Genomic DNA, 72,089 nt, shown 5'->3' on the forward strand with positions numbered 1-72,089 from the left:
GTCATCAGTGATGTCACTGGCTATGCCATGAATGATGTAATATATATGAAGTCATGAGCAGTGCATTGCAGGGGCGCACAATATAGTTAGCTGAATTAACTCTAACGGTGGAATTTCAATGGTTTTGTATGAGTGAAATGTCCAGCTAACTATAACGCCCCTGAAACCTATGTTTTATTCAGAGAATTTCTAAGGGTTTTTTTTAAATGCTAATTCCTAACTATAACTTTTTTAAAGATAATTTTTAACTATGTCTACAGAGATAGGACATGTGAAGGAAGAAGAAAAACGCACAGAAAGAAAAAAAAGAAATGCAGAAAGAAGCAAAAAAAGTCCTCAAATATGAAGAAAAGTTCAGGAAGTAGGAAAACATACAGAAAGAACAAACATAAGAGCAGCAAGAAGCATTGTTGCCAAATCATCCTGTTTCCTCAACTTTTTCAGATGGATACTTGTGGTACTGAGTCTGAAAAACCAGTCCTAGAGCCAGTGCTATGTTAAAAGCCACTTAGAATACAGTGAAAACACCTACATACACTAGGGAACACTATGTGTTGGGGTCCCCCTGTGATTAGCATGACCTCCTCTGTAAGCCTCTAGTATATAATAGGGCAAGGGGATTAAAACGACCTCTTAAAATGCGCCACAGGGCGAGTATGCACACGTCACCTCAGGCCCCGCCCCCCTTCCTTCACCACTGTGAAAACACATTCTGTGGCCGTTTTAAGTTGGTCCCTTTGTATCCTGTGGGTCCCTAGGGTCCATCTAACCCACTAGGTACCTCCAGTAAGCACCACAGAGCTGTGTTACAGAGAGATGTAAAAAGTGGCACGGCCTGGACCTCCTCTCTGAAACGCAGCACAGTAGCGCTTACTGGAAGCACCTGGTGGGCTAGTTAACCCCAAGGGGCCCTCAAGATTGAAGGGGAATTATTTTCCCAACTTAAAACGCGCCATAGGGCGTGTTTGCACACGTCACCTCTGGCCCGTCCCCTCTCTTCCCCACTGTGTAAACACACCCTGAGGCTATTTTAAGTTGGGAGATTAAGTTTATTTGAATGCTGAGGGTCCCTAGGGTCCAACTAGACCACCAGGTACCTCCAGTATGCGCCACAGAGCTGCGATGCAGAGAGGTGTAAAAAGTGCCTGGAACACGTCACCGCAACACAGTTCAGTGGCGCTTACTGGAAGCACCTGGTGGGCTAGTTGGCCCCGAGGCTCCCTCTGTCAAGATCCACCTGTCAGAGAGAGAGAGGCAACTCGGATAATGCGCTCCTAGCACATCGGAAAGACTGAGGACTACGATTCCCGTCAGGCTGAGAGGCAGTAACGTAATGGACGCATGGTGCGTGCGCATCGCGTAAACAAAAGGAACTTCGGTAGACTTGGCGTTGCCAATAATTCCTTTTACTGCCTGGAGGACGGTTTGTTGTCAAGAAGTAGCGGTAAGAAAGCGGATCTTACCCGCGATATTCCTGTTTCTTGCCCCACACTGTTTTGGAACCGTGCGAACCACGCTGTTGGCGTGGAGTCTTGTTGTAATATTGATTTCTTCTCGGCTGAGGGGGAACTACCAGTGATATCCTTTAACTTGCCGTATTATTTGTTGGGACCATATGAGCCACGCTGTGAACATGGCTTCTTGTTGGATTATTGATTTCCTCTCGGGTGAGGGGGAATAAGTGTACTTTTTGAGTGCAAGTAACTTTGAAACATATCCAGGGAACCCTGGCTCAGACCACGGTGAAGAAGTCTGGATACTCGTTCATTGGTGCTACTCAGTTCAGGGTGTGTTCTTAAACACCCAAAATCAAAGACACGCCTTTATGTAAATCGGAGCAGAGAATCCTTTTCCGTTTTGTTGGTATATTCTATGCTTTTCCTCCCACACCTTTGTTTATAATTTTCCCAACTTAGGAGACACAAGAGGGGTACTGTTTCAGAGGGATTGGTCTCACCCATTGAGGAATGTTTATTACATGATTTAGGTAGGTGGGTCAGTCCTCCATTTACATAGCGTAGCCCTCATAGGTTAGGGTTTTCATGAGATGTTTCTCTGTTTGTCGTTTTACAGCTGGGTAGAGTGCCTGGTACCACCTCACTTCGTGTTTTCTAAAGAAACAGTCACTTGTATTTTCCTTTACAGGTACGAGTGTGATTTATTGTAAAGTTCTTCTTTGAGCTAAAGGGACACAGAGAAGTGGGTGGGTTAGAATCGCACACTCGGGAGGGTCTTCTAAACGAGTTGTTCTTTGCCGTTACAGATCTCCCTCCCTGCTGTCCCCTTCCTTTGCCTCCCCGGTTGGACTCCCTTAGCAGTCTGTGTGATCAGCTTCAGACTCTGAGGCCGTTCATAGGGGAGGTTATAGGCCTTTCAACACAGCCCCGAAGAGGCCAGAAAGCAGAGCCTGACACCCTCAGTATTGAAGGGGAATTATTTCCCCAATTTAAAACGCGCCACTGGGCGTTTGCGCACATCACCTCAGGCCCCGTCCCTTCTATTCCCCACTGTGTAAACGCGCCCTGTGGCCATTTTAAGTTGGGAGATTAAGTCCCCTTGACTCCTGAGGTTCCCTAGGGGCAAATTAGCCCTCTAGGTATGTCCAGTAAGTGCCATTGCAGAGAGGTGTAAAAAGGGGCATGCCCTGCACCACCTCTCTGCTGGAAGCACCTGGTGGGCTAGTTGCTCCCCAGGGTCCTCAGGATTGAATGGTAATTATTTCCCCAACTCAAAACGCACCACAGGGCATTCGCACACATCACCTCAGGCCCGTCCCCTCCCTTCACCACTGTGTAAACGCCCCCTGTGGCTAAGTTGAGAGATTAAGCACCCTTGAATCCTAAGGGTCCCTAGGGTCAAATTAGCCCGCTAGGTCCCTCCAGTAAGCGCCACAGAGCTGCTTGCAGAGAGGTGTAAAAAGGGGCATGGCCTCTGAACACCTGTCTGCAACGCAGCTCCCTGGCACATACTGGAGATACCTGTTGGGCTAGTTGGCCCTCAGGGACCCTCAGTATTGAAAGAGAATGAATTCTCCAACTTACAACTCGCCACGGGGTGCGTTTGCACAATGGAGAAGGAAGGGGCGTTGCCTGAGGTGACATGTCTGCAAATATGCCCTGTGGAGTGTTTTAAGTTGGAGAATTAATTCCTCCTCAATCCTGAGTGTCCCTGGGTGCCAAATAGCCCACCAGGTACCACCAGTAGGCGCCAGAGAGCTGCGTTGTGGAGAGGTGTTCAGAGGCCACGGCCCTTTTTACAATACTCTGCAACGTAGCTCTGTGATGCTTACTGGAGGTACCTGGTGGGCTAGTTGTCCCACAGGAACCCTAAAGATTGAAGAGGAAATAATTATTCAACTTAAAATGCACCACAGGGTGTGTTTGCACAAATTTCACCTCAGGCCCCTCCCCCTCCCTGCCCCACTGTGCAAACGCGCCCGTGGCTTGTTTTAAGTTGGGGGATTAACTTCCCTTGAATCCTGAGGGTCCCTGGGGTGCAACTAGCACTCCTGCTCCCTCCATTAAGCACCACAGAGCTGAGTTGCAGAGAGGTGTAACAAGGGGCGTGGCCTCAGAACACCTCTCTGCAACGCAGCCCCCTGGTGCAAACTGGAGGTTTCTGGTGGGCTAGTTGGCCCCCAGGGACCCCATTATTCAAGGGGAGTTCTTCCCCATCTGCAGAAGCGACAGTCGGCTACAAGGAGGGGGCGCGGCCTCCGGCACGATGCCGGTCTTTTATTTTATTTATTTTTTGATAAGGGGGGCTGTGTGGCTCCCCTTCTTTTTCTAATTTATTGGCCCGGGGACCCCATCCTCCAGGGCTATGCTTTTTTTTAAAAAAATTCTTTTGGAGGGGGCAGCAATGCCCCCTCCTCAGGCCATTTATGGCTCCAGGGACCCCATACCCCGTGGCCGGCCTTTGTTTTTTTATAAAAATTTCGGGGAGGGGGGACAGTTCCCTGTCTCCCTCGAGAGTCGATATTGCTTTTCCAAATGTGGAGCTGCTGAGATGCAGCTCCCCGTGTGGAAAAGCAATCAGCTTTGGTTTTTGGATGAGAGAGCAGGTTTCCTGCTCTCTCTTCCAAAATCCAAAGCAGTTTGCTATGGCAGGGCGGGAGCACCTCGGGCCACAGTAGGAGCCCCCGGGGCTTGAAGGGGCCTTTGAGCCCCCCACCCATGTATTTTAAATCCCTGGGGGGCCCTTTGTGCCCCCCATTCCAATACCAATACTTATATTGCCCCCGGGATTGGATCTATGATGTTACAACGCGTTATTTTACAACGCATGCTGTAACATCGCAACTTTTACAACGCAGGTTCCATTACAACGGATGCCATTACAACGCAGGATATTACATAGCAGATACTATTACAACGCATACATTACATCGTAAGTATAGGTAAGTATAACTTTTTAAAAAAAATGTAATTAAGTTAATTTAATTAATTTTATTTTACTAATATACTTAAAATAATTGGAAAAATGTAATTAATATAATTTATTTAAATAAGTTTAATTTAATTTTAAATAGGAATTAATGTAATTTAATTAAATTAATATAATGTTATTAATTTAATTTAATACATTTTATAATAGTAATTATTTACATTTAATTAATTTAATTTAATTAATATAATTGAATTAATCTTAAAATTGAAATTAATTTGATTTAATAAATTTAATTAATTATAATTAATGTAATTAATTTAATTTAATTAAAGTCGTACTTTAAAAAAAATAAACCCTAAAAATACCCCTGAACCCCAAAACCCAAACCCAGTCCTAAAACCTAAAAATACCCCTGTACCCCAAAACCTAAACCCAGCCCTAAAACCTAAAAATACCCCTGTACCCCAAAACTCAAACCCTGTCCTGAAACCTAAAAACACCCCTGTACCCCAAAACCCAAACCCTGCCCTAAAACCTAAAAACACCCCTCTACCCCAAAACCCAAACCCTGCCCTAAAACCTAAAAACACCCCTGTACCCCAAAACCCAAACCCTGCCCTAAAACCTAAAAACACCCCTGTACCCCAAAACCCAAACCCAGCCCTAAAACCTAAAAATACCCCTGTACCCCAAAACTCAAACCCTGCCCTGAAACCTAAAAACACCCCTGTACCCCAAAACTCAAACCCTGCCCTAAAACCTAAAAACACCCCTGTACCCCAAAACCCAAACCCTGCCCTAAAACCTAAAAACACCCCTGTACCCCAAAACCCAAACCCTGCCCTAAAACCTAAAAACACCCCTGTACCCCAAAACTCAAACCCTGCCTTAAAACCTAAAAACACCCCTGTACCCCAAAACCCAAACCCTGCCCTAAAACCTAATAACACCCCTGTACCCCAAAACCCAAACCCTGCCCTGAAACCTAAAAACACCCCTGTACCCCAAAACCCAAACCCTGCCCTAAAACCTAAAAACACCCCTGTACCCCAAAACCCAAACCCTGCCCTAAAACCTAAAAACACCCCTGTACCCCAAAACCCAAACCCTGCCCTAAAACCTAAAAACACCCCTGTACCCCAAAACCCAACCCCTGCCCTAAAACCTAAAAATACCCCTGTACCCCAAAACCCAACCCCTGCCCTAAAACCTAAAAATACCCCTGTACCCCAAAACCCAAACCCAGCCCTAAAACCTAAAAATACCCCTATACCCCAAAACATATACCTCAGTACCCCAAAACATATACTCCTATACTCATACTTATTTTAAAAATTACTTAAATTAATATATTTAATTTATAATATTAAAAAACATAAATAAATATGTTTATTAATAATTAATATTAATTAAATTAATTAAATATTATTAAATAAAATGAAAAAAATTATATACTTACCAATACTTACGATGTAATGGTATGCGTTGTAATAGCATCTGCTATGTAAAATCCTGCGTTGTAATAGCATCCGATGTAATGGAACCAGCGTTGTAAAAGCTGCGTTGTAACAGCATTACGACGTAAAAGTTGCGTTGTAACAGTAAGTTACCCCGGGATTTGGCCCACCCGGGGTGTTGAATATTAATGAAGCGCGGGAGTCCCCGCATCGGGGTTTTTTTTCCAGCTGGATCTACGCACCCTGTGCGGAATTTGCTGATTAAAAAAAATATATATATTTGGGCCCTGGGGTCTATGTGGCAGGCCTAGGGGGTCAGGGTGTTTCTACCTTGCCCCCTTTTTGCTTTCTGTGCTCTCAATGACAACCTGTCTCCCTTGACAATTCAGTAATTTTACCGATTCGGTATTTACTGATTCAGTAATTGACATTGATTCCTATTGGTCTCAAGATTTATAGGAATCAATGGCAAATACCAAATCGGTAAATACCGATTCGGTAAAATGACTGAATTATACAGAATCGGTAATTTCAAAAGAGAAATCACTTACATCCGAATTACCTACTTTTATATATTGAAGTGGTATGATTTGGTATTTATGAGTAGTTAAATCGAGATTACGTACATCTGGCCTATTGAGTTGTAACATATTTATTTACATATGTTACATTTCAGTGCTTTGGAAGTAGTACAGTATACTATAGGTAAACACCTTATAGCTTTATGCTGTACCACATCCTTATAGTTTTGCACTTTGACATTCAGTATGACAAACCTTTACATACAAACATAGAAATTTAGTTCTTTTTTTAACCAGTAGAGGAAGTTGTAAAAAGAACTGTTTGGTACGCACCCTTGCGAGATTTATAATTGCTTAAATAAAGTTATACATGTTGTTTAAAAGTTGCTTAAATAAAGTTATATATGTTGTTTAAAAGTTTAAAATAAACATGTTCTTTATTATCCCAGATAATGTGTACTTTTATATTGTACAATGAATCTATACTAATATAATAAAGAGAGAGCCCAAACCTTCGAGGCGGGTAATCTCAGGAACCACAGCACCAATCACAACATCCCAATACAGCGTTGGAAAGGGAAGTTGCAGCAGAAGGACATAGGCTATGCATACGCCCACCATATACATTTAAAAGGTAAAAGAACCGTGCCAGTAAAGTAGTCCCTTGTGGGCGTGTCTACGTTGTGCTGTGGGCGTGTGCTGGGGACGTTACAAACGCTGGGGGCGTGTGGTATGTTCTGCCCTGCATGCCATGTCTGATATCGTGTGCTGTGGGCATGTGCGGGGGGCGTGGGTGTGTGTGGGGCGCGGGATTATGGAAAAAAAGCGAGCGTTGTGCTCAATATTTCATTGCTTTTTCTTCCCAGGTTTTATACATTCCAGCTCCAGGCCTCCACCCTGCTCCCTTTAAATACCCCTGCACCCCATAGTCATAACCCACCCTTACTCCTTAAAATACCCCAACACTAACCCATCTTAACCATATAAATATAGCCTGTGCCCCAAAACCCCAAACTATCCCTAAACCCTAAAAATACCCCTGTACCCCAAAACCCAAACCTAGCCCTGAACCCTATAAATACCCCTGTACCTCAAAACCCAAACCTACCCCTGCACCCTAAAAATACCCCTGTATCCCAAAACCCAAACCTAGCCCTGAACCCTAAAAATACCCCTGTACCCCAAAACCTAAACCTACCCCTGAACCCTAAAATACCCCTGTACCCCAAAACCCAAATCTAGCCCTGAACCCTTAAAATACCCCTGTACCCCAAAACCCAAACCTACTCCTGAACCCTAAAAATACCCCTGTACCCCAAAACCCAAACCTAGCCCTGAACCATACAAATAACCCTGTACCCCAAATCCCAAACCTACCCCTGAACCATAAAATACCCCTGTACCCTAAAACCCAAACCTAGCCCTGAACCCTAAAAATACCCCTGTATCCCAAAACCCAAATCTAGACCTGAACCCTAAAAATACCATGGTACCCCAAAACCCATGCCTATCCCTAAACCCTAAAACTACCCCTGTACCCCATAACCCAAAAGTATATCTGAACGCTTAAAATACCCAAACACCCCAAATCATATACCTCAGTACCCCAAAACATATATCCCTATACCCATACTTACCTTATCCAAACATTTTGAAAAAACACGCTTTTACCTTTCAATCATTTACAATGAATTTCGTTGTAAATGTATGCGTGGTAAAAGCATATAAAATGTAATGCCATGCGTTATAATGGCATTGCGGAGTCATGGTACTTTCGTAATGAAAGTATGCGGAGTGATGGTATGCGGAAAGAAAGTTGCGGAATAATGGGTGTTTACCCTCCCCCGGTAAGTAAATTTGTGGCACGGCGGCAACATACTCATATTTTTTCACCACCGATTTGAAAAATGCACAGCTTATGTTATGTTATGTTAAAAATTCCTATACCGCGCACGTTCACCGAAATGGTTTCTTGGCGCTCATAACAGATACGACGGGCAAGGGTCAAGGATTACTCAGATGCAGCTTTGAAGAGGAACGTTTTCAATGTCTTGCGGAAACATTCATAGGAAGGGCAGTGACGAAAGGAGGAAGGAAGGGAGTTCCAAAATGAGGGGGCTAAAAAAGAAAAACGGAGGCCACCATGTTTCTTGCGATGGAACTGTGGGATACACAGGAGATTATCAGCGGAAGAGCGGAAGTTTCGTGTTGGTAAGTACCGCTTTAAATTGGAAGAGATGAAAGCAGGTGCAAGATTGTAAAGGGCTTTGAAAATGGTGCATCTGAGTTTAAAGGTGCAAGGTTTGGCCACAGGAAGCCAGTGAAGGCTCCGTAATAGTGGCGAAACGTGCTGATGCTTGGGCTGGTGGAAAACCAAGCGGGCTGCCTGGTTTTGTATCAGTTGAAGCCTCTGGAGCTGGTAAGCGGGGATCCCCACATATAAGATGTTAGCAAAGTCAACCCTAGAGATGACAAGAGCCAAGATAACTAAGATGAGTGTATCTCTGGTGAGAAATCTACAGATCTTGCGTATCCTGCGCAGGTGGAAAAAGCAGGATGATGTAACCGCCGAGATCTGAGACTTCATGGATAAATCACCAGAGATAACTACTCCGAGGCTTTTCACAGAGTTGACCGGGCGGGGGGGAACGCCGAGTGAGTGGGGCCAAAATTCCAAGGATTGGTCGGCCCACCCACCAGCACAAGTTACGTCTTAGTAGGATTTAACTTGAGCTGGCTGTGAGCCATCCAGTCAGAGATGTATAACATGGTGGTTTGGAAGTTGGTGAGGGAGGAGGAGGAGGTATCAATAGGAAAAATCAGCTGCAAGTCATCTGCATAATTAAAAATTGTTGCAGAGGATTTGCGGAGAGAAACCATAAGGGGTTGCATATATAAATTAAAAAGAAGGGGGGATAACGCTGAGCCCTGGGGGACTCCGCAGGAAAGAAAAGAAAGAGGAGCAGAGAAGGTGGAGAGATGGACTGCTTGAGAGCGCCTGTCAAGGAAGGATCGGACCCAGTCAAGGGCAACGCCCTGAATGCCAGCGTTGGTGACATGGTCGATCAATATAAAGTGATCGACTGTGTCAAAAGCCGCCAACAGATCTAGCAGGACGAGGGCTTGGGAGATGTTATTATCAGCCCCAGATCGTAACGTATCCATGACGGCAGCGATAACCGCCTCCATGGAATGAAGGGGGCGGAAGCCAGCCTGTTGAGGGTCCAAAAAAGATGAACTCTCAATGAAGGCGCTCAAGCACCGTGTCACATAGGTCTCCAGGATCTTTCCTAGGTAGGGAAGCAGAGAAATAGGCCTGTAATTACTCAGGACCGAAGGGTCTGCATTGGCTTTCTTTAGAATTGGTAGCACCACTGCCTGTTTAAAGGAGTCAGGGACTACTCCAGTGGCCAGCGAGGTGTTAAGAAGTGCCAAGGCGGGGTCAGGGCAGGCCAAAAGAATTTCTTTGAGGATGTGGGGGGGCAGCAATCATTAGGAGACCCAGAGCTAACTTTGTGTAGGAGTCTCTGGAACTCAGTAATGGAGATAGGGGGGAAAGCATCCAGTTGCTGGGAGTTGTTGGGGGGTAACGAAAATTTCTCTCTCATTTATGGCCAGCACCGACATACACTTTTGAACTCACCTCCCGCCACAAGTTCTAGAGTTGCGAACTTTAAAGCTGGTGAGCTACGTTCGAATCTCGGCATCAGCTCAACATCATGTGATTCCAGGCAAATCGCTTTGTCTCCCCGTGCCTACCACAAATGAATGTGTTCTTCTGTAATGTAAATTGTGCTCATGCCATGTTGTCGAGTTTGCGCTATATAATATTGCAAGGAAAGATAAAGTAGGGAAACTCGAGTTCACACACTACTAACGCGCACGGTTAAGTGCATCAGCCATGCACTGTGAATCGGAGCGTTTCACAGGCCTGTCATAGATAAGAAATGCTATCAAAACGAAATCCTACAAAACAATATACTACTGGCTGGCAGCAATTCATACCCGGACAACGTCGGGACGGGATGCTAGTATGTAGATATAACAATAAAACTTTCGGGGGTAAATAATGAATTCCTGTGTACATGTACACATACATGTCGGAAGACCATATATGTGTGTGACATGGCACACAAGTCAGAATCAGGAGTGCAACAGGCTGTCAAAGTGACAACCTGTCCTCCTTGACAATTCGGTTATTTTATCGAATCGGTATTTACTCATTCGGTAATTGCCATTGATTCCTATTGGTCTCAAGGCCTATAGGAATCAATGGCAATTACCGAATCGGTAAATACCGATTCGGTAAAATGACTGAATTATACAGATTCAATAATTTCAAAAGAGAAATTACCTACATCCCCATTTACCTACTCTTAAATATTGAAGTGGTATGATTTGGGGCCCAATGTAGGTAGGCATTTACCGGTCGGCAATGGCCGAATGCCTTTTTCCTATGTAGGAGGCATTTATTTACAGATTGGTATTTTTACCGATTCTGTATTTACCGAATCGGTAAAATAACCGAATTGGTAAATACAGACTCAGTAAAAATACCAAATCTGTAAATTCTAATGTAGGTAGCACTGTTGACAGTTCTAGAGGCGTCTAAGAATTCCTTATTTACCACCCAAGGGCATGTATGTGTGTCACATTGCACACAAGCCAAAAACAGGGGTGCTACAGGGTGTCAAAGTGACACCCTGTTCCCCCTGGCAGAATTCGGTATTTACTGATTCGGTAATTACTGAATCAATATTTGCCATTTATTCCTATTAACATGAATGATATCATCAGTGATGTGATCGGTGATGTCAATTGAGATGTCATCAGTGATGTCATCGGTGATGTGATTTGAGATGTCATCAGTGATGTCACCAGTGATGTCACTGACCATGTCATGAATGATGTAATATGTGACATTATCAGCAGTGGATTGCGGGTGAGCGAAATATAGTTAGTACAACTAACTATATGGGAGCAATTTCAATAGTTTTTTTAAATTCCTAACTACATATGACCTGAAACCTATGGTTTTTTCAGTAAATATATATATATATATATATATATATATATATATATATATATATATATATATATATATATATATATATATATATATATTAGTAGGTAGTTATAGTTAGGACCATTTTCCATTGGAAATTCTCAACATTCTATTCCCAATAACTTTGGCGCCGGTTGACAAATTTTCTCAAAATGTTCAAATCGTATGGCCTGCTCCAGTCCGCTCCTATCCTGAAAGGGTGATTTGGCAAGCGGGGGCTGAGAAAAATGTGTTCTCCCCATGCAATTTACCATAGGAAACTTTAGGCACGGCTACAGCCCGAACTGCTGAAAGGAATTTCGTCAAATTTGGCAAAGAGGTAGTTCTTGGTTCCGAAAGAACCCTATTTGTTAAATGGTGCAAATCCGTTCAGTTGTTGCAGATAAAATCAAAACACATATACATATCTAAGCTGCACAGGATCTGCGCACCCTCCCGATCACGAGCTTTATGCTAATTGGCTGTACACACTCCAAACCAGGAAGTGTTTTCAGCCATCTTGTGCCTTGGTAGAACCGAGGCATAAGAAATCAGTGAAACAAGAGCACAGAAAGCAAAAAGGGGGCAAGGTAGAAACACCCTGACCCCCTAGGCCTGCCACATAGACCCCAGGGCCCAAATATATATATTTTTTTTAATCAGCAAATTCCGCACAGGGTGCGTGGATCCAGCTGGAAAAAAAACCCCGATGCGGGGACTCCCGCGCTTCATTAATATTCAACACCCCGGGTGGGCCAAATCCCGGGGTAACTTACTGTTACAACGCAACTTTTACGTCGTAATGCTGTTACAACGCAGCTTTTACAACGCTGGTTCCATTACATCGGATGCTATTACAATGCAGGATTTTACATAGCAGATGCTATTACAACGCATACCATTACATCGTAAGTATTGGTAAGTATATATATTTTTTTAAATTTTATTTAATATTATTTAATTAATTTAATTCATATTAATTATTAATAAATATATGTATTTATGTTTTTTATTATTATAAATTAAATATATTAATTTAAGTAATTTTTAAAATAAGTATGAGTATAGGAGTATATGTTTTGGGGTACTGAGGTATATGTTTTGGGGTATAGGGGTATTTTTAGGTTTTAGGGCTGGGTTTGGGTTTTGGGGTACAGGGGTATTTTTAGGTTTTAGGGCAGGGTTTGGGTTTTGGGGTACAGGGGTGTTTTTAAGTTTTAGGGCAGGGTTTGGGTTTTGGGGTACAGGGGTGTTTTTAGGTTTTAGGGCAGGGTTTGGGTTTTGGGGTACAGGGGTGTTTTTAGGTTTCAGGGCAGGGTTTGGGTTTTGGGGTACAGGGGTGTTATTAGGTTTTAGGGCAGGGTTTGGGTTTTGGGGTACAGGGGTGTTTTTAGGTTTTAGGGCAGGGTTTGAGTTTTGGGGTACAGGGGTGTTTTTAGGTTTTAGGGCAGGGTTTGGGTTTTGGGGTACAGGGGTGTTTTTAGGTTTTAGGGCAGGGTTTGTGTTTTGGGGTACAGGGGTGTTTTTAGGTTTTAGGGCAGGGTTTGAGTTTTGAGGTACAGGGGTGTTTTTAGGTTTCAGGGCAGGGTTTGAGTTTTGGGGTACAGGGGTATTTTTAGGTTTTAGGGCTGGGTTTGGGTTTTGGGGTACAGGGGTGTTTTTAGGTTTTAGGGCAGGGTTTGGGTTTTGGGGTACAGGGGTGTTTTTTGGTTTTAGGGCAGGGTTTGGGTTTTGGGGTACAGGGGTGTTTTTAGGTTTTAGGGCAGGGTTTGGGTTTTGGGGTACAGGGGTGTTTTTAGGTTTCAGGGCAGGGTTTGAGTTTTGGGGTACAGGGGTATTTTTAGGTTTTAGGGCTGGGTTTAGGTTTTGGGGTACAGGGGTATTTTTAGGTTTTAGGACTGGGTTTGGGTTTGGGTTTTGGGGTTCAGGGGTATTTTTAGGGTTTATTTTTTTAAAGTACGACTTTAATTAAATTAAATTAATTAAATTAATTATAATTAAATACATTTATTAAATCAAATTAATTTCAATTTTAAGATTAATTCAATTATATTAATTAAATTAAATTAATTACATTTAAATAATTACTATTATAAAATGTATCTAATTAAATTAATAACATTATATTAATTTAATTAAATTACATTAATTCCTATTTAAAATTAAATTAAACTTATTTAAATAAATTATATTAATTACATTTTTACAATTATTTTAAGTATATTAGTAAAATAGAATTAATTAAATTAACTTAATTACATTTTTTTTAAAAAGTTATACTTACCTATACTTACGATGTAATGGTATGCGTTGTAATAGTATCTGCTATGTAATATCCTGCGTTGTAATGGCATCCGTTGTAATGGAACCTGCATTGTAAAAGTTGCGATGTTACAGCATGCGTTGTAAAATAACGCGTTGTAACATCATAGATCCGTTGTCACTTTGACACCCTGTAGCACCCTTGATTCTGATTTGTGTGCCATGTCACACACATACATGGTTTTAGGGCATGTATGTGTGCCACATAGCACAAATGTACATGCACAGATATAAATGTACACAGGAATTAATTATTTACCTCCGAAAGTTTTATATACTTTAAATCGTTATATCTACGTATTCATTGAACAATATAAAGGAACACATTACCTGGGATAATAAAGAACATGTTTATTTTAAACTTTTAAACAACATATATAACTTTATTTAAACAACTATAAATCTCACGAGGGTGCTAAATCATTATATCTACATATTCATTGTACAATATAAAGGAATATATTAACTGGGATAATAAAGAACAAGTTAATTTTAAACTTTTAAACAACATATATAACTTTATTTAAACAATTATAAATCTCACGAGGGTGCATACCACGTAAGCACATCATAAGATGAGGTAAGCAATCCGTAAATCAACCGTAAACGCAACTTAAGCTTACGTAGGCGCTCCGTAAATGCTCCGTAAGGGCTCCGTAAGCTTACGTCCAACCATGTGACCTTAAAACAAAAGATTGAATTGGTTTATAGTACTTCCTACTCCAATTGTTAAAAGACCCCTCCCATGTTCATCATGCTTCTTTGGCTTTCAAAGAAGCAATACCTTTTTTGTACAGCTCCTAGCTACAGAAAAATACTTCAAAAAGGCTGAACATCCAGAGTCTGATCATTCTTCTAATGAAGGCTTTGTTGAAGAGGATCCTCACCCAAGTAAGAAGAAGGAGACCATAGTCTGGAAGTTTTTCAGCTTTCCAGAACATCAAGTCAAGTCAAGTCAAGTCATAACATTTATATAGCGCACTACATACCCAGAGGGTTTCAAGGCGCTTAGGAAGGGGAGGTGGATTATTTGTCAAATATCCACGTTTTAAGCTGCTTTCTGAACGCTAGGTGATTCTGGGTGAGGCGAAGGTGAGCGGGGAGTGAGTTCCATGTTTTGGCAGCCAGGTATGAGAAGGATCTGCCTCCCATGGTGGTCTTGTTGATGCGAGGTACAGTGGCGAAGGCTTGGCTGGAAGAGCGAAGTTGGCGGGAGGGTGTGTAGAAGGATAGTCGAGAGTTGAGGCAATCTGGTCCGATGTCGTAGAGTGATTTGTGTGCGTGGGTAAGCAGTCGGAAAGTGATCCTCTTATTGACGGGTAGCCAGTGGAGGTCTCTAAGGTAACCAGAGATGTGTTCGTTGCGTGGGATGTTTAATATGAGCCTGGCTGAGGCGTTTTGGATTCGTTGTAGTTTCTTCTGGAGTTTAGCGGTGGTACCTGCGTAGAGGGTGTTTCCGTAGTCCAGTCGGCTCGTGACTAGAGCGTGGGTGACTGTTTTCCTTGTTTCAGAGGGTATCCAGCGAAATGTTTTTCTGAGCATGCGAAGAATGTTAAAGCAGGAAGAGGATATGGCGCTGACTTGTCTGTTCATTGAGAGTGAAGAATCCAGGATGACGCCAAGGTTCCGTGCGTGGTCTGTCGGGATGGGTGCTTTTCCGAGGGCTTCCGGCCACCAGGAGTCGTCCCATGCAGAGGGGGATTTACCTAAGATGAGGACTTCTGTTTTGTCTGAGTTCAGTTTCAGACGGCTTTGTTTCATCCATTCGGCGACTTCTTTCATTCCTTTGTGTAGGTTAGTTTTAGCGGTGCTGGGGTCCTTGGTGAGGGATAGGATCAGTTGAGTGTCATCCGCGTAAGAGATGATGTTGAGGTTGTGTTGGCGGGCGATGGCCGAGAGGGGGCTCATGTATACGTTGAAGAGGGTGGGACTGAGTGAGGATCCTTGTGGTACGCCGCAGATGATTTCAGAGGCCTCGGATTTGAATGGTGGGAGGCGGACTCTCTGGGTTCTTCCGGTGAGGAACGAGGTGATCCATTCCAGTGCCTTTCCTTGGATTCCGATGTTTCTGAGGCGCTGTAGAAGGGTGCTGTGGCAGACTGTGTCGAATGCTGCAGAGAGGTCGAGGAGGATGAGGGCGACGGTGTCTCCATTGTCCAGTAGAGTTCGAATGTCGTCTGTTGCTGCGATGAGGGCGGTCTCAGTGCTGTGTTTGGCTCGGAAACCAGATTGTGAGGGGTCGAGTGATTTGTTGGCTTCAAGGAAGGCGGCGAGCTGGATGTTGACGGCTTTCTCGATGACTTTGGCCGGGAATGGAAGAAGCGAGATGGGGCGGTAGTTTTTGAGTTCGGTGGGGTCTGCTGTTGGTTTTTTCAGAAGGGCGGTGAGTTCAGCGTGTTTCCAATCTTCTGGGAAGGTAGCGGAGTTGAAGGAGCAGTTGATGACGTCTCGGAGGTGCGGAGCTATGACGGAGTCTGCTTTGTTGAAGATGTGGTGGGGGCATGGGTCTGTGGGGGATCCAGAGTGGATGGAATTCATCAGGCGGATGGTGTCCTCAGTGGAGATTGGGTTCCAGGCGTTAAGGGTGTTAACGGGGGGAAGGTGGTCAGCTGATGGAAGGGTGGGTTGGTTTCCGGGTTGGTTGTCAAAGCTGTTGTGGATGTCAGCAATCTTGTTGTGGAAAAAAGAGGCTAGGGAATTGCAGAGGGTTTGAGAGGGGGTGATGTCGTTGGAGTTGGCCGAGGGGTTGGAAAATTCCTTGACGATGTTGAAAAGTTCCTTGCTGTTGTGGGCGTTGTTGTCAAGACGATCTTTGAATGCTGTTTTCTTGGCCTTTCGGATCAGTTGGTGGTGAGTACGGATGGCGCTTTTGAAGGCGTCCTAGTTGCTGGTGGATGGGTCTTTTTTTCCAGGCCTTTTCAAGGGAGCGGCACAGTTTCTTGGATTTCTTGAGGTCGTCGTTGAACCATGAGGCCTTCTTGATGCCAAATTTGTGTTGACGTTTTTTCAGTGGTGCTAAGGTGTCAGCGGTGTTGGATAACCAAAGGGTGAGGTTGGAGGCGGCTTTGTTGGCGTTAGAAGAGAGGGCTGGGGAGGTTTGAAGGAGTGATGCGGAGATCTGTTCTGTGGTGATTTTGTTCCAGTTTCTTTGTAGAGTTGGTTGGAGGTGGATGATGGGTTTCGGCTTGTTGTAAGTGAAGTGAACGCAGCTGTGGTCGGTCCAGAGGAGTTCTGTAGTGTGGCTGAAGGAGACATGGTTGCTGGAGGTGAAGATGGGGTCGAGAGTGTGACCTGCGATGTGGGTGGGGGAAGTGACCAGTTGTTTGAGTCCGAGGTTGGCGAGGTTGTCTAAGAGGGTGGCGGTGTTGCGGTCGTTGATCTTTTCAAGGTGGAAGTTGAGGTCTCCCAGAAGGATGTAGTCTTTGGAGGGGAGCGCGTGTGGGGTGAGGAAGTCCGTGATGTCTTCACTGAATTTTGCGCGTGGTCCTGGTGGTCTGTAGAGGAGGGTGCCTCTGAGTGTGGTCTTGGGGTCGATGTGGATCTGGAAGTGAAGGTGTTCGGAGTTGGCGAGGTTGGCATCAGAGCTGGTTGAGATGCGGATTGTTTTCTTATGGACGATAGCGATTCCACCTCCTGTATGGTCGGTGCGGTCCTTGCGTGTGATCTTATAGTCATCAGGGATAGCGATGGCGATGTCAGGGGCGGAGGAAGCGTTCATCCATGTTTCCGTTAGGAAGGCGACGTCAGGAGAGATGGTGTCTAGAAGGTTCCAAAGGTCAATGGCGTGCCTGTGGACCGAGCGGGTGTTGAGAAGGATGCATTCTAGGTGGTTGGGGTCAGGAATCTGTGGTGTGGTCGTAGCGGAGATGTTGTCGGTGTAGCTGAATTTGCAGGAGAGGCAGGAGAAAGGTCCATGGGTGCGTCCAGGAGCGGCGTGGGCGCAGTTGGGGGCGCGACCGGGGTTAAGGGCTAGGAGGGTGGCGGCATCGTAGGTAGTGCGGGGGGGCTGGGCAGCGCGAGGGACAGGGGGTCTGGCGCTGGGCGCGGTCCAGGCGCGGACGGGCGTAGACGGGCTTACCTTTGGCGCACCTTCGGCGCGGGTTGGGCGCGGTCGCTGCGCGTGAACGCTGCGCGCGGGAACTCCTGTCATATATGGATGGTGGAGGGGGAGGGGCGAGGGCGACTCAGCTGGGAGGCGGGGCGGGCTTCCCAACAAACAACAACCAACAAAATGGAGGAGGGGGGAGCACAACAGAGCGCTTGGGGGCAACGCGCTAGATAGCTGAAAATATTAAAACGAAGGTAATGCGCGTTATGTTAAAGCGGCAGACAGGCAGGGCAATACGAGGCACAGATGAAGCAGAATAAACGGAAGCGCTGCACAAACGATACCAGTCCACGCCAGGGAGCACTGGGAGCGACCACTCCGGTCAGGGCACAGAGCGAGTCACAGCGCTGTTGGGTAGGAAGGCGCAGATTGTATCCTGTGGGAGGGCGACTCAGCTGGGAGGCGGGGCGGGCTTCCCAACAAACAACAACCAACAAAATGGAGGAGGGGGGAGCACAACAGAGCGCTTGGGGGCAACGCGCTAGATAGCTGAAAATATTAAAACGAAGGTAATGCGCGTTATGTTAAAGCGGCAGACAGGCAGGGCAATACGAGGCACAGATGAAGCAGAATAAACGGAAGCGCTGCACAAACGATACCAGTCCACGCCAGGGAGCACTGGGAGCGACCACTCCGGTCAGGGCACAGAGCGAGTCACAGCGCTGTTGGGTAGGAAGGCGCAGATTGTATCCTGTGGGAGGGCGACTCAGCTGGGAGGCGGGGCGGGCTTCCCAACAAACAACAACCAACAAAATGGAGGAGGGGGGAGCACAACAGAGCGCTTGGGGGCAACGCGCTAGATAGCTGAAAATATTAAAACGAAGGTAATGCGCGTTATGTTAAAGCGGCAGACAGGCAGGGCAATACGAGGCACAGATGAAGCAGAATAAACGGAAGCGCTGCACAAACGATACCAGTCCACGCCAGGGAGCACTGGGAGCGACCACTCCGGTCAGGGCACAGAGCGAGTCACAGCGCTGTTGGGTAGGAAGGCGCAGATTGTATCCTGTGGGAGGGCGACTCAGCTGGGAGGCGGGGCGGGCTTCCCAACAAACAACAACCAACAAAATGGAGGAGGGGGGAGCACAACAGAGCGCTTGGGGGCAACGCGCTAGATAGCTGAAAATATTAAAACGAAGGTAATGCGCGTTATGTTAAAGCGGCAGACAGGCAGGGCAATACGAGGCACAGATGAAGCAGAATAAACGGAAGCGCTGCACAAACGATACCAGTCCACGCCAGGGAGCACTGGGAGCGACCACTCCGGTCAGGGCACAGAGCGAGTCACAGCGCTGTTGGGTAGGAAGGCGCAGATTGTATCCTGTGGGAGGGCGACTCAGCTGGGAGGCGGGGCGGGCTTCCCAACAAACAACAACCAACAAAATGGAGGAGGGGGGAGCACAACAGAGCGCTTGGGGGCAACGCGCTAGATAGCTGAAAATATTAAAACGAAGGTAATGCGCGTTATGTTAAAGCGGCAGACAGGCAGGGCAATACGAGGCACAGATGAAGCAGAATAAACGGAAGCGCTGCACAAACGATACCAGTCCACGCCAGGGAGCACTGGGAGCGACCACTCCGGTCAGGGCACAGAGCGGGTCACAGCGCTGTTGGGTAGGAAGGCGCAGATTGTATCCTGTGGGAGGGCGACTCAGCTGGGAGGCGGGGCGGGCTTCCCAACAAACAACAACCAACAAAATGGAGGAGGGGGGAGCACAACAGAGCGCTTGGGGGCAACGCGCTAGATAGCTGAAAATATTAAAACGAAGGTAATGCGCGTTATGTTAAAGCGGCAGACAGGCAGGGCAATACGAGGCACAGATGAAGCAGAATAAACGGAAGCGCTGCACAAACGATACCAGTCCACGCCAGGGAGCACTGGGAGCGACCACTCCGGTCAGGGCAGAAGAAAGTAAATGCACCACTGCTCATCTGCAAGATCTGTGACATCCTAATAAGAAATATTCATTCAGAACCCACAGCATGGAACGCCATGTGAAAAATATACACCCCAACAATTGGAGTAGAGCTGTGGTGCAAAGATCTCAGGAGCAGGACTCCTCTCCTAGTACATCTACAGCAAGAACCGGAGTACCACCAATGCCATCTTCAATGGTGGCGAACATGCAGCCAGAACTGAAAAATGTAATGATGCAATGCATACATTGCAATAAATTAGTAGCCTTCGGACAACAGTCCATTGTAATTTTGCAGAAGAACAGGAACCACAGATGCAACAATTGTTTTGTGTAAAATGTTCATTCTTCTACTTCATCTTCAGAAGAGTTTGTTCCTGAAACCCCTAGAACACAGAGAGTGTCCATAGTACGGAAATTTAAAGAAAAAAAACAGAAAGAGAGAAAAAGGTAAATGCGCCTTTTGTCACATGTAAAATCTGTCACACAGTACTTTCAAGAGGGAATCCACAGAAACAGTACAGCTTTGGAACTTATAGCATGGAATGCAAAGTCCGGAATATACACCCAAACAATTGGAGTAAAGCTGTAATAAAAAGATCATCAGAGGAGCAGGGCTCTGCTCCCAACACTTCTTTTAAAGCAACAGCACCACCAATGCAAGCATCAATGGTTGCAAATATCTAACCTGAACTTAAGAATTTCATGATGCAATGCATTCGTTGCCAGAAACTAATAACCTTTGCACAAGAGTCTATTCAAGTTATCCTGCAAAAAAACAGGAAGCACAGGTGCATTACCAGGAGCATTTCTTCTTTTCTCTGAAGATTGTCTTCTGGATGAATCTTCTAATTCAGTCCTCTTGATTGATAAAGTTTGCTTATAAACTCTGTGTTTGTGGTTCTTGGTAGGCATAATCTATTATGACTTTGTAGATATTTACAATCTGTTGACAAGAAAAAATTTGACATATTATAGACCACTACTAACATAGCACATATAAATTACATTAACTAAACAATATAAACAATAGTTCAAATCTCTCTTTGTGTGTCTCATATCACTCTCTGCCTGCACCATCTCCCTCTTTGTATGCCTCATCTCACTCTCTCCTTCCACCATCTCTCTGTTTGTATGTGTGTGTCATCTCAATCTCTGCCTACACCATCTGTCTGTTTGTGTGTGTGTCTCATCTCAATCTCTGTGTCTAAAACGATTTACCATTCTAAATGTTTTTTGGTTGAAATGTCCGGCTTTAAGTTTTTTGACAAGGAACACACTGAGTGTGTATGTGAATTAAGGAATTATATTTTCATCTTTTTCCATAATATTAGCTGTGTGTGCACACAGTTTGTATCTTTTAGCTTACAGGATACACTTCTTTTTAAAGTGTTTCTCATGCTTGGATTCAATGCTGATACAGAAATAGTGCTAATAGTTTAATTTGGCTTGTAAATATGCTCCTTTTTTACAAGCACCTTGTGCAACCTTTAACATGGGTGCAAGCAGTGAACATATGGAGAGGGATAGGAATAGAAGATAGAAAAAAATATGAAATGGTGTGGGAGATACATAAAGGATTTTACTAATTGCATCAATTGAGAGAATATAAGATAAAGAGAGGCATATTTACAAGCCCCTTGCACAATGTTTAACATAGGTACAAGCAGTAAATGCATGCAGAGTATTAAAATTGGCACACAGACAAGAATATGAAATGCCTTGAGAGATGCGTAAAGGATTTTACTAATGGCATAAATTGAGATAGAATATAAGATAAAGAGGGGCATATTTACAAGCCCCTTGCGCAATGTTTCACATGGGTGCAAGCAGAAAATGCATGGAGAGTAATAAAATTGGCACACAGACAAGAATATGAAATTCCTTGAAAGACGCGTAAAGGATTTTACTAATGGCATAATTTGAGATAGAATATACAAAAAAGAGAGGCATATTTACAAGCTCCTTGCGCAATGTTTCACATGGGTGCAACCACAAAATGCATGCAGAGTATTAAAATTGGCACACAGACAAGAATATGAAATGCCTTGAGAGATGCGTAAAGGATTTTACTAATGGCATAAATTGAGAAAGAACATAAGATAAAGAGGGGCATATTTACAAGCCCCTTGCACAATGTTTAACATGGGTACAAGCAGTAAATGCATGCAGAGTAATAAAATTGGTACACAGGCAAGAATATGAAATACCTTGAGAGATGCGTAAAGGATTTTACTAATGGCATAAATTGATATAGAATATACAATAAAGAGAGGCATATTTACAAGCCCCTTGCGCAATGTTTCACATGGGTGCAACCAGAAAATGCATGCAGATTATTAAAATTGGCACACAGACAAGAATATGAAATGCCTTGAGAGATGCGTAAAGGATTTTACTCATGGCATAAATTGAGATAGAATATAAGATAAAGAGGGGCATATTTACAAGCCCCTTGCACAATATTTAAAATGGGTACAAGCAGTAAATGCATGCAGAGTAATAAAATTGGCATAAGACAAAAAACGGGCCTCTGTGAGTTAATTCAGAGGTCCGGGGGGATATGAGAGGGGATGTGGAGTACGTCCTCCCTTATAATTATAATACAACAATAAATACTCCAAAGGAGACCCACTCTGAAATCCACTGGATCAATGTGGGTAATGATATTGAGGATAGACCCTACGGGTTGGGTGAGATTATACAACTAAACACTCAGGGTGTGTGTGATATGCTAATCATACCTATGTGGTGATAAGGGGGCAACACTAGTTGTTTTTAGTTACCCTCACACACCCTAGTGGTGTCATGCTTCATCATCGGGTCACCTGGACTCCTATAGGTTCAGGTGGGCTCAACCACAGTATTGGGAAGCTCTTATGATATTGAAGGCAGATGGATATAAATAAAATACCTCAGACAGTACCCAGGTATCCCTTTATTCGTGGGTCTGTATGGGTAATTAAAATTAAAGATAAAAAGGGTTTCGTCAGGATTTTTATGGTCCTATGACCCTAGTGAGATGCCAACATGTTTCAGTCCACGAGCCGGGACGCGAGAGAGTCGGTTCACGGTAGGGAGCTTCTTCATTTAAAGTGTACAAGCCCCATTTTCTCGCTGACTGAGAAGCCCTCGCCCAACATTTATTGGATGGAGCCTGGCATTACACATTAATACGAGGAGAAGCTATCTTCCCTTGCTACATTGTAAAGAGTAGGGAATTCCGCCTCTTTAATATCCACACACATAGTGGGTTCCTCTTTTGCCCTGAAGAAAGTCCAGGACCTTTATGGCCAATTTAGGACTGAAACATGTTGGCATCTCACTAGGGTCATAGGACCATAAAAATCCTGACGAAACCCTTTTTATCTTTAATTTTAATTACCCATACAGACCCACGAATAAAGGGATACCTGGGTACTGTCTGAGGTATTTTATTTATATCCATCTGCCTTCAATATCATAAGAGCTTCCCAATACTGTGGTTGAGCCCACCTGAACCTATAGGAGTCCAGGTGACCCGATGATGAAGCATGACACCACTAGGGTGTGTGAGGGTAACTAAAAACAACTAGTGTTGCCCCCTTATCACCACATAGGTATGATTAGCATATCACACACACCCTGAGTGTTTAGTTGTATAATCTCACCCAACCCGTAGGGTCTATCCTCAATATCATTACCCACATTGATCCAGTGGATTTCAGAGTGGGTCTCCTTTGGAGTATTTATTGTTGTATTATAATAAAATTGGCACACATACAAGTATATGAAATGCCTTGAGAGATGCGTAAAGGATTTTACTAATGGCATAAATTGAGATAGAATATACAAAAAAGAAAGGCATATTTACAAGCCCCTTACGCAATGTCTGACATGGGTGCAAGCAGAAAATGCATGGAGTAATAAAATTGGCACACAGACAAGAATATGAAATGCTGTGAGAGATGCGTAAAGGATTTTACTAATGGCATAAGTTGAGATAGGATATACAAAAAAGAGAGGCATATTTACAAGCCCCTCGCGCAATGTTTAACATTAATGCTGGTATAGAGATAGTGTAATGGTTTCATTGGCATATACATAACATAAGACACAATCCAAATTAAAACAATACCCTATTAGCTAAGAGATGCAAATACAGTTAACATTATGAAAAAAGGTGAACATATAAGTCCTTAATTCACACAGACACTCACTGTGATCCTTGTCAAAAATCTTTAAGCCACACATTTTATCAAAAAACATTTAGCATGGTAAATCATTTTACACACAGAGCACAACCCATTTAAATGAGCACTACACTACAATGCAGAAACCTGACTCATTTTCAAAATACAACAGTAATGAAGCCCAATATGCTTGTTATGCTTCCCAATACTGCAAACAGCACTATCTCTCTATATTACTCACCTTTAAAATCGCTTTTGAAAATGTACTACAGTGTGAATTACACACTAGATGTTCTTAAGCAGAATCCCTGAACTGCAGCTCAGACACTGGAAACAGAAATGGCACAGTTTCCCACTCATTCTTCTCACTTATTTCTGCTCATAACCAAATAAATGTCTTCCCACACTATTTCAAAACTAAACTAACATTTCAATTGGTTCTACATTTCCACACTTTCAAACTCACATAATATTCACCCATCCCCCTACTGCTCATTCAACCTCTTACCATGGTAGCTCCCACCTAAGGAATAACAGAGTTTAAAGTTCATAATACTATGTTGCAAATGAATCCAGCAAGGTTGTTAGAGCTTTCAATATAACAGCTAATCATGTGCAATGTTCCTTTCAATGATCTTTTCTGAACCATTAGAATTGCTTCTTTTAAAAAACAAAACTATGCACCCTAATATGCTCTTTTGCATTTTCAGAAAGCACCAATCATTTCTTAAGCTTCAAGTGCAAGCTTTCTAACTGCCATTTCATTTACAGCCCTCATCTGAGTACAACCAGATCTGCCTTGAACATGCTTTCAGTATGGTTTGTAGGACACAGCTTTGTATTCTGGTCAAAAAGGTATGCAACAAACAGAGGAATTTTAAACCTTCATTTACCAAATGTGGATATTTTATGGATTGGCCAGAGAGGATTGAGATGTCACCAATTGATACCATTGGTGAAATCCTTCATGCATCTCCCACACCCTGACCTCATAATTGTGCACTGTGGTGGAAATGACTTATGCACTTTGACTGGGGTTGGTCTGGAAATGCTATTAAAGGACATCTTTGGACAATGGATGTCACTTTTTCCTCAAACTGCCTTTGTCTATTCCAATATATGCCAAAGGCAAAAATGGAATTGGTCCAATCATTTTTGTCCACAGATTGAGAAAGCAAGGAAACATGTAAATAAATCTGTTTCTGCATACATGAGAGACTATGGAATAGGTTGTATATACCACAACAACTTGCGTTACAACATGCAAGGCATCTATAGGACAGATGGTGTACATTTCACTGATGAAGGGAACAGAGTCTATCTCTGCAACATCAGACTCTGCATTGGTACTTACTTGTAGGTACCAAAAAACCACAATGAACACAACACCTCTTTTTAAAGCCAACTAACATGTAAACACACAAATATAATTTTTAACTTTTTTTTTTTATAAATTTTTACCGAGGTCCGCGCACCGAGCACTCACAGAGCAGTCCCCGTGCGCGGACATATCGTGTTTTATGCTATTTTCTTAAAAATAAACATTATTTTTAACGTTAAGAGTCCTTGAAGGACCCCCTAAGAAGGCCTAAGGGGTCAGGGACACTCTACCCTACCCCCTTCACACGTTTTTAAGTTATATTTTTCAATCTCTTCTGAAACCACAAAATGGTGGCGATAGGGTTTGCGCACCGTGCATTTACCGAGCACTCACGGTGCGCGCACCTATTGGATTTTTAAAAAAAAAATAGAACTAAATGGAAATTGACATCGTCTCCTCTGTATCAACCTTGTATGTTGTAATGCAAGTTATTGTGGTATATTGAATCCTTACTATAGTCTTTCAGGAAAGCAGAAACAGATTTGTTCACATGATTCCTTCCTTTCTCAATGTGAGGTCAGAATTGGCGTAGGGAGTCATGAGTTCCTACTCTGGTAAAACACACTTGCTGTTCTATATACTTACTTATGGTGTAAACTAATGCATCAGAGACAGTCAATGAGAGAAAGGAAGCAAGACATGAAGAACACAAAATTGTATCACTTTGCTTCTTACGTCATAAATTAAATTTAAATAAGTAACATTTTCAAAACAATTTTTCTTTACTAAATTAAAATTTATTTTTCAGAATTTTCATAATCTAAAAGAACTTGTAGCATTTCTTCATCAGGAATTTCATCCGTCAAAGTGTCTGAACATGATTAGTCAAACTCAACAATGTCTACACATTCCATTAATTCCATATCTAGTGTTTCATCAAAAAAATCTGCCACAGCATCTCCTTCATGTTCTTCATGATTTGTTTCATCTATAGGATCAATAAACACCACAGAACAAGTTGCCTCAATAAACGTTGCTGTTATTTCAAAGAAGATGTTGGTAGGCTCCTCATTTTCATTCATCATTTTATGTTAGTGTACTAATAAAAGAAAGAGAAACAGCGCTTACTGCATGATCATCCTCAATAACAGTCACAAAAATTTCTATAACGATGTCAAATGACTCTTAATTTTCAGCCATTATTTATGTTAGTGTACTATTAAAAGAAACAGAAAGACAGTGAGATGGTGCAGGGGAAAAGTGAGATAGGGCATAGAAAAACTATTAAATTCTATTAGAAGAGTCACTACTGTGTAAATCTCAAACCAGAAATTGAACACCAACATTTTCTCACAAAACTACCTCAGACACTATAGTCACAAAATGGCTGTGTTTCCCTGGACAGTGTATAGTATCAAGCAAGAATTAAAAATACAAACCACTGCATCTGATGTTGCCCTACTCAATCCATAGGTATAAAAGAAAAACATTAAATAACTAACAGAAAACATTTTTCATATAAACCTAAAGTGAACAACAGAGTTCTCCTTACAAATTAACAACTCACCTTCTAGAAAACTGTTGAACAGTAATTTCTGTCTCATTCTCACACCTCAGAAGTATACCTCAAACACTAAAATCTCAAAATGGCTATGTTTCCCTCTCATTTCTCATACATATTCAGATACCCAGCCAATCAAATTTTATCACACACAAAATCAAAACCAAAGTAACATTTTAATTGGTTCAAATTATCAACACTTTCAAACTCACATAATCTTCAACTTAACCCAAATACTCTCTACCAATTACCATACTAACTCTCCACAAAACACATACCTAAACCCAAAGGTGAAAGAGTCATCACTCAATGTTGCAATCAACCAACATCTAAACACTGAAACGTGTTATTTTAATGTATTTCCTTTTTGTCTTTTTGAGCTGCAGTCTGCGCACGATGCGCGGACCCCGCGATTTTTTTTTTTTTTTTTTATTTTTTTCAACCTTCAGGGTCCTTTACAGACCCCATGACAAAACCTGGGGGGCTCAAGAATCTCTTCTCTGCCTCCTTGTCAACTATTACACTTCTGTTTACAACCACTAGCATCTGCCACAAAACAAGATGGCGGACAGCACTTCCTCATTTCGACTGACTGGAATGTTGACAGACGTCCACAGCAATCAGAATTCCGCTCTAAGGTCCGCGCACGTGCAAGGACAGTGCAAGGATTGTGCACGCCCGTGCGCGCACTGTGTCCCGCTTATAGATATATAATTTGAAAAAAGTTGATTTTCTTAACAATTACTGAAGGGATTTTCACCAAATATACAAAAGGCACTTCTGTATACAAGGCTCTACCATTTTGCCAAATTTGCAGTAATTCCATTCAGCCGTTCGGGCTGTAGCTGTGTCTAAAGGTCCTATGGAAAATTGCACTGGACTCGATTTCACATTCAATTTTTTCAAAAACTACTGGAGGGATTTACACCAAACATACAAAAGGCACTGCTGCATACCAGTCCCTACCATTTTGCCAAATCTGGTGTAATTACGTTCAGCCGTTCGAGCTGTAGCCATGTCAGAATGTCCCTATGAAAATTAACATGGGGAAAACATGTTTTGGGACCCCCCTTTTTTTTAAGCCCCCGATTGACGAATCCCCCCGAAACATTCAGGGAAGGAACAGAGCGCAGCGAGGCAAATTTAAGGACAATTACAGGCAGATCCCCAAATCGGCGCCAAAGTTATTCCCAATAGAATGTTCCGAATTTCCTATGGTAACTAGGTCCTAACTATATATTGCTACTGCCGACCGCCAGTAGGTAATATATATATATATATATATATATATATATATATATATATATATATATATATATATATATATATATATATATATATATATATATATATATATATATATATATATATATATATATATATATATATACACTGACAAAACCAGAGGTTTAAGGGATGTTATAGTTGGTTTGCCTCGTACAAAACCAGAGAAATTTGGCTGTCATAGTAAGCTGAGCGAACTATAATGTGCACCCCCGCAATGCACTGCTGATGACATCACATATTACATCATTCATGACATGGTCAGTGACATTACTGATGGCATCTCAAATGAAATCACTGATGACATCATTGATGACATAATCCACATGATAATCTGTTGCACCTCCTCACACCCTAATATAACCTTTGATACACCCAATCTAAAATACAGACTACCATTTTCAAAAACATAGACACACCAATACCAGTTACTACATACCCACTCACTGATACCTAGGTCTACACACATGTCTACTCATTCAGTCATACAGTCACTCATGCATGCAGTCACTTATCAATGCAGCACTATCATTTGCACTCATACACCTATACAGACACTCACATATCGCCACTCATCCACAGAGTTACTTGCAAACCTAGTAAATCATAAAAAAATTAATTCACACTCCCATTTGCTCACCTATACAGTTTTACACACACCACTTCACTTATTCATACAGATACTAACACATACTTACTCTATTATAAAACACTGATACACTCACACACTCATCTATAGAGCCACTCTCACAATCACTCACTCTCACATAAAGTGATTTATAAACCCGATCACTCAAATATACTGCCTTTCACATATATAGGTACTCACACATGTACTACTGAGACAAGAATTCACTCATCAACACACCCATAAACACACTCACCCACCCCTACAGCCCTTCACGGATGCAGTTTTGGCCTCAGTCAAGCATTAATAGTAAGATTTTCATACATGAGTGTACTTTTTGCCTTTTGGTGACTCTTCCATTCTGAACATTGTCCCACAATCCGTTTGACCTGAAACGATTACACAAATAAAACATTTGTGAGTTTTAAATTTCCGGAGAAGTATAATTCACCAATACCTTTCTCTGTAGATCTTTTTCCATTAACAATCCCAGTTCCATCACCCGCCCAGGATATCACTACTGTTAGTTGTCATTGTTGCTTCTGTTTTAATAAAAAATGTTTTAAGGTGTTTACTGTTTTTGTTGCGATGTATATATTTATAAGTTATTAAAGTGTTATAATCCTACAAATTTTTTATCGATTATTGCTCTTTGAGATATTCCCTGTCTACAAACAGAGAAGAATAGGAATATTCTGTCTCCCTTTGCAGATAGTGAAGGATAGGTAATGCGGACTTTTGTCCCCCGTTGTAATCCGTCATGCCTGTTTTTCTCCCCACTGATTGATTGATTGGCTGGACATTTATTGCTCAAGGAATAGTTCTCTCGAGGTATTCTCTGTTTGCAAATAACGTGGAATAGAAATATTCTGTCTAGTCTTTGCAAGTAGTGAAGGGTGGGTAATGCGGACCTTTGTCCCCCGTTGTAATCTGTCATGCCTATCTACTCCCCACTGATTGAGAAACTAGTTCCACCCGGACCATTTATTAGAGGTACATCATCTGGCTCAACCGGAGAGTACCCCTAATAAAGAAGACATATGTAAAATACAAAGTAATCACTGTATCCTGTTAAACAGAAACTTTAGCATGAAACACACTTGAAAAGGAAGGGAAAGAAATCGAACAAAATCAGTAGGCCACTGATGAGTTTTTGACTTCGCTAGAAATAAGAAATATGGAAGTGGTGAAAGAAGCCAAGCTTGACGTTACGGCAGCCACGAGGTAGCTAGGCTCCGCCACCCCCCCCACTGCTCCAAGCATGTCTGTCCCACCGCCCGCCACGCCCAATAACGGTAACATGAAATAGATACAAATCAGCAGATACCTACCCCCATTCCGGAAACTCCCGAAGTGCAACAGGTCGCTACGCCCATCCGGAAGACGAGGCCTTATGCACGTGTAGGGCGGGTCCTGCTGGCAGCGGTCGGCCGGGGAGGTCATCGCCTAAGGTGGGCCAGGAGAGGAGCCGAGGCCGACGGGATCCTTCTTCTTTCTTCAATTATGGCTGCGACAACGGGGGGTGTCTTGCACATGCCACCGACCCCCCCCCTCTTATCGGAAGAAGTGTGGCGCCGCGGCTAGGGTGACTGCCACCGGAATCTGGGGATCAAGGTATGATCCCTGGCACCGGCAGCAGATTAGCCCAGCACCATGTGACTCTGGGCAATAGCTTGCTTAATCTTCCCGACGGCCCCCAGCGCCTAGAGACCCTTACTGGTGATTGTGCGCTTCACAAAATGTGGATTATTATTATCGCCTGGTCCGGACATCACGGATATCAACGCCAGATGTCGGCGTGGCGTGCGCTGGGAGGGAGAGGCGGCGCGAACGAGCCTCTCCCACCCCCACAGGTGGGGGCCCCTCAGCTGCACCCCCAACGCTCCACTCACCTAACAAAAGGGTCGTCGCATAAGGTGGACCAGGAGAGGAGCCGAGGCCGACGGTATCTTCTTCTTTTTTCAATATTGGCTGCGACAACACTGGGGGGGATGTCTTCCACATGCCACCGACCCCCCCCCCCTCGTATCTCCTGGTCTGGCCCCGGCTTGGTATGAGCTCCCCGTTCGGTCCTGAAGCGGCGCCCTGCAGGCCACGGGGGGGATGTCTTGCCTCTGCCTCCGACCCCCCCTCTCTTATCGCCTGGTCCGGACATCACGGATATCAACGCCAGGTGTCGGCGTGGGGTGCGCTGGGAGGGAGAGGCGGCGCAAACGAGCCTCTCCCACCCCCCCAGGTGGGGGCCCCTCAGCTGCACCCCCAACGCTCCACTCACCCGACAAGGGTTCCTCCACTCTTGCGATGCAGCGGCGCTCCACTCACCCGACAAAAGGTCTCGTCCACTATTGCGAGGCAATGATGCTCCGCTCACCCAGTGGGGGTCTCGTCCACTGTTGCGGTGCAACGGCGCTTCTGAGTTCAACTAGAAAATGAGTCCTGCGTCCAGAAACGTTCTCCTCAACTTTGAAGATTCTATAAGAGCCACGGGGGCCCCCGACCCCCGCAGACACCCACGATGGGGAATGACTGCCTTGATTACCCACGGAACGACCACGACGTAGCCGCGGGACGTCGGCGCGCTCATGCAGGCGCCGGCCTCAGTCTTGAAATGACCAAAATCCTGCAAGACTACCAACTTGATCAGTTCCGGTGGGACACCAGTATGACCCGGTAGGAGAGATTGTTGCCTCCCACCCCACTTTGACTGATGGTTCATGTCGGCAGTCCCCTCTGCTACGCTTCAACGAAAACTTTTGGACTGCCGAAAGAGGTCCCGGTCCAACCACGAGTTGGTGGAGACATTTTGACTATACTTGGACCTTCCTGACCTCACCCAAAATGGCGCCGGTACAAATGAAACTCTCAACTCCTTGTTGTGCCCCGATTGCTCAGCCTTGATATCATGAGATATGTATGCAGTTTTTAGCACATGAATTGATATGGGATAAGACAGATTATATGTTCGGACAATGAATTGATCCAGGATGGGTATTGATTATACGTTCGAACAATTAATTGACATGGGACGGGTACTGATTACACGTTCGAACAATGAATTGATATTAAGTTCTAATGCATCATTGATTACTGTATTTATTATTGAAGGTTCGAATTGTCGAGACTTTTGGTACTTGCTCACAATGAATTATCGATATGATTTTGTTGCACTTGTCGCACTTTTTACTATGAAATCAACGACCACTGACTCTCTGTTATGTTTTCCACAAATAAATACCCCCCCCCCCCCATTTACAGTTCCAGCCTGCTCCGTGGCCGGCCCACAGGGTTGTAGGCCCGTATTTGGGCACCAACATTTTTATTAAAGGTTTTTCAAAAAGCAAACGTAGTTGTAACGCGTAGATTGGTAAGTTTCGAATAAATGGCCACTGTTTCCGTTTTTTTTTTTTTTTTTAAAAAGCAGGTGAAATGAAGCAGCTCAATTAGTTAAGGGTTAAAAAGTATAGTACGCAGAAACATTGAAAATATGAATGGTCCAGGTTTGTTGTATGTGTTTTTCATTTTTGTACAGCATAAAGCAATCGATAAAGATCCTGGTATTTAGCCTCTACTTTATATGCTACCTGTATCAGGGAAGTTGTTTTAAATGCCCCTAAGCCACCCCGAAGGAATGTCACCTGGCCCCCCTAGTACGAACGAAAACGACCCCGTACCACTGTAGGTTATCTCTCTTCCTCAAAAATGACAAAAAATACTTTCTAGGACGTTTTGGACATTGATGATTTTCATATGATCTATTTATTAAAGTAATACTCATCTCTCCACATGAAATTAATTTTCCACATGCTACACAAGTCAATCTCATCTGCCCAAAGTTCTTTTGCAAATTTGGGACCGTTTCCCTTGCCTCTGACTCACTTATTGCTAAGTCATTGGTGGATGTTTTTGCCGGTCGGGGTTATCCACCAAATCTCGAAGTTGTGCTTTAGAATATTTAAGAGGATGCCACCTCTCCATGTGCCGATGCATGGTATGATTACCATAGCTATATTTTTTTTCAGCCCCTCTTGAGAGTTTTTTTTTTGCAGATGAGGCAGGTAACGAACCTGGCATTAACTTTCTTTTCATGAGAAGGAAAAGAAAAAAATTGCCAGATAAAATTCACTTTCACATGGGACGTTCTTGGCATTTCTTTCAGAAACTTTTACATCACTGTGTCATTTCTTTGTCTATCCTGGTTAAAGCAATGTCATGTAAATAGTTGTTTAAAAAGTTTTTTTTTCACGTGTTTACTTTGTTGGAGCGTTGTATATATTTATAAGTTATTAAAGTGTTATAATCCTACTACTTTGTTGGAGTACTATATATTTTTAATGTGACACATAATTGTGAAGACTTTGATGTACAAAAAGGCATCCCTGGAATCTTCCGCTTCAGGCTCGGTCCCACACACCCTTACAGTGAGAATCCCCTCCCCAATCACAATACAGGATCGTTATCAGATAGTAGGAACGCGTGTGGTGTGACGGATCTCATGAGGTGGGGGCCTTGATCTACTGTAACTCCTTTGAACAGGGGTGATTCTTTACAGTTGGGGCCATAAACTACATCCGCAGGGCTAGGTGATAGCCTGGGACCGGCCTGGACAATCAGACACAGAGGAAGAGGAGTGTCAGAGGGTGCGGTAGTGAATAGGGTGAAAGGGAGGTGTCGGGCGGGCACAGGGTGTGATACTCAGGGAAGAGCAGCGCAGATGGGGGGAGGTTTATGGCCCATGCATGAGAGAGAGAGCAGGGGTGACCAGTGCGTGGGGGAGATGCTTGTGAGGGTGGGGAGCCATGCTGAGGATCGGCGGCGTGCAGAGAGTGGGTCTGGTCAAGGCATCTAAAATGGCTGCCGTGCACGACAAAAGTGTGGCATTGTAAAAAAAGCAAGATGGCGCAGACAATGTTTATCAATACGGATTAATTTATAACAATTATTTTTAACAATATATTTACTCGCAGTGTCAAAATGGCGGTCAACACTTCCTGATTTCCTTCAAATCGAACGTTAACAGAAGTCAAGCGGCAAAAAAAAAAAAAAAAACGCTCACGCGCAACCGCTGGAAGACAAGTATCAACATATATGAGCCTCCTCAACCACCCTCATAGGGGGTCAGGATACGTCTCCCATACCCCCTTATACCCAATACTCACATTGCTTTTCCTCCATCTTGTAATTTAATTAAATCGAAACACAAAATGGCGAACTCACGATTCGCTACCAGTTTGCGACCCGGTTCGCGAACCGAGAAGCGCTTCTACCGCGAAAAATCTAATTTTTTTTATTTGCCCCACGGGACCCTTTAATAACCCCAACATCATTCCTAGGGGGTCAAGAGGAGTCTACCTTGCCCCCTTTCATTAAATTCCTCCTTCGTTTTTCTCCTCCTCTTGTCTCTCGATCCTACCGAGAGACAAGATGGCGGCCGCACGGGACTGTTTAGAATGTTGACAGACACCGGAGAGCCAATCAGCTTCGCTTCGCAAAGCTCCGTTACGTGAAAAGTACGCGATCTGGAGCGCTATCCGGGACGCTGTCACAGATATATCTGTTTTTTTAAACGTTAATTTCTCAAAATCCACTGGAGCACATATATTGAGACCCAGCAAAGGCACATCGGGCTAACAGTCCCTACAATTTTGCCAAGTTTTGTGTAATCCATTCATGATAATTATTGGTTTGCCACGTTTTTTGCTAATTTTTAGATGTCTGTGTTGAATATTAATGCTTATGTTTTTTAAGTATTGTTTTATTGTAAAATTGTGATGTTGTCTTATATTAATTTTTGATTGAATATTATTGTATTGTCAGATTTGTTTTTATATTTGAATAACTATTAAAATGATATATGAACCTTTTTTAATTTTCTTGTTAAGAATTCCTTTATTGTAACTACCCCCATTTTAAATGTTTTGATTTTATGCACATATTGCTTTTTCCCTGAACCAAAAACTATCAAACTCTTCAGGGGGTCCTTGTTACTTACATTATAGATCTCACTGTTCACCTGTGAGTATTTCAAAGCCCTGGGGGAGTATGTGGGGGGGATTTGTGCAGCTTTCGTCATTCGAAAAGGCAGGTGTTATGGCTCTTCCTGAATGCTTTCAGTTTGGGGTTCATCTGATGCTGAGGGGGACTTCTTTCCAGGTCTTGGCCATGATGTACAAGAAGGATGTGCCTCTTGTCTGGTTATCTCATTACAGGGGATTTCAGCCAAGGCCTGGTCAGAGGAGTGGGCCCCCCTCTGGGCCACCCATTATAAATAAAAACATTTCCCCCAGGATTTGGCCCCCTCAGGGGCTAATTGTCAATAAAGTGGGCTTTGGTTTTTTCCCTTCTTTTTCACAGCATAAGCGTACCTTACTTGTATACCGCGACTTTTTAAAAAACAAAGAAAAAATGTTTTTTGCCTAGGGGTCCTTGTGGGGCCCCCTGAGCAGGCCTGCGGGGTCAGGGTGTTTCTACCCTTCCCCCTTTGCATGTCTTTCTTGTTTCTTTCGCTGTTTTCTGGTGCCTCAGTTGTAGCAAAGCACAAGATGGCTGCCAACACTTCCTGGATTGGAGTGTTGACAGACAGTCGACAGCCAATTAGCATGCAGCTTGTGCTCATAATGGTATGCACACTATCCTCAGACAGTACTCGTACGGTACTTCATCTATAGATATATCATATATATTTCCGATTTCGAGCTATCTAATGAATATTAATATGGCGGGTTATTCTTTGACCCAATGAGATTCTTCATTTTACATAGGTTTTTTTCCAAAATAAAATACTGGTTGCAAAAGTTGGTACGCAATTGGCAACCATTTTGTGCGACCAGTATGACGGTATATCTAGCCCATAGTTCTGCTGCAACAAACTTACTTTACCCTGTGAAATTGTACTAAACTTCAAAAAGTGGTCTGTAATCATTGGAACATCACTTCATTGTTTTTTCAGGCTGCAATCAAACTGGCAGACAAGTAAACATTAAAGAATAATGTCAGAAAGCATAATACCCCTTCTCCTACATCTGGGATTGCGTAGATCAATACGATATGTATATGTTAGACAAGACAGAACTTCACCTTCAAAGACCATTCATGGTCTATGAGGACTATTGTTGAAACAAATATTAAACCTAACTATGACTAGAACAGTGATATTTTGCACCTATTATTTAACACTGAATTTTCATGGGAATGCCCTGGGCTTTGCATAAACAGAACATTGACAAAAGTGTTGTTCATGTAACGAGTATGTTACCACTATTTTATCAGGTATGTGGAAGCCTTTCAGTCCAGCTACTGCAGCAGGATGATATGCTTAAGGTGATTGTTGCCTAGCATAAAAGATTTTTATAGGCCTATTCAATAAGGTGGTTGGCCTAGCACTTGTGAAAAACAGGAAACTTGTCTTGGGATTAGCCAGAAATAGGACTGATAAAGACTTCTTTTTAGATCTTTGATTTACTACTTTTAAGACTTACATTGAAATGACAATGTATGAAAACCACGGACTCTGGAACAGGATATTTTGATTGTGAGACTATTCATTTTTAGGTTTCGCCTAGGTAGCTCATGCGCTGCATGCACTGTCCTGCAGTATCTCGGATATGGGCTTCAAAAAACCGCCCACTTTTTCATTGGTTTCTCCTATTGTCCTGTAGAAATGCTGACTTATCGTTGGTAAATAATCTTCGTTGTCCCTCCTTTTGTTCCGCCCTGGAGACTGACCCTGCTACGTGAATCCTTTCGCTATCGGATTTATGTTTTTCTTCAGTGGACTACTATGTCTTTTGCTCAGTCCACGCTGTTGCTCCCAGTTCATGTAATCTCCTGTGCCTTCTCAGAGCAACACCTCCTGCACTCTCGCAGCTTGTTTGTAGTCTGAACAGCTGCCGTGTGTTACTTCTCGTGGTCTGCAATTGCCTCTTCCTCCTTAATTGCTTTTATGTATGTTATATTGTAATCGTTTTTTTTAATGTTTCACTCTTGTGTTTAAAATATGCATGATTACACTTTGTTTATTATAAAACGGAGTATGTTGCTCAATTGGTTTGTGGTTTATGTTAATGCCTGTTCATTGCAACATCCTTAAGAAAGCAATGCAGTGAATGCAAGCCACTTATTGTTCTAACATGACACTGCCATAATATGTTTGCTGCACGTGTTTCAAGCATGCCACCCACTTTTAAGTTGCACAAAGGCACCGACATTGAGACCGGATTTTAAAACAGCCCTGCACTGCATCTGGCTGCCGTCCCCTTTGCTTTATCACGAAGGCATCGATAAATGCCACTCTGTCTCTTTTCAAAATGCCTGTGTCCCTTTTACATGATTTTCTTTTTTGTGAATCTGCTTCCAGTGTATCGACAGCCTACTGCTTTCTTTCCCTGCTGCCAGAGCTAATTCTCTGTTTAAGTAGTTCCCTGCTTGTTTTCAAAAGTGTGCTCCATTACACCACTTAGTTAGTTTTTTGCTGCTCGTGCTCCAAGCCTGGGGCCCTCGTTGAAATTGCACATAGCAATGTGGCTTTTGGTAACTGCTTGTTTTTTTATTTATTTCCTTTTTCGTGCAAGTTGTGCCCCGTCATTTTCATTTAATGTTTGCAAATTGAAAAAATACTTTGAATTCTTTCAGCTCCGGCCAGAAGACAAACATTTTCGTTTGAAACTAAGTTGCCCAATTATGTATATTCACTTTAATTCTAAATGTGAAATCGTGCTTGCTTACAATAAAATTGTATGTGTGCAATCAAACGAAATGCATATGTTCCTAAAAAGCAGGGCATAAATAGATAAAATACATGTAATTATAAGTCGTCCATTAAGGATAAAAGCATATTTGGGAATTCATTTGCAAGAGTGCCTGTGTCAACCAGGGAGACCTGGAGGACAAATGGCAATACTTAAAGAAACTTCGTCCAAAACATGACTTACTAATGATAAGAATGTATTTTTCATGAGTGCTTGAGTTCATGTTTTGTGGCTTGGAGATAACACACAAACATCTAGTCAGGTGCAAATGCTTTTTCAGAGTACATTAGTACATTATGAGCGTTACTTCGCCCTGTGACTGTTTGTGATTCATGAATGGCAGCAAACAGCTGTATTAAGAGACATATTGTTTGCATTAAGAGATATATTATGCACAACTACTGATTGAAAACTATGCCGCCCTCCTTCTGTGCTGTCAATGTTGAGACACAAATTTATAGCATATCTAGTTAAAAAAGCCACCATATTTGTTGTATATTAAGTAGTGAGCTGCACTTTAACCCCTTCCATGCTGGTGACGAACCCCAGCCGTCACGCTCTGCGGCGCTCGTGTGCTGATGACGGCTGGGGTTTGTCACGGCCCGCCCTGTTCTTTTGTTTACCGCACAGCGGCGGAAACGGCCCAGCATGGAAGGGGTTAAGCAGGACTTCCTATGCACTGACAGGGTCCCAACGCTTCCAGTATATCCGAAGCGGTAACATGGAATTTTTTACTTTTACAAAAAAGCACAATAGTTTTCACCTTTTACAGTGGCAGTGAGTTGGACGTCAAGCTGGGTTTGCCATGCCACTTATACTGCCCCAGCCCTTCCAGTCTTTCCAACACACAATCCCACTCCACATAAGTTCAGTACATTAAAACCCACATAATTACTATTCACATAATTCCCCTTCATACAATGCCACATAATTCCACCACATACATCCACTCCAAACCATAACACAGGGGTAAAAGTAATTGACGTTTACAACCCAATAGCTCTAACTCTCGCAAATGTGAGACCTATTGGCATTGCACAAAATAAATTCAACTTTGAAACATACCAAATAATTCCACACCATATAATACTACCCTAAACCATGCCACATAATTCCACTCCAAACCATCCCACTTAATTCCACACAACATTACACAATTCAATGCCACACAATTCTACACCACACAACATAATTACACTCCACATAATACCACTCATTGCTGCATAATTACACTCCACATAATTTCACTCTACTCAGTAAAACATACTGCCTACTTCAATGTAAAAGGGCGGGTGCAGCCTTTGTTTGCACCCACCTGCATGGGGATGTCTGGGGGGTCCAGGGGATCCCCCTTTACCCCCTGCAGAGGGCTGCTCTCAGGGGGCGCTGTGGTAGTGCGCCACCTTTGAAATAGCACACTATCAGTGCGCCTTAGAGGGCTTCTTTAACTCTGTCCTCACGTATGTAATATGGTGCGGGCGCAAAGTCAAAGGAATTCCCTCATTTTCATAGTGCACGCCCCTATGCAAATGAGGGAACACTCTCTGAAGACAGCGCTAGCGCTTTAAGTTAGCCAGCAGTATATATAGAAGGGGACGCACAGGCGTCTGTGGCCCCTTCTATAATACCAAGGGACCGTGGACTCGCAAAGCGAGCGCAAACTCCCATTGCGCCGCTGGGATCCTTCTGTATTATGACCCCTGGGGAACAAATAGCTGCAATGAATCACACAAAAACGTAACACATTTTCCCAAAGCACGCTTATAATTAGAGTGTTAGAACTGGGATTTCTGGTTGGCTAAGGCTTACGCCAAAGCCAGGCAGAAACCACCTTTCTAGTCAGGGCAAGGGAGTCACACGCCAAGATAACCCCTGCTCACCCCCTTGGTAGCTTGGCACGAGCAATCAGGCTTATCCCGGAGGCAATGTGTAAAGCATTTGCGCACGCACACAACAGCAACCACATCCTAGGCACACTACAAAAGGAACTCCACACAAGGTTATATAAAAATAACTTTTGCATTGCCAAAACACATCAGATAGTAATCACACAATATACATTGTGCCAACTGGCACGGGCAATATTCACACGGGATTATTTACATGAGGACAGGGCCACATGGGCCACTGTCAGAATCAACACTTAGCAGAAATAGCAATTCTAGAACTTAGAATAAGTGTAGCACAAAATAGCAATTATAGGTCACAACCAGTAACCACTGGTAACAGGTAGGTACACACTACGCAATACTAATAACCATAGGCCTAGATCACGCATGGACACATAACCTCTCTAGTATAACATACTAGGCTAAGCAAACTTCTAAGCATGAGCACCTTTAGAAGTATAACGCAAGCATAAAGGCAAAGCACATTACGCAGCAATCACATTAGGGCCTTGTGCCCTACCCACATACCAGCCCCCCTGGCCAACTGGCCAACCCAAGAAGAGGATCAAATGCCCTGTGTTCAGAATGTCAGGGCGTGCTGCCAACACAGCGCCAGTCAGGGGTACGCCACCGGCGCAAACCTAAACGTTGCAGCTGCCCACTACTTGCTGGGTAGCTGGGAACAATCACAAGGGCCTAAAAGCTGCAGCTGGCACTAAGTGCTGCGCAGCTGTGAGAGGCCAAGGTAGGGGTGATGGGAGTACGAATCACTCCTGAGTTCACCAAGAACAGGTCCCCCTAAAAGAAAAACCTAAACGGTGCAGCTGCCCACTAATTGCTGGGCAGCTGGGAATCAGCCAAAACTGCGACAGGGCTCTTGCTAGCCCTCAGGACAAAGACTGCGCCCGACATGGGAAGCCCTCTAGATTCTAACACCGTGTTGGAGCCCACTAGCCTCTGGAGATCAGCTGTGCCAATTGGAGCACTCTGGCCTCTGAAATAACCATGCCCCCAAACACTGGAGCCCGTCAGGCTCTGTAAATAACTGGGGGCCTGCACTGCTCCTGGGCCACTCGGGCCCTATTAAGTAACACAACTACCCACTCGTTGGAGCACGCTGGCTCTCTGGGAGATCACGGGCCTCCACGGGACCCTTTAAATCAATATTGTGCCCCGGTAGCCACCTAGGCTCTAAGTCGAATCCGGTGGGGGCCTCTTGGGGAGCCCTCCAGGCTCGGTAGAAACTTTTGGGGCGGCCCTCTGGGGCCGCCCTACCTATGCCCTCGTCATTGTGCCTCTCTCCGGCAACAACAGCAGCCCCCACAGAGCCCCCCAGCTCTTTTTACTCACCCGGCTGTTCTTCTTCTGGTGGGGTCCTCCTTCACTCACGGCGGTGGCAGCTCCTTCAGGCAGCAGCGTGCGCGGGGCTCTCCCTCTCCACAGGAGAGCCCCGCCTTCCTCATTACCCGTACCCTTCCTCGGAACCCGAGACAATCCGGCCATGCTCCGGGAGGCGGAGTGGGTTCCTGTTCTCCCGCGTCGGGCATCTCGCGCTGCTCAATCCTATCGCAGCTCACTGGACAAGCCCCCTTCGACGCGGCAGCTCTTCCGACGCTGTCCAATCACAGCGTGGCCTCACGGGACGAGCCTCCCGCAGCCAACCAATTGCTACGCGGCTCCTCAGAAAAAGCTTCCCTCTGCAGCCCAATCCCACTGTGGCCCCGGGGCTGATGGCAGCGAGGTTCTCTGGCGGTTCTAGGCCCCGGGCAGCGGCGGTGATATGCAACCCGGGCTAAATGAGGGGTAGGCTCCCTCGTAATCAAATATAAATATAGGCGGCCATGACGCGGGACGGCACCCACAAATCAAATATACATAGCACAGCCGAAATGCAGGGTGGGCACCTGCTTTGCACATGCAGGCAAGTTAAAATAAAGTGCTTTCCCAGGTGCTAACGGGGCATAGAGACTACCAAGCCCCCAGAAAGGACCCTTACAGCAAAAAGCAGGTCCCAGCAACAAGGTCCAAGAGAAGTCCTAAAGGACAAGTCCATCAGGTATCCAGGGGCTGGGCAGGGCCCAGGGAGGCAAGCCTTCCCCTGGGCCCAAGCAGCAGCACGCCCCTGGCAGGAGTCAAGTGGTAATACAAGAACATTGTCACAACACCCTTACCCAAAATCCTTTGTCTAGCAGGGTGCAGGCAATGTGAGAACCAGCTACAACTGGTTATGGGGAACTCTTTTCACTGGCCAGGCTAGGGACATCAGACGCACCACAGAGAGTGGAGCCAGCATTGTGGAGGGAAAACCCAGCCCTATTCAGGTCCCAGGTGTACCCCTTCCACACATCAGCATGCTAATCTCTCCATTCACCACTGGGGCAGACCCATCCTGACTCCTAGAGCCAGGCTCACCAGCCAGCTCCAGCCAATCACACACCAGGCACGAATTACACAAACATGCCAACTTCTAGAAGTGGCACTTCCACACTAGACACAATCATGCCGCATACATCATTGCGCAGCATTCAATCTAATTAGTTCGCACATACCAAACTCGACCCTGCACTCCCCACGCATCAGGAACTACCATGGTCACACATATTCCCCATGCATTTCTATGGGAGGGCAGGTCACTCACAACACACACAGAGAGAGCACGCACCTTACACTGGACCACAGTGAAAAAGTGCGCAGAGACCTAAAATCACCAACACCAGGTTACAGAAACAGGTTAGGCAAAAGCAAAATGTTTCGGGGTGAACCTGCCAAAAAGAGCCAGGTCCAACTTAGAGAAATAGAAGCAAACAAACTGCCAGTCTAACTAATATTGGTAGAGAAAATTGCATACCTTGCTTAGCGCAATATGCACATTTTCCATGAAACTTCCATGTGTTTCCGAAAATAAAAGCGAGAGCATACCTTGAATGTAAAAGTTACACAGCATAGCGGAGGAACGCTGATACGAGTAGCAAATGATCTTCGATCATCACACACATCAGTTTTACAGTTCCCATGAGAAATAATCTGCTCAAACTAATTCTTGAGGATATATATTTTTTTTTTTTAATTCAAGTCGTTCGTATTAAGAGAAAATACAAGTTAAAGAAATCCATATATGTATGGACACAGGTAGATGAATGAAAATTAGTCAATTAAAAGGAGAGAATGAAAACAATGGAAACAATATAAACTATAAAAATGGATCCGACCTACAAATAAATTGTTGTTGCGCACATGAAGGAGCACTCAAACACTTAATGACTGCACCCAATATTCACATAATGATCATATACAGTGAGCATATCAGTAGACGAGAATAGCTATTACAACTGATCAAGTGATCAAGCATTTGTTTACATTCGATACAGGAATAGTTGTTACTAGTGGCCAAGCAATTAATTAAGTAATCAGGTAGCGTGGATACATTCAATGCATTGAAGTTGCAATAAGAATACATATGCTGTTGTGATAGAAAAGGACTCATGGAGGGTCAAATGAGAATGAAGAAGCATCTAGGGACTTCCAGAGTTTCTTGTGGGATCTACGCCAAGGGGAGTTGTGGAGGACCAGGTTATCCACCCCTCTTAGGAAGGACAGCCATTCTTGCCAAATTCTAAAGGACACATCTTTAGCATTCTTCCATTTGCATAATATGACTTTGCAAGCTAAGGTGAGCATGAGATTCAGCAGCTGTCGGTCATTATCGTTGACTAGTGTTGTGTCCAGAGCGCCCAATACAATGTATCAAAATCCTCTTGGGGGATTGATGTTGAATACATGTTTTATGTAACTATAAATTTTATCCCAGAACACCTGTAAGGAGGGGCAGGTGAAGAGCATGTGGGCGAGGTCACCGACAGCAGCGTTACAGTTCCAGCATGTCGGATTGTTTCTTAAACGTAGTTTGAAGAGTTTTTCAGGAGTCCAATATGACCTGTTAAGAATCATAAACTTGGTTTGGGACAGGATAGGAGATGTTTTATTCGCGATGGCTAAGTTGTATATTTTATACCATTCAAATGTGAGATTGGTAGATTTGGGTTCTGATTCCCAGTCGGCCTCGTTACGTCTGTGTGACTTTCTAGTGTTGGGTAAAAGGAGTATATATATCTTTGATTCAATATGGCCTGCCTTCAAGATTTGTGAGATTCGAGAGGTGAGCCATGGATCCAAAGGTTTAATGGGGCGTGCTGAAAGTAGGGCTTTTACTTTTAAAAAATTGTAAAAATCCATGGGGGTCAGATTATGTTGGATTTGAAGCGTTGAGAAAGGTAATGGGTTAGTGCCTGCATAAATATCCTTAACTAAGTTTATCCCTTTTTGCGACCAGCGTTCCCAGTAGAGCATATTACCCTCTAACTTTAGCGAGGGATTCCGCCGTGGAGAAACTATATTAGATTTGTTTAGCCTTAATTTTGACTTATTTAATTGCTCTAATCTCAGGAGTGCTCGCCTAGTATTGAGGAGAACATACCTAGAGTGGGGCAAGTGGGAGAGGACTTTGGTTAGGATGGCAGCTAAAGGCATATATTTTCGATGAGTGACTTATCCACATCTAGCCAGATCGGCTTGTAGTCCTGATTTACAGTCAGCCAGTTGGCACCCTGCTTGCATAAAAATGCCGTTTGATAATTCCTGAAGTAATTCAGACCCAGACCACCTTTTTCTTTAGATAGTTGTAGCTTAGTCAGTGATATTCTGGGTTTCTTCCCTTGCCAGAGGAAGGTATTGAAGAGTTTGTCTATCTTGTTTAAGAAATCAGAGGAGAAAGTAATCAACAACATGCTTGCAAGATAATTCACTAGTGGAGTCACCATCAATTTTAGCGTCTCAGCCCTACCCCACCATGAAAGGTATTTTGGTGACCACCCTTCCAACAGGTTTAAAACATTTTTGAAGACTAGATTTTCACAAGTGTGAAGGGTGGAGATCAAATCCCTGTCAAAATCTAGTCCCAGGTACTTAAAACATTTTGATTGCCATGTCAGACCGGAGTCTCCCATGATCTCTTTGTTACCTTGGTTATTAAGCAATTTTACTTTAGTGTTATCTTTGTTTAGTTTGTACCCTGACACACGGGACACATTTTCCATTGAGGACATAAGAGCAGAGATGGCCTCCTTAGCCTCTTCCAAAACCACTTAAACATCGTCAGCGTACGTGGTAACCTTAACCGTACAGTCCTTAAAATGTATACCCGAGATACAATCATTGCTCCTAATGTGGTATAAGAATGGCTCAAATGCGAGTAAGAACAGTGAGGGTGAAAGGGGGCAACCCTTTGTAACTGGAAGGATGATGAAATTGATCCTCCCGCCCGAACCCTAGACAAGGATTAAAATATAGAGACATCACCATCTTCCTAAAATTTTCTCCGGGCCCAAATTTAATCAGCGTTGCTTCAAGGTAAGTCCAATCAACTTTATCAAAAGCCTTCTCGACATCGAGCGTTATTGCTACTGCGGCAGATGTAATAAGTTTGGCCTTCTCTAAAACATGAGCTAAAACCCTGGTGTTGTCATTGGAGAGTCTATTTGTTTTTAAAACAACCTGTGAAGGGTGAATGAGCTTGGGCAGGTATTTTTGAAGGCGGCTAGTCTGGATCATAGCAAAGAGCTTACAGTCTAAATTAATAAAGATCGGTCTGTAATTCTTAAAAAGTGTTGGGTCCTTCCCTTCCTTAGGTAGCACTTCAATGATGGCTTGAGCCAGTGTGCCTGTGACTTTGCCTGCTTCGCAGAATTTGTGGAACAAGTGTAGTAGCGGTGTAGATAAGAGAGAAAGGAAACACTTATAGAATTTTGCGCTAAACCCATCTGGGCCGAGTGCCTCCCCACATTTAAGCGTTTTAATTGAGTTCTCAATTTCTAGGGTGGTTATTGGGTTATTAAGTTCTGATTGTTCCGTTCTGAAAGAGACTGTAGGTTACATTCATTGAGGTATTCTTGTATTTTAGTTGTATCTACATCTTTATTTTTGGAATATAAGGTGTTGTAGTAGTCTTTAAAGATTTCTGCAATCTTTTCTGAGTAGGAGTGTGTTGTGCCAGTGTGATCTTTTATACTGTTAATCGTATTCTTATGTATTTTAAATTTTAGATATGCAGCTAAGCTCTTACCAGCCTTATTCGATTCGCAAAGCTTGAACCTTTTTTTGGCTGTTTATCCAGATCCCTGCTCTATTGCTTATTGATTTATTATATGCATACCTTTTATTCACCAGTTTATTCAGTGTTAACTCATCTCTAGATGTAATATGTTTACTTTCTAGGGCTGAGATCTCTTTCTCTAACTCGTCAAGGGCTTTATTGTATTCCTTGTTAACGACCAATCGAATTTTAATAATTTCACCCCTGATAGTGCTTTTTAAGGCCTCCCAGCGATTTAGGTCAGAAGTGTCATGCCTTTTATAGTGCAACAAATAGAGCTGGATAGCATTTTCTATTAGTTCTTATGTTTTACCTTTTCCAGTACTTCCTCATTCAGCCTCCATAGAGATTGATGATTGGTTGGTTTAACGTTAGAGATGGAGAGGGAGATACAGGAATGGTCTGAAACCACCCTGGGTTCTATTGTCGTCTCCATGATCCTAGATGAAGTGTTACTTGTGATAAATTGGAAGTCGATGCGAGTGTATGAGTCATGGGGATGTGAATAAAAAGTGTATTCCCTGCCTGTGGGGTTTTGTAATCTCCAGGAATCCTGCAGATTAAAGTGAGCACAGAGGTTGGAAAAGACTTTATGGGATTTGTTATGTTGATAGGCACATCTTAAGTCTCTATCTAGAGCTGGGTCAAAAGGTAAATTAAAATCTCCCGCCAGGATATGCATGGCCGAATCAGTAATAGTTTCAATTTGTTTAGTTAGGTCAGCCCAAAAAGCTAGATCACTCGTGTAAGGGGCATAGACGTTTGTGATAAAGAACTCCATGTTGTCCTTTATCAATCTAGAAGTAACCCACCTCCCGTTAGTGTCAGCCGTATAGGATCCAACCTCAATGTTCGATTTCTTATCTATGAGGGTCAGGACTCCGTTTTTCTTACCAATTACTTCAGAGCCCATTACCTTATTGTAAAATCGATTCCTGGTTGTGTGGAATTGTTTGACATCAATTTTTGTTTCCTGTAAAAGAGCAATATCTCCCTGATCCAAACTAGAACAGTGGTGTCACCTCTGTTGAGGACACTGGGTTCTTGTCTCCTTCCTATTGTTAATGAGTGCAATATGGGAATAAGGATGTAGATTTGTAGAGTGTTAGATACATAGTTGTTTTGGGCCTTATCAAACAGACTTTGGGTTGTAACTCAGCCAACTATTCCATACGTATCTCTCATAACACAGAAGCCAGCTCCCTTGGCCTGCACAGACATGCTTCAATGCACAATAGAACATATTAGAAAGCAAATGAGTACTAGAGCGACCCATCAACGCAAGATATGTGGCTCCAGTTGTATTGGGGACAACAGTACTTGAGTAGCGAAATCAGTAACATGTAGACAGAATCAAACAAAATATAAAAATGAGACAGTTGAAAAACCAAACGAAAGTCGGACCCATTCTCCACCCACTCACCCCCAAACCCCCACCCCATCCACCCCACTCCTCCCACCCTGTAAGAAACTAGTAGACATGGTGACTAGGGGAAAACAGCTCCCCTCCCATGGCTATGAACAGAAATCATGGTGGATTGTTAAAACTAGTCTAATAATCTATACCGTGGTTGTCTAATGTGTAATCAACAATTGTACAGTAATTTTAAGAAGTTAAATTTATCTAGGTATGACACAGAGAAAGAGTGACTGAACCAGGCAAGAGCCAAACAAACTTCCAATGCTCTGACAGGTAGACAGACCGCCGTGGGACATAGACAACTCGATTGAACTGTACTCTGAAATCTTGCGCTATGATGAAGAACCCATGACAGTGTGAGGTAGTCTAAACACATCTGGATATGAAACAGGGGCTAACAACATCTTTAGGTAGGGCTGATTCCTTGAGAACATTAAAGCAAAAATATTGTAAATAGTAGTGAAACAGCATCAATCAACCATAATACCTTAATGGGCCTCAGCCCTGTGTCAGAGTAGACGTTTATAGAGGGCACTTAATCAGAAGGGTCTTAGAAGTATATATACTCAGGGGATAAAACACATCAGCCAATGTGAGGAAACCCAAGTAGTTATGTAAGGCAGAACAAGCTGTAAGTGAGGCAATACAAGCAGTATATATTCATGTAATCTGTGCTTAAGGACACTGTACATCAATAAACAAGCAATATGTGAGGCAGTTCAAGCAATATACATCTATGTAATTCAAGCTTAAGGACATTGTAGAAGGATACTCATGTGTTAGCTGTTGAGGGATCAGGTGCTGCTGTGTCCATAGTAAGCTCGTCGGGGCCATCAAGGAATCTTTTGAGTGTCTGAGGGTCCGTAAAGAACTGAGGAACACCTTGGATGACCAATCGAAACCTTGCTGGGCCTGAAAAGCTGAATTGGTAACCTGTTGATCGGAGCCTCGGATGGAGAGCAAGAAAGCCTTTCCTTATATCAACTGTCTCCTTACTGTAGTCCTGAGAAATAAAGATTTTACAGGATTTCCAAGGATATGATTGTTTTTGTGCATAAAGGCCAAAATCTGTTCAACCTTTTTGGTTCGGAGTAATCCTGGTTGGAGCCCTGTGAACTCTGTCAAATTCAAGTGGTTGATGAAAGGATAGATTAGTTGCTTGTGAAAACCAGGTTACTAAGAAGGGAATACATTACCCAAAAGCGTCCTCCGAACCTTCTGGAATTCTAAAAATGCGTAAGTTCCCTCTCCGATTTCTATCTTCAAGCTCAGACAGTCTTCTTGACATGGAATCTGTAGTGAGAGATAACTTTTTGAGAGATTTTCAGACTTTTGTTTCAGAGTCCTCTAGGCGGCATATCCTGGTTTCTGTTTCGGTGAGCCTGGAGTTGGTGTTTCTAATGTCCTGCCTAATTGCTAAGATTTCCTCTTTAGTGGACTTTGCCAGATCATGTACTTCAGCTAATTTGTTCAGTATTTTGTCCATTGTAGCATTAATGTTTTTGTTACCCTTCGTTGGAGAATCGGGGTTTGGTGGGTCTGCGTTAAGCCTCCGAAGGTTTTTTGTCTCCTTTTCACTCATGATTCACCGACTGCGCTGACTGGAGTATGTAGGAGTACGTTGTACACAATGAATTGTAGATAAGGGTTGTTGTATGTTGGTTCTACGTTGATGCTAGTACCAGAAATGTATGTTGATGGTTAGGTTCAGGTGGCCATCTTAGGGTCAGGCGAGGCAAAAGATAGAGATAGGTATTTTTAGGCAGCAACCATTTTAGGGTCAGGCAGCATGAGAAAACCCCAGAAAATACAGCCTCTATCCTCAGAATAGTATTATATTCACAGCATAGCACAGCAGTGAGTTAATGAAGCTCCCTCGAAGTAAAGCAGAGGTAAAGTAGTGCAGTGGTGGCTTTGTGACACAGATCTAAATCTCCTGCTTCTCAAATCGCTAGACCCATGTAGTGAACTATCAGGATAAGTGTAGTTTCCTGTTAATTGGAATGATTGTAGGGCTTTGTGTCGCCAAATACATGAGGCAGGGTACCTGTAGGGGTTTTCTGTATCTTAAAGCGAGCAAGGTGCAGGAATGTGGTACATACAACTCTTCTGAGATTCACTGAGGCTCATTGAATGTGAATGCAACCGCAATTTTGTGTCTCCCTGCATATTCACATGGCCAGATTGCCTAAGTACCCTGGAATACCTTCATTATGAAAACGAGCCTTCATGAGCAGCAAAAGGATGCTCTCTTAGCATGCAGACCATAGGTTTTGCATCAAGTAATGTTGATGTGCCAGAAATTCAAAGGTGGTGACAGTGACAGTAAGGAATGCAGTCGGAGCTCGGATAAGCAAAGGAAGCGCCCGCCATTTTATGCACCTTGTGCTACTTTGGCAGTCTGATCCCCATGCCTACCACAGTGTCTTTTAAGTACAGCCGCCGAGAAATTACTGTTTTGGGTGAATGCCCCCACCCTCGTCAGTATGGCAAGAACTTAGGGGTGCTAATGGACACTGCCCTTTCCTTTGACCGTCAGGTCAATAGGACTGTCTCCACCTGCTGTGGCATTATTAGGGTTCTTAGACAGATCGCTCATTATCTTTCTCCTGCTGCTCGGAAACAGGCTACGGTGGCATTAGTCTCTTCCAGTCTGGACTAATGTAATGCCCTTTATCTGGGCATTAACAAGAGCCTAATCCATGGTCTTCGAATGGTCCAGAATGCTGCGGCGAAGATGGTCCTGAACCTCCCTAGATGTGCATCAGCCTCGGCTGCGCGGGAGAACTTACACTGGCTTCCCATACACTATAGGATCACTTTTAAAATCCTTTGACTATCTCATGGAGCTTTTTATGGTACTGGTCCAGAGGGGATCAACTCACTTGTACATCTCTATACCCAAAGTAGATCCCTTCGCTCCCCGACAAAAACTTTCTTGAGGTTCCCAGGTTCGTAAGAGCAAAATGGGGAGGTAGAGCGTTTTCCTCAGTGGCGCCCAGATTGAGGAACTCTCTCCCCCCTGAGCTTATAGGGCAACCCTCTCTCTCTCTGTTCCGGAAGGCTTTAAAAATCTGGCTTTTCTCTGAAGCGTACTTGTAAAGCCGATTCCTCTGACTGTGTGTAGGATGATCTGCTTTAGCGCCTTGATGCCCTTGGGGTAAGTTGCGCTTTATAAGATTCAAATAATAATAATAATAATAATGGCCCCCTGAGTCATTTCATCCGCTGCTGCCTGTGTGATCTGCAAAGCGTGAAAGGCGTTAAAGGCGTCAGGGGCTCCAATCAGGCCTCCGTTGGGCAGCGGCTTCTCTCACCAGATATGGCATCAGATTAGGTATGCGTACAGTCTAATAAGACGATGCTATAAAGCCGCCGTAAAATGAGATCACCTATTGTCCGCAGCCGATTAGCCCCCTTAGGTTGTTAGTAGAGATGCCACCTCCATAGCGACTCTCTTCATTCCGCCCTCTCCAGACATCGGGCGGGTTCCAGCTTGGGCCATAGAGGCACGCCGGGAGAGTTGAGTCTGGTTGAGATGTTCTCTTCTCTAGTAGTCGTTTCGATGCGTCCTGGAGCCTTACACTGATGGATTCACGTAAGGCTCATATTCCGCTGTGTTAACACCTTGGCTGCTAGGTGTTTTCCCCTCCTATGCTAACTTTTTGTCATTCCTACTATTCATGACGAGCTCAGCTCGTCATCAGCACAGCTCAACCGTGCATCATGACGAGCTGAGCTCGTCATGAGCATGGAAAAGGTTAATCCACTGTCAAAAGTGAATCACACGCAGGATTACACAACCAAAGGTCACAAGAAAGTGGTGCCACTGGAGGAGGTAGGGAACTACGCCGCCATCTTCTCCGGCGTCCAAACCACCCCCCCCCCCCCCCCGCCCCGAGGATAAAAAGTTTAAAAAAAATAAAAATAAATGTTCAATTTGCAAAACTAGAAATTACTTAATTTCAAGACTGTGTAATTACAGAACTTGCTTTGGCCAAATGGTTATTAATTATTTTTTGTTTTTATGATTTTAAAACAATTGTTTAAATAGTGTTTCTTTGTAGGGTGTACCTTCCTTCCAGTGTTAGAAATATCTTCTTGACATTAAACACAGTTCTGCATTTGTTTTTCTGGTATTAATATTTGATATTCTGCTCCAATTTTCTCATTCTTTGTGCTCTTCTTTTTGTTTTTCTGTTTTTCCTGTATGGTGTTTGGTAGCTTTGGTTACTTCTGCGTATTTACATTTTTTAAGTACATCTTCGATGCGTTTAGGCTAATGAAAACTGTGTTATACAATTTCACTTCTCTTTTAGAAAAGGCTATTCTATTTTTATTAATTATTTTTGTGATTTCAATTTGTGCTTAAAGACATCCTTACTGTGTTTGTTTGCACAGTAGCTTTCTTACTTTTTATTTGTGTCTACTGTTTGTAATTGTATTTCTGAAATTAGTACCGGTGCTTCTGATATTTTACATCATTACGCATTTTGTTTGTTTTGCATGAACACCGGTAGGTCTTGACTCACCATGAAAATCTCAAATTTGGTTGTTTTGAAAGATCTTTTCCCACTATTCCACATACTTTGTGCATAGGCTATATATATTTCAGAAAAGGTTGTTGGATAATGTCATTTACTTAATTTACCATAATGCGCCCAATTGCTGATACTTAAGCACAAATTCAATCACCAAAATAATAATTATTAAAGTCATAGTAGGTGACAACGAGGAGCATTTATACTCTTATCCCATTGCAACAATGATAATACCCTCATCTTTCTTTTAGATAGGCAGGGTGATTCAGAAGATTCTACTTATCTGACACAATACTATTGACCATAAATTAGCATTCTAAGTGGATCCAATTAAAAGACCACAGCGAATATCTCACCTAGGTATTAAAGCTATTCATGCAACATTTACTCTGAATATTGTAACACATTCAATCAAGAATAACTTCTCAGGCTGTAACTGAAGTATTGCAATGTTCATCAAATGCGTCTCATTGCTCATTGCGCTATCAAGCAGCAGTTCAATAACTTTGGCAAGAAATACATTTAAAGTGAAATACAAAGAGGTCTATAAGTTATTTTCTACATACAATGCAAAATTCAAGCTGACGACAGCTCAACATTTAAGGTGTAGATATTAATCAACCATCTCAAGCAAATCTCACACACATGCTCGCGAAAGTCTTGAGAAAGTCATAATGTGCTATTGCACATATGTCAGTAAATCTGTAAATTTGCTATGCTCTGCAGAGGTAGCAGTAGAAAATGGGATCTAGAGCATAAGAAGGAAAATAAAGTTTACAACAAAAAGAGTAATGGGTGGAATGCTTGAATTAATATCAGCCACTGGTAATTACTCAGGGCCGCATCTCAATCCATTGTTATTTTGCCCAGCATGTCACCTAAATTTGAACACAGCTATATGCAAATCAGGCTCCATTTGGAATGGTCCAGACTAAACTGCCAAGCCAGGTCCTCCCTGAACAAAAAAGCAAACAACCCAGGACCAGTTTCACTGTAGTTAGGCCTCATCAGCTGGGTACAGCATCTTTTCAGTGACATAGTGTGTAAAGGACCCACGTCTGGGCATACTTGTTCCACTTAGGGAAACAAAATAAAGTACACAAAAAAGGGACGGATGACCAACCATCAGTAATTACTCTGTCCCAGTTCATTGTTATTTTTCACACCATGTCACATTAGTTTGGAACTAGCAATATTTAAATTTGTCTTGACCCTGCTCCAATCGAAACAGTCCTGCCCAAATTACCAAGCCATGTCCTCCCTGAAACAGAAAACCCTAAGCCCAAGACTAGTTTTACCCTAGTTATGGACTCATTCGCCGAATACAGCATGGTTCCAGTGACACGGTATGCACCGGACCCACATCTGGGCATACCCGTCCCACTTAGGCAACACCATAAAGTATACAAAAATGTGTTGGATGGAATACTCAAATTGATCTCTGCCACTGGTAATTACAGTGGCCACATCCCAATCTATTGTTATTTTGCACACGATGTCACACCAGTTTGGAACCAACTATATTCAAATCTGTCTTGACTCCGCTCAAGTGAGAACAGACTACCCTAACTTCCAAGCCAGGTCCACCTTGAACTAGTGAACCAGTAACCCAGGAACAGTTTGTCTCTAGTTATGGGCTCATCAGCCAGGCACAGCTTGGTTCGAGAGACACAGAGCGCATTTGGCTAATTCTAAACTAAGGTGGTATGGTGGGCAAGAAGCTAAGGCTTGGGATGCAGCCCTGAGCAATTGCAGTAGCTGAGATTAATTCAAGCACTCCATCTATTACCTTGTTGTTTTTGCATTTGATGCCCTAAGTGAGTTGGGTATGCCCAGAAGTGGATCTTATGCTCACTGTGCTTCTGGATATATAACTGGCTGAAGAGCCCATAACAAGAGGGAAATGGGTTCTAGGTTGCATGTGTTTTGGTTCAGGGCGGACCTGGTCTGGCATTCGGGATGGACTGTTCCCATGAGGAACAGAGTCAAGATTGATTTATGATATGGCTTGATCCAAGATGAGGTGGCGCGGTGGGCGAGAAACAATGGATTGGGATGTAACTCTGAGAGATTGACAGTGGCTGAAATAAATTCAAGCATTCCATCCATTACATTGTTGTTTATGCATTTGACGCCCAAGTGAGCTGAGTATGCCCAGACATGGGTCCCTGGTTCACTGTGCCACTGGAACCAAGATATACCCGGCTCGGGGGAGGAGCTTCGCGCGGATCCAAGATGGACGCGTGAGCACAGGGCTCCTGAGACCCTCTTTGCCTCCCGCATCTATCCTGCCACAAATCCTGATTTGATCGATGGGTACTTGTTGACTATGCCCTGCTGATTCTGAGGACTTTTTCAGAATCGAAATCGGACGACGTGATCGGGACTTGCTGCATCCTGAAGTTTGTGGCCTACATCGTAGACTGTCCCCGGCCTTGAGTCACCGAGGTACCCAGGTGGCAAGTCAACAACAACAGCCAGTTTGGCACGCCCACAGCCCCTGTGGTGCTTTTGGTTTCGTTTTGGGCCAGTGTCGCAACGCTCTACGGCTGCCTCATTCATCTTCTTGTCCCTGCTACGGATCCTGAATCTGCTCTGGTTTTTAGCCCTCTTGCCCTTGAGGTTCATCGAAAGCGTGATCATTCTGACTAGATTGCAACGACTCCGTGGGAGCTCGAAGCCCACTATGGCGGGCAAGCTGGATGCCGAAAAACAGAACACCAAGGGCACGCATCGTGGGGGCCTCATCCAAACCCAGACTATAGAGCGCTTTACCCACCCGAAAGGGTCCCCAGGTTTATGCGAGTAAGACTCTTGAAGGAACCGTGGATGATACCCCGCCGTCGGAGGAACCGACACTGAGTGACATCATGGGCGCCATTACCAGTGTTCGAACCGACATGGGCCATCAGTACGAGACTCTTGCTGCCAAGATCGATACGGTGGCGATTGAGGTAAATCTCATCAGAACTGACCTGGGGAAGACGAATGAACGGGTCAAATCTCTGGATATCAAAACTGCGAGTTTGATCACTGATGTCTCAGACCTTCAGGCTGAAGTTCGCACTCTTCGTACTTCCAACGACCAGTTTGCCTGCCGGCTGGAGGATTCCGAGGGCCGGGCCTGGCACAACAACGTTCGTATTGTGGGGGTTCAGGAGACCCCGCCAGACGTCTCCACGGACCTTCTGGTGGAAGATCTGGTCCTTAAACATCTTGCGCCTAAGGGCATCAGTAACTTCTTCACGGTGGAACGGGCTCATAGAGTTCCCGGCGGGAAGCCGAAGCTGGGAGCCGCGCCGAGACCCATCATTGCCAGGATTTTTAATTTCCGAGACCGAGTTGCTATCCTGCAAGCTTCGAGGACCACGGGTCCTACCAAATTTGACAATGCCTCGGTCAGTTTTTACCCAGGCAGTTCAGAAACAGCGCATGGGTTTTACCGGGGTGAAGAGACGACTCAGGGATATTGGTCTCAAATATGCCATGCTTTTTCCTGTCCGGTTGAGGATTGAGTATGAGGAGCGGGCTTTCTTCTTCGATCGCCCCGAAGTGGCCAGTGACTGGTTGGACACTTTGCCATCACATCGTAAGGGCGGCGAGGGCCCTGAAGGTGCCGAGGGCGGCCCAGCCGAACAGGAGGAGTGAGTCTGAAGCGGCGAACTGGTTACTTTGGACCTTTAGCAGTGGCTTTTTCATAGACTTGCTACTACTGTGGGTACCCGGGGTGGGGGGATTCGGGTTTCCTCTTCCTCCTCTGGGGGCTTTCTCTCTCTTTTCGTAGGTTAGTTTTATGGGGCGACAGGCACACTGCAAGTTGGGGTGGCTTTTTGGTCTAATGCAGGAGTGCAGGGTGGGGGAGGTGTTTTTCAGGGTTCCCAGGGGGTGGTGGGGGGGTCCTTTTCTCCTTGTTTTGATCGAGGCTGCTGCATTTCCTGTTGCCCATTCTGTGTACTTCTTCCCAGGCGTGGGGGGCTGGGTGTTAAATGCCGGGATGGGGGGGGAGCTTAGAATGCTGAGTTGGAACGTTAATGGTCTCGGAGATAGAATAAAGTGGGGTGTTGTCTTGCAATATTTGAAACGTTATACCCCAGACGTGATTTTGCTTCAGGAGACACACTTGGTTGGTAATGCGTGCCGTGCACTAAACAGACGTGGTTACCGTATGGTAGCACACTCGGTGTTCACCTCCGGCTCGAGAGGGGTGGGGGTCATGGTTCGTGCTTCCCTCCCACTGGAGATAGATGATGTTTTGCTAGACGACAGGGGCCGCTATGCGGCCATTACGGGGCGGTGGGAAGGGAAAACTGTCTCCTTTTTGTCTGTGTATGTTCCCCCTGGCCTGCAGTCTACCACGTTTGCTGATCTGAGTGATGTGATCCTGGGGCTCCCGGGCGACATGTTGGTGGTGGGCGGCGACTTTAATTCAGTGGTTAGTGGTGATGTAGACCGCAGTCCCCCCAGGACTTTGCCAGCGGCACAGCTCTGGCTAGGGAAGCTACTGGATATGTTGGGACTAGCTGACTGCTGGCGGCAGCTACACCCAGGTCAGCTCCAGTACACCTTCTACTCAGGTGCGCACAAGAGCCTCTCGAGATTAGATTATATTCTTATGCCAGCGGCACAGATGGTCTCGGTGCGGGAGGTTAGGCATTTGGCCAGGGGGATCTCTGACCACTCTCTGCTTTTGCTAATGATTGATGTGCAACTGGGCGCCGAGGGCCGAGTCACCCCTATTAACCCCTGGCACCTCCGTAATCCTAAAATCAGGTCAGAGATAGTGAAATGTATGGATTACTATTTCGCTGAGAATGATGGATCAGTTTCCTCCCGGGTTACATTGTGGGAGGCCTATAAACCGGTGATTCGTGGTCAGGCCCTGTGCCTCATTGCCAGCTAAAGGAGGCGTAGAAATGCCGCGGTGGTGGAACTAGAAAACAAGATCACTGCTTTGGAAGGACAGGTTGGGACTGGGGACACTCCGGAGGTGTTGCATTCCCTGGCCCTGAAACAATTTGATTATAAGACCCTGGTCACTGATGCCGCTAAGGCAATGCACCGTGAGCAACAGGGGCGCCTGTATGATGTGGGTGATAAGGCGGGAAAGGTGATTGCATGGCTGGATAAAAGGGATCGATAGAACAGAGTGGTGCCTGTTGTTGAGAGAGTGGATGGTGTTAGAGTGGTGGACCCGACTGACATAGTCTGAACATTTGCCCGTCACTTTCAGGTGGTTTATGCGCCGGTCTCGGATCTACCGGAAGAGGATTCGCATCTTTTGCTCCGAGATATCACTCTGCCTGGCCTGTCGGACTCTGACATGGAGCTTATGGAGGCGGAATTTTCCACCGATGAAGTAGCGCTCGCTATCCGTTCACTTCGGTCCGGGAAGGCCTCGGGCCCCAACGGCATACTCGTAGAATTGTACAAACTCTGCCCGGACAAAATGGCACTGTATCTTCGTAAGATGTTTTTGTCATTACGAGATCTCGGCTCTCTTCCTCGTGATCAGAGACGGGCATCCATTGTCGTCATTCATAAAGACGGCAAACCCCGTGACCAATGCTCATCATACCGGCCGATCTCGCTTTTAAATGTCGAGCCCAAGATTCTTGCTAAACTACTGGCGAATCGGTTGGTTACGGTGATAGCAGACTTGATCCACCCGGACCAATCTGGGTTTATACCCCACTGAAACACTGCGCTCAACCTACGTCGCCTCCATGGCGTCTTGGAGAGGGCGGGGTCTCTTCGGGAACCGGCCATTTTCGTTTCCCTTGATGCCTCGATGGCCTTCGACACGGTCGAATGGCCGTATTTGTTCTCGCCAAGTTTGGGTTCGGCCCTAAATTCATTGGCTGGATTAGACTCTTGTATGAGCAGCCACTGGCACAGGTGGTGGTTAACGGCAGGGCTTCCGAACCCTTTACCCTTGGGCAGGGAACGCGACAGGGATGTCCCTTGTCGCCGCTCCTCTTTGCACTTGCCCATGAGCCCCTGGCTGCATGGCTGCGTTGGGAACCATCGCTTAAGGGCATCCGCTGGTCGGCTGATTTCGAGGACCGTATATCACTCTATGCGGATGATATATTGCTGTACCTTACCTCTCCTCGTAAGTCGCTGGGCGTTCTGTTCGACGTGCTGCGTTCCTTTGGGAGGAATTCCGGTCTGGTTATTAATTGGGCTAAGTCCTGTATTTATTCACTCACGGACAATGAGCTTCTTCTTCCTCGCCATTGTCTGATACCGGTTTCTTGGGACGGTTTCAAATACTTGGGGATCTACATCTCACTGGACCCCAAGACCCGCTATGAGCGGAATTTTCTGCCTCCGCTTTCCTGGCTTCGTTCGGATGTTGCAGCGTGGTGTGGCCTGCCGCTATCCCCTTTGGGAAGGGCGGCCCTGTTCAAAATGATGTCTCTCCCCCGCTTTTTATATGCCATTCAAAATGCACTTGATTTGGTACCAGCTAGCTACTTCCGAGAGATCGAGGGCTTGCAGAGGCGGTTGGTTTGGGGTGGGGGATCACGCATTGCACTGGCAAAATTGACTTTGCCCTGGTACAATGAAGGTATCGCACTGCCCGACATCAAGCGCTACTACTGGGCCTCCCAGTTGAGTGCTGTGAACCACGCCATGTATGGCCCCGTCCCTAATCCCGCTTTTGACATGGACAGATGGCAACTCCCTGGGGGAGATTACAATCGGGCATTCTATTCCAGAGCCGACCGCAAGCATCTCACGGGCCCTACGGCAGTGGCTGTGCGAGCTTGGGGAAGCGCGACCGCTGCCACGGGCTGGACGGATAGGTTGACGAAGTCTACCCCATTGTATGCCTCGGAAGCGCTAGGTAGTCTGTGGAAATCGAAAGGTTTCGCCAGCTGGGACCTCAATGGTATCAGCAGGGTGGGTGACCTCTGGGCCAAGGGTGCAGTCAAGACCTTCGAGGCACTACAGCGAGAATATAAATTGAGTGATAGAGAGTATTTCCGGTACCTCCAGGTCCGTCATGCGATTCACTCGGTTTTTCCGGCTGACGCTTCTATTCCGGAGGCCTCCCCTCCTGAGGATAGGGTGCTTGATGGATACGTCCCCGATAGCACTATATCTCTCATTTACAAGAAACTTATCAATGACCGCTCGGATCTACTTTTGCAGTTGCGGACTACCTGGACCGGGGACGGTTCAGAACTGGATGATGAGGATTGGCAGGCGGCGATTTCTTCTCCTAAGGAGGTTGCGATCCCGGCGCGTCTCAGACTGGTGCAACTTAAAATATTGCATTGGGTGTATATCACGGGCCCACGACTGATGCATATGGGTTTCTCTGTGGACGGGTTGTGCAGGCGCGGATGTGGTATGCTAGCTACTTTTTTGCATATCTTCTGGGAATGCCCGGAGGTGGCGGCATTTTGGCGCCGAGTGCATGTGGTTATGGGTGAAGTGACGGGTGTAGTGTTGTTGCCTGAAGTCAGGCGCTGTCTGTTGAATGTTTGGGAACCGAATGATTGTACTGTTGCTCAGACTCAATGGGTCACACTGGGTAATATGGTTGCTAAATGTGACATAGCCCAGTTGTGGGATTACCCAAGGCCACCGACGCTCCTGCGCTGGAAGGAGAATATGGACTGGTCCATGTTCAGAGAGAAAGTTGTGTATGTTTCCCGCGGCAGACCCAAGAAATGGGGTAGGATATGGGGACAATGGAATGCATACCGTGGTGAGATTTGTACCCCCCCCCCATTCACCGACCTTCTGGATCCGCTCCTTCTTCCTTGATCGTGCGTTCCCTGTACTCAGCTCTTGTTGATTGCATTGTATTAGTTGCTACCAGATCTCCCCCCCTGCCCTCCCCGATATTTCTCCTCATTCTCATTGACATACATGTTTCACCCGTCTCCCACTGCCATAGGGAACTACCAGTTTATACATAGCCATGCCTCATTTTTTCTTTTCTGTGTTTTTGTTAGTGGTTTTATTTAAATAAAATATAAAATGTGAAACCTTTCGCGGATCCTAGCTATACCACAGGCCTGTACATAATCATGAAGTATCGCTGCAGTACCCCAGGGTTGTCGGCTGGTGAGCTTTGTAATTTGATGTAGATGTTATTATGCTCGACTGACCAGCCTCCGTGGTTGTGGGTCTGTACCTGTCCTTTTTTTACATAATAAAGGTTTTTAAAAAAAAAAAAAAGATATACCCGGTTCATATCAAGGTTGAAACTGGTCATGGGTCATGGGATGCTTGTGTTTACAATCAGGGAGAACCTGGTCTGGCAGTCTGGACTAGATGTTCCCATTAGAGACAGGGCCAACAATGATTTGCATAAGGCTGGTTCCAAACTAAGGTGCCACGGAGGGTAAAAAAGTATAGATTGGGATGAGGCCCCAGCAATTGCCAGTGACTGAGATTAATTCAGGCATTCCATCCATTACCTTGTTATTTGTGCATTTTAAACCCTAAGTGCACCAGGTATGCCCAAACATGGGCCCTGGGCTCACTACGACACTGGAACCAATCCATACCCAGTTCAGGGAGGATTGTTTATATAAGGAATAGGATCAAGACTGATTTGCTCATGGTTGGGTCCAAACTGAGGTTGCACGGTGGGTAAAAAAGAATGGGTTGTGATGCGGCCTGAGCAATTGCCAGTGGATGAATTCAAGCATTCCGTTCCTCATATTGTTGTTTTGAGTGTGAGAAAGCAGCATGTAATTTTGAATTCATATAAATAACTATAATTATGAATTCATAACAATTTCTGCATCCTTTCTAAAAAATGACATAAACTACATAGTTAGTATATGAGATAACAGAAAGATAAATACAGGGTTGTGTCAAAACCTTTTTCACCAAAATCCTATTTAGGTGTCCTAGCTTCTTGAAAGTCCCACTTTCTTAAATGTCCTTTCTCTAGACTGGCGGGCAGACAAATAGGTAGATGGGCAGACAGACAGACAGTCAAAAACAGACTGTCAGGCAGATTCAGGCTGTCAGACAGACAGATAGATAAGTGTCAGAATGCAGAGTACATGTAAGGTACACCAATTTGTAAAACAAACTAAATAACTCACTCATTTTATGTAAAAACTGCCATACATGAAAACTTTCAGCATGCAACATGAATTAAGTTTCAAGAACCAAGAACTGCTGTTAGACTAACACAAGATAACTGGTTAAACTACAGAAGAGTGGGTAAAACCAATAAAAATAGAAAGCAAATTAGGTATCTTGAGACAGTAAAATCTGTAGTGAAGTGAGATACATGGAGGAGGTAAGCCAGTATACCTTTCACAGAAGAAAAAAGATTACTAAATACCAATCACAACTGCATCTGGAATTAGGACTTACTTTCCCTGAAAAAATAATAGATTAAAGAAAGTGCAAAATAATAAACAGGCCAAATATATTAAAAGCAGTAAATGCTAGCAGAATGAAAATCGTAGAAAAATAGTTTTCAACGTTTTTTTCAACTTTATTCATCATTATCCAAACATGAACAAAACAATGTCCCCTTTACAATTGTTCGTTCACAAGCATTGCAGTTAACTATATGGTACCATTATGCCAAGTAATACACAGAAATGAAAAAGCAGCAGAGCAATGTAGAAATATACCAAGTCTGACCCGAACATGTTGATCTCCGTGTGACGCACTCTATTCCAAGTGTATACACACCCTATTTCCAATATAGACCTAGAGTCAATAAACAGTGGTACATCAGATCCGACACTTCACCCCACCACAGTTGGAATTATTCCATCAGGCGTTGTGTCAGGATTGGCAGGCTCCAGTTTCGGCAAGTACGTTTTGTGGGGACCCCATATATCCTTTGGTCAGGACTTGTGTGGTTGTTGGGCACCCCCGGTTTCGGGATACGTACTTGGGCTCACCTTCTGGCCACTGAGGCGTCCGCAAGGATCATGCTTCCTGCTATCGAAGTGCCAGCAGGGCAGGCACTACAGCTCAAAGAGAGGCGGCTAAGGCACTGCCTGCTGTGGAGGGGAAGCAACTCCAGATATATGCCAGTGGAGATTTCTGGGCACCAGTATGGGTCGTTGGCGTCCCGGCTTTGAGATACGCACTGGGGTTCAACACCTGGTGACTGGAGAGCCAGAGCGGATCATGCTAGCACCATACAGCCCTCAGCGATCGAGGTGCTGCAAGCCACCGATGCAGGTATTTCCACCATCAGGCACCGTGGAAGCAGGATCATGCCAGATGTAAAAGGCTCTGCCCCCCACTCCATCTGCACGCAATCTGCAATTGAGGCCGCGGCTTGAAGTAATGTTTCAGGCCGCAGCAGGCACCTGAAGGTGCAGTGGATCTCGATCACCCTTTCACGGTGCAGGAGTATTGTTAAGTTCAGGGCGCCTTGGGGAGTGAAACACAGAGCTGGCATGCATCATATCTGCTTTAGGTCTGCGGAATAGCCACCGGTTCCGGGGATTAGAGCGGAGCTTTGAACTACTCGGCCATCTTGGTCTGCGGTTTGGCCACACCTCCTAGAGTTTGCAACATTGGGGTGGTGATACAGGTGGTCTCTAGCTAGATATCCACAAAATAAACTAGTTCAGAAGAAACTGGTAAATTAAACAACAGAGACAGTTGAAAGGGAATTAAACTTCCCAGGAGCTTCCTCAATTAAAACATGACTTTTCTTCCAGGAAAGAATAAATCGTCAATTGGTAAGATACTCCTGAACAAAGGGAATGGTGATGTACATTTGCAATGAATGATAGAGAATATGATTTTAAAAAACAATGTGAGAAAATGTGAGAAATGTCAATAGAAGATGGAGTAGAATTAGTCTGAATCATAAAATGTAACGGTTCAGGAGTGTATTAGTGGATAGAGAGTAAAAGGGAGAAGATGTAAATGAGAAAAGTGACGTGAGGTACATAAACAAAAATATCCTTTTTGGTCTGTTTGATTTAATGCCCAAAATGGTCAAAGGTATGCCAAGAAGTGGGTCCTTTGCTCACTGTGCCACTGAAATCAGGCTGCACCTGGCTGAAGATGTCCATCCAGGACAAAACTGGTCATGGGTTGCATGCGTTCATATTAAGAGAGGACCTAGCTTGACAGTTTCTGCTGGACTGTTCCTATTGCAGCAGGACCAAGATGTTTTTGCATATGCCTGGGTCTAGTCTGAGGTGGCATGATGGACCTAAGTTACTAAGAGTATGCCAAGAGTTGGTACTCTTGCTCACTGTGACAATGAAATCAGACTGCACACTACAGAAGAGACCCAATAAGACTGTAATCAGTCTTGGGTGTATTGATTTAAAGATCACAGAGGACCTGGTATGGTAGTTTGGGCTGAACTGTTCCTTTTGGAGCATGACTAAGCAGAGGTGTAGCTATAGCTTGTGGCGCCCGGGGCTATCCCTCAGATTGCCGCCCCCCTTGCTGGGGAAAAAAGACGGCAAGCACTTGAAAAAGGTCCGAGAGACGCGTAGTATCGCTGCTAATAGTTACCTTGATCATGCAAGTTATATACACATACATGACACAGTCTAAGACTACACAGTTGAATACACCGGTGACCGGCTGTACAAAGTAGAACACACACACTGCATGATCTATCTGGGGACTCAAAAAAACTGCCTGTGACATCCATCAGAGAGCTGCGTGAACAATTAAAACACAAAAGGAGTGCATACCACATATCAGCCCTACATGAAGTTAGAATTTTTGAAATCCTGTTTTATGCTGCTAAAGTTTTGAGAAATGTCAAAATTTCCCAAGGTAAGTTTGTCTTTGCCTTCCTTACAAGTTTGCATTAAATTCTGCTATGTGTGGTAGCTCCTGGAACCACACTTATTGGACTTTTGAATTTCGGAATGAAAACCATGTTCCCTTCATAAATGCTTTCAGGCCAAACCTACTGATATCTATCAGGGGAAACCCGGAAGATGGCATTTAGGTGCAGTAAGCAGCAAGATCTGAACGTTGGTCCTCATTACTGGGGAATAACCACTCGTAATGAAGTGTATAGCAACAACAAAACAACAAAACAAAAAAAATCAAAATAATTCCCTGCTCCCTCCACTATCCCTTTTCAATCCAAATAACAGACTAACATGTCCATTACTCAAATAAATTTCCTATTTCACTATACTAGCTCACCACTAATCCTTTATTTGTTCCGGAGTAGCATGCTACTCACCAAAAAAATACATTAACACCTCAACAGGGGTAGCAAGCGCTATATAAATGCAAACCTTTTTACCTCTTCTACCCCTTCGGTATCCTTCTTAATCCAAATAATTGACTAACATATCCACCACTCAAAATATTAAAAATGACTTGCATATTTCATTATACTAATTGCGTCTTTGAGCTCTGCCTCCCGTGGTCTATCCCACCCTCCAGTGTGAAATGACCAAACATAGGCGGGAAAGGAAAAAAAGTGAAAAATGATTGGTAGTGCCTCACGGGAGTAACACCATGATAGTCTGAAGACAGGTACTCGCCTGCATCCTCAGGTTCTCATCATCAGCGACAGCCAACCGATAACAAAATTTGTGATACAGTAAGAAAAAGAAAGAAGACACAGTGCTAAGTGCCTAAGTCTCCATACCTCCACTACCATTCTCAATCCACGTAATCTGACTAACATATTCACCACTCACCTTACTTTCATATTTTCATTACACTAATTCACCACTATTCCTTTCTGGGTTCAGAAGTAACATGCCACTCACAAAAAAAGCGCTTTAACACCCCATCAAGGGTAGTAAGAGCTATATAAATACAAACCTTTTTCCTTCTTCTATCCCTCCACTATCCTTCTCAATCCTTCTCACTCCAAATAACTGACTAAAATATATACACCACTCAAATTTCTTTAAACTTTTCACTATACTAATTCACCATTAATCATTTATGGGTTCCGGAGTAGCGTGCCACTCGCTGAAAAAGCGCTTTGATGACTCGTTATGGGTAGTGAGTGCTATATAAATGCAATTACAATACAATACAAAAAATAATTGCAAAAGTGCCATCAACACCCTCAAGCAACCAGACAAGGGAAACTATGCAACCAAATTTAAACCCAATCTTTCAAACTCCCGACCTCCACAAAGAGTGTAGGTCCATATCGGTGCGTCAAAGGCAATATTTGAAGCTACATGAAATCAACCACATCTGGCCCACATTCTGGGTTAAACTAGACTTTAGGTTAAAGTTGTTAGATATATGAGGTCATGCACCTCAGCCTCCTCTTATATATGTTGCAGCTTTGTTCCAAACCACAGAGAACAAATGCTGATTATGCAAGAAAATAGAAGCCAAGGGTTTCACAGGAGGAGCCCGAAACAATTGAAAGGATATCAGCAAATAATAGCAAAAATCCTCATGTGTGCATAGGGAGCAGTTAGAAACACATGGGAAAATGACTTAAACCCCATTATTATTCACAGAACAATATGGACCTCACAGACCTCCCCAGTGCCCAGTTGGCAATGTTCTTCTGTGCTGTAGTGTGACATTGTATCTGAGGTTGAGGCATTGCTGAACTAAGGTAAGAAGCCATGGCAGGAGTAGAGTTTTAGCTTCTCATGGGGGCAGGGCTTATCAGTGACACTGAGTGGGGGCCCAATTCGGTTAAAACTGAGTAGAGACCAATGCCCCTATGTTCAAACCTAGCCTAGACCTTTTTTTCTTTGAATTGTTCTTCTTGAAATCATTGCAGAGATGCAGGCTTCAAAACTGGCCACGGATCATAATACTTACTAGTGGTACAGTTTAGGTGCAACAAAGCATTATGGGAAAGGAAGGACGCAGTACTTCACATCTTTAAGTGACCCTCTGACATCAGTGACACCTTCATCAAGTCCTGCTTTTGTGACAAGCAGCACTTTGCTTTCTGGTGTTTGAGGATCCACAGAAGCAAAGTGGTCTTGGCTAAAAAGCCAAGATAGGAAGGCGTCACTTATGACAATGGGCGGTTAACACACTTACTACTATCAAAGGATTAGCAGGATAGGTTGCCATCTTACAGATTCTTCCACTGATAGCAGGCACCTGATCACATAAAAAAAATCCAGAGACGGAAGCACCTTTTCTGCTCCAGCTGACACTAAACTCAAGTGTCTGAATCGCTTTTGACTTTTTTTATTTTTTTTAAATGGAATACATTTTTTTCCACTAAGCCCCCAGCCCAGTGCATTCTAGTGTCAAGGTCACCCGGGTTCCCTATTTAATGGCTGAGGATGCTTGTGTGTCACATATATGACCCCTAAAGTACTGGGAACAAGAAACGTGCTGCACCCCAGCTTTAATGTGCCCGTGGGAAAAAAATGCTTTTTATTTGCAGAAATGCAAAGAGGCTTCGTCGCATTAGCAGGCAGATTCCAAACCACTTGAAAGGAGATGACTTTATTCCATTTTCCAGTGGTCTTAAAGAGCACGAGACCGAAGAGTTACTTGGGGGCCTTAATGGTGATTAATTATGTCATGAGGATATTGCAGAGCAGACAGTGGCTCTTCGAAAACAGAGTCCCGGGCAATTACATTTTCGGCGGCAGCCGGGGTTCGAATACACAGCAATTGCTCAGCTCCAATCACAGAGACAGCTGAGCCACTCAGTGACAAAGGAGGCGGCGGCCGGCGGTGAGAGAAGGCAGAGATGCCGGCCCCGCCACAAAGATTTGCAGTAGTGCCTCTGCTTAGTTCCTTCCACAAACTCCCCGCCTTTGGCTGCAGGACGTGACTTCACGTCACCCGGCGGCGCCTGGTATCATGCATCTGTCTCAGGCCTGACCTTGCTGCCCTGGGCAGCCTGGGTCTCACAGGCCTCGCCTCGTGCAGGAGGCCTTCCTCGCTGTGCCCACTAATGAACGGACCACCAGTGCTGCGCGGTAGCTGCCCCTAAAATAGTGCGGCCTGGGGCGGACCACCCCCTCTGCCCCCCTAACTGCGCCACTGTGACTAAGACTCATTAGCATATTGCTGGGTTTAATCTGAGGTGTCAAAAGTGCAATGAGTTAGAATGCTACCCCAAGCGATTGTCAATGATTCGACTAATTGCATGCATTCCTCCTATTATCCTTTGTATGTTTGAAGAAAAGAATCTGCACAAAAAAGAAACTTAATTTCATACATACTACCCCAGTTCTATCACCTCACCATACTATCGCTACTTTTAATGAATCTACAGCCAGAACCATGCAAACTCTCTTCTGTTTTAGGGAATAGGGGCCACATTTGTCAAAGTGTTGTGTTGCCATTGCATCACACAGAGTAATGCATGGGCAATGCAACACTACAGTCAGATTTACCAAGCCGCTCAAGGCCACCTTGTGTGGTCATGTAGTGCTCGGTAAATCTGGAGCCGCATGAAGCAGTGCATTCCCTGCCTTGTATTAATCTGCCCCAGGAAAGTGGCCTTTGGGTAAATAATTGGTGTTCCCATGTGTCCAGCCTTGGATGTTGGTGCTTTCCCAGATTTGACATGATTGGCGGACTTCGTAATGTGTCAAAATGCTGGACCTTCCCAGGGTAAGAGTAATGAAGAAAAATATCTTTATTTCTCCTTGTTTTTTCATCTGCAGCCCACATAACACGAGGAAAAAGCCTCACATGACTGTGCAGGAAGGTGTCCCTTCCTGGACAAAAACAAATCTTGCATGACACATAGTCACCTTTGCACCATGACGCAAGGTTTCCTGCATTGCTGCCTAGCATCCAAAAGTGTGCCAGAGCAAGGAGAGTACAGGAATATATTCTATGGGAATTGCCTGCGCACTCCTGATTTAATACTAAAGTATTTCTAGAATTCAACAACTTGAACTATGTGTGTGTGCTGTTTGGTCGAGCTGAGTACAGAAATGTGCCATATGGTGTTAAATACGTTGCATTACTGCCCTCTCCCTTTCATGTTGTGCAGCAAGGTGTATTTCTGCTTTGCATTGTACTAAATATTGATAAATCTGCGGTCGGCATCTTCCAGAACATCAACACTGTGTGAAGACCTATTGGTGACATGCAAGGTATAAATTGCCCACATTTCTTTCTTTCCACATGTCAGTTCACAATTTACCTTCTTTGAAATCATCCCATCTACCAAGGGGGGAATGCATGATCACATTGGAAAAAGCACCTTCAGTAACCCATCAATCAAGAGAAGATGGTACATGTAGCTTTCAAGTAAACATAATGGGGCATATTACCAAGCAATAGCGATAATTATCGCTATTGCTTGGTTAGAGACAAATATTTACCGCAGCGCTGCAGCGATTTTTACCGCAAATAAACCTTGGTATTACCAAGGTTTAACGCAAATGCGGTAAAAATCGCCGCAAAGCATGAATATCGCTGAAAAGTCAGCGATATTCATGCATTAGAGAGCTAATGCTCTTAGCCATGTTATCCACCTCCCATTGGATAACATGGCTAAGAACTGCTCAGGGCAGGTGTTAGCTTTTGGAGATTTTCCCGCTTAGTGCGAATATCTCCAAAAGTTGGTAATAGGAGATAGCGATGTTAGCGACTGTTTCCAGTCGCTAACATCTTGGCACGCCCACTTTGCATCTCATTAGTGATAAATTTCACTGACATGCAAAGTGGGGCCCAAGATGGTCGCTATCTCCTACTAGCTGTTGCTAACTGGTGTTAGCCGCAGCTAGGTAATAGGGAGATAATTTTATCTCCGCTTTCTTGGCTTTTAAAGCCAAAAAAGCGGAGATAAACCCCCTTGATAATATGCCCCAATGTTACTTAAATGCAATTTCCCAACTGTGGTGTCCTGACTGAAAGTGAAGCAGGACCCAGGTGGTTATAATGTTGAGTTAAATATTCACAAAAATAGCTTTTATTGATGCAATGAAAGAACACACATTCATCTAGCTTTATTAATTTATTTAGTATACGAAAAAAATGCTTTGTAATATAAATAAAATACAACATTTTATCATAAAAAGAATAGGCATTGAATATGATTTTGAAACTCATGGTTATTGCACTTCATAATTACACAAAGGTTAGAGTTAAGATAGGCAGCGCTTTTTGATTCAGCTAATTAAGTTGGTATATTTCAACCAATGTGCTCCAAACTTTCCGCAAACATTTCTTCCACTTCAGCTCCTTAATGGTAGGTTTTACGCTAATCTATCAAGTAGGGGACAAGTAAAAGTGGTTGTGCCTAAACATTAATTAGGCTTGTTAATTCCCATTTGAAAGTTTGCTTTACAATACAGAACAATATCGGAATGGAATTGCATCAAATATGGAAAAAGTTAAACCATCACTCAGAAAGTATACGTTTTGTGAGTTTGTGTAAATCTGTTTAGGTGTATTTGAGAAACCAGTGTTTAAAGCCATGCTTGGAGGGGGTGGGGGCATGAAAGGGTTAAAAAGTTAGGTATGTGGGCGTGGCTAAGCCAAAGAAAATTGCGCCATCCTAGGGAGGCTCCGGGGGTCCACGCAACCTTCCCTGTAAATCCGCAACCTTCCCTGTAAATCAGCACATTTATCCTGTGGTTTTTTTCACCACAAAACTGCAACCCGCGGTGTAGGAAGACCCTGGGTACCCGATGTTCTGGGTCTGGTGTTGATCGATCGTTCCCTGAGGCGGAGGCGGTGAAGTAACAAAACGTGTCCTGACCCAGCGTGGTAAGCGTGGGACGAAAGTAGGTACGGAACTGGCCATGGCGGATCAACGTGAAAGGCAGGCTGGATCGTGGGGTGAGGCTGGCCGAGGGCGGACGAGAAAGGCTCGGTAATAGCTCGTAATCAGGACGAAATAACGCTCATCCACCAGCAGAGCGTTTAACTAAGGGGAACCTGCATGAAGACAACAGAGGAGTGACTGCCGCTTAGAAGTCCCTGTGTGGCTCGCAACAGTTCAGGAAGAGGCAATTGAAATGGATGTGCGGGTGTGTATCTATCATCCCCCATCTCAAAAAGGTGAAAATAGCTAAATAACAGGAAAATAACAACTAAAATATTAAACTAAAAACACGCCTGCAGGCTGACTGAAGGTACAGCAATGACTAGTGCACATCAGCAGGGGGCAACACATAGAATTCGGAGGACTGGCTGCCGCTCGGAAGGCCCTGCGCTGCTCGCACCAGTTCAGGAAGCAGCAATTGAAATGGACGTGCGGGTCTGGAGCTATCATCCCCCACTTCAAAATGGTAAAAACAGGAAAATAACAGCCAAAATAATAAACTAAAAACGCGCATGCAGACTTATTGAAGGTACGGCAATGACTATTGCACATCAGCAGGGGGCAACACAGCGACTTAAACGGTGCCATATTGACAGGAAGGAATCCCTGAAAATGGTAATTTAGTCTCAATTGAAAGTACAAAGGCTAACCCTTGAGCGTGTGCATAGATTGGGTCCAAGTTGACAGTGCCAGCCCTGGAGTAATTAAGGTAGCGTAGCACAGGTGGGAGATGGGTGCGAAATCCTCCAGGCTGCTTGGGCTACTATAGCCCTCTGGCAGGTGGCGGCGACTACCACCTCTGACCCCAAACTCCATGTGTACTTGCCCCCCACCGCCAAGATGAGTAGCAGGAATTTGAAAGGCCCGAATCAGGCAAAGCTAAAAAAATACGCAAACAGGAAATCAGAGCCGGACCCCATGGGCCAGGAGGATGCACCTGTGCTAAGCCTGAAAAATGCAGAAACACGTGAAATAAAGCTACAAGACATCATGACCACATTGAATAAGGTACACATGTCCCTGGACTCATGCATTGACACTATTTCAGTGGAACTTACCTTAATCTGAGCTGACTTCAACAAAATGTTCGCCAGAGTATCACAGGTGGAGGTCTTTGTGACAACCCTAACGAATGACACCGCCACCCTCAAGAAACAAGTATATCAACTCACGGCGGATAACAAGCTACTAGCGGCTAAACTGGAAGCCCAAGAAGGGCGGTCGAGAAGAAATAACATTTGCCTCATAGGTGTGTCAGAGCGGACGGTTGGCCGAGCTCTTGACCTGTTTGTTGAAGATCTCATCACAAATCATATCCAAAAACGGGGCCTCTCCAACTACTTTTCCGTTGAAAGGGCGCCTTGGGTCCCCGGAGGTAAACTGAAAACGGGAGCCCCTCCACGCCCCATTCTGACCCATATTTTTAATTACAGGGACAGAGACGTGATAATACAGGCCGCACTTACTGCTCCTCCATTGTGTCTCGACAACACTACAATTACCATCTTCCCGGATTATTCTGTAGCAGTCACCAAGCAATGATGTGGCTTCCTCGAAGTTAAAAAGACATTCCACAACCGTGGAATCAAGTACTCAATGCTGTTTCCCGCAAAATTAAGGGGGGAAGCCAAAGGTAAAGCATGTTTTTTTATGTCACCAGAAGACGCACAGGAATGGCTGGAGGGTAGTCAAGGCCTCACAATCACAACGCACTGGAGGTGGCAACGGCCAATGCGGTGGGAATGAAGTGAGAGAAGGACTGGAGTAGACGACTATAACAAGAAGCATCATTTATCACTGAGAAAAAGAGACAGAATCTATACTACTAGTATAAAGAGAGAACAGAAACCTTTTGGCAAGGTAAACTCGGGAACCACAGCGCCAATCCACACACCCAAAACATTGTTGGAATCCTCAGGGTGTGTAGATGGACATAGGTGACATTAAATTAAAAAAAACGTAAATTAAAATATTAAAATTTACAAACAAAGTAGTCCCCTAAAACTAGCGACGTAGCGCTGACCATGACCTAGACGTGCGTGATGACGACAGGCGAGGAGTGGTGATGAATTCAGGACCTCGGGAAGGAGCGGCGGCTCAGGTAAGGCGAGGTGGGAGGCGTGAGGTGGGAGGCGGGAGGCGGGAGGCGGTCTGGGCAATGTCGGGGCAGGCGGGGGCCCAGAAGTGGCGGTGAAGTCCGGAGCGCGGCTCAGGTAATGCAGAGGCGGGAGGCAGGCGGGCGGGAGGCGAAAGGCAGGCGGGCGGGAGGCAGGAGGCAGGCGGGCGGGGGGCGGGAGGCGGTCTAGGCAATGTTGATGCAGGCGGGGGCCCGACCGGGACTGCACAAAAGCCGAAAATGCTGCCCCCAGCCCCCTTCTGCCCCGGGCAACGCCGGGGCGGGCTGCTAGTGAGATATAAAGGTGAAGATGGCCTTGCCCTGATGGACTATTAGAAGCTAAAGACTTATTGGTTGGACCAGCTGAAACTAGAACAATACTAACAAACCTACAACACAATGAAGAAGATTTCTTGTGAACGGATAAAGAGACACGAACAATCCACCGAGGGGGCTCCATACTCTCCGGAAACTTAACTTACATGTTCTACCAGAGAGGGAGAAGATGCCGCTACTAATGGAGATGCAAGGGGGGTTTTCAAGGACAATAGACAATCACACTCACCCCCAAGGTATGGTATCATGGAAGGGCACTAAGCACTCTGTACAGTCAAACGGACAGATACGGGTTAGGGGAGGAAGGCAATATGACGGCAATATGACGGCACTATACACCAAAAAACGGTCCACCCAACTAATTGGACCAACAGCACAATCAGTCAACATATGGTAAACAGCACTTACAAAACTGGGCTGGCAAGGGGTTATCTCCCAACTCACTCCACTCTGGGACACACAACGGCTTGGGTGACTCAGAAACAGTAAAGG

The sequence above is a fragment of the Lissotriton vulgaris genome, chromosome 8, assembly GCF_964263255.1.
Source record: "Lissotriton vulgaris chromosome 8, aLisVul1.2, whole genome shotgun sequence".
In the NCBI taxonomy this organism is placed as follows: Eukaryota; Metazoa; Chordata; class Amphibia; order Caudata; family Salamandridae; genus Lissotriton; species Lissotriton vulgaris.